General features: G+C 51.0%; 2 long non-coding RNA genes and 1 pseudogene across 4 annotated transcripts; all 3 read right to left on the bottom strand.

Moving 5' to 3' along the window:
* Window positions 1-40,620: 40,620 nt before the first annotated feature.
* LOC117073058 lies at window positions 40,621-44,865 on the bottom strand. 2 transcript variants are annotated; one of them, XR_004433091.1, is made up of 3 exons: window positions 42,391-44,865; window positions 41,373-41,633; window positions 40,621-41,300 (listed from the first exon to the last, which is right to left on the bottom strand). It is a non-coding gene; the product is annotated as an uncharacterized LOC117073058 (long non-coding RNA). The 2 variants fall into 2 exon arrangements; XR_004433089.1 differs by lacking the exon at window positions 42,391-44,865 and having other exon boundaries at window positions 41,373-41,938.
* A 512-nt stretch (window positions 44,866-45,377) lies between these two features.
* LOC117073050 lies at window positions 45,378-68,658 on the bottom strand. 2 transcript variants are annotated; one of them, XR_004433084.1, is made up of 5 exons: window positions 68,271-68,658; window positions 51,797-51,914; window positions 50,672-50,877; window positions 48,717-49,716; window positions 45,378-46,472 (listed from the first exon to the last, which is right to left on the bottom strand). It is a non-coding gene; the product is annotated as an uncharacterized LOC117073050 (long non-coding RNA). The 2 variants fall into 2 exon arrangements; XR_004433083.1 differs by lacking the exon at window positions 68,271-68,658 and having other exon boundaries at window positions 51,797-52,302.
* On the bottom strand, window positions 53,728-55,906 carry LOC117073041 (annotated as a pseudogene).
* Window positions 68,659-70,420: the final 1,762 nt, after the last annotated feature.

The raw sequence follows: 70,420 nt of genomic DNA, 5'->3' as shown, positions 1-70,420 counted from the left end.
GGGATTACAGATGTGAGCCACCACACCCAGCCTTAAAAAATCATTTTTACTCAAGCCTGTAATCCCAGCACTTTGGGAGGCCGAGATGGGCGGATCACGAGGTCAGGAGATCAAGACCATCCTGGCTAACACAGTGAAACCCCCGTCTCTACTAAAAAAAATACAAAAAAATTAGCCAGGCGTGGTGGCGGCGCCTGTAGTCCCAGCTACTTGGGAGGCTGAGGCAGGAGAATGGCAGGAACCCGGGAGGCGGAGCTTGCAGTGAGCCCAGATCGTGCCACTGCACTCCAGCCTGGGCGACAGAACCAGAGTCTGTTTCAAAAAAAAAAAAAAAAAAAATCATTTTTAAAAAAACGGATAGAAATAAGATTGGAGGATGAGGGTCGGTAAAACAGCCAAATGGGCTTCTGAAAAGGGGATTTGGCCACCTTAACCCCTGGTCACTGTGATGCTGGAAGTGGCAGGTGCAGGAGCAGAGAATGACGACTGCCTGTGGGCAGCTCATTGACTCCCAGGAAGAGAAAGGGAGTGGGTGAGTCAAGTGGGCCCATTTTATGGTTCTCACATTCACCAATCAGGTAAGTCACTCTTTCTCTGGGCCTGAGGGTGGAAAGGAGAAGGGAGAGGCTGGGCGTGTCACGCAGATTTAGCTCCCGCTACATGGAAGGAAGCGTCAGGATTAGGAAATAAACGTTCCTACAACAATTTCCTCTTGAACCTATGAAATAGAAATGTGCTTCTTAGTTTTCAAAGACAGAGTTGTTGGCTGGGTGTGGTGGTGCGTGCCTGTGATCCCAGCACTTTAGGAGATGGAGAGGTAAGGATTGCTTGAGCCCAGGAGTTCCAGACCAGCCTGGGCAACAACGCGAGACCCCATCTCTATAAAAAAAAATTTAAAAATTAGCCAGGTGTGGTGGCACACACCTATAGTCCCAGCTACTTGAGAGGCTGAGGTGGGAGGATTGCTTGAGTCTGGGAGGTTGAGAGGTTGCACTGAGCCGTGATCATGCCACTGCACTCCTGCCTGAGCTACAAAGCAAGACCCTGTCTCAAAAAACCAAAAAAGAAGATATAATTGTTATTTTAAGTTGCCTTTAAAAAAATATATGTATAGGTCAATTTCTAGATTCTTTGCTTCATTGATCTATTTCTTTGTCCTGAGGCCAGCATCCCATTGTCCTGATTACTGTAGCATTATAGTAAGCCTGGAAATATCGTAAATCTTGAAAAATAACCCTTGTTACTTTTGTCTGAAATTTTAATTCCACCTTTTTGTTTTTAAGAGGTAGATAATGTATAAATTTACTGCCTATCTTCTGAATGTGATTTGACATATCTTAGTGTATCAATCTAAATCTGTTTTGTGTGTGTGTGTGTGTGATGGAGTTTCGCCCTTGTTGCCCAGGCTGCAGTGCAATGGCACGATCTCAGCCTCTGCCGTCCAGGTTCAAGCGATTCTCCTGCCTCAGCCTACCGAGTAGCTGGGACTACAGGCACCTGCCACCACGCCCGGCTAATTTTTTGTATTTTTAGTAGAGACGGGGTTTCACTATGTTAGCCAGGCTGGTCTCAAACTCCTGACCTCGTGATCCACCTGCCTCAGCCTCCCAAAGTGTTGAGATTACAGGCGTGAGCCACCACGCCCGGCCCTCAATCTAATTCTTAACATTGTCGCTTGTGTGATCTTCCATCTTTGTGAAAGTCTTAGTCTTTTCTTTTATTTTAGATGGAACTTCTTGATTTTAAGGGGAAATTTCACTCTTTTGCAGACACTTGACACTGAATGAGTGTCATTTGGCAAACTGCACAAGTGATCATTCAATACATATCCCTACTCCAGGCTTTCTTGCCTAGATACATTTCCTTCTTGATTTAATTATATTATTTAATGTCAAAAATTTCGTTAGGATTATATAGTTTTTACAGACAATAGTTGTGGCAGAGTTGCTGGTTGTCCCCCAATATCCACTCTTCCTATCTTGCAAGGTAATAGAATTTGTTATCTGGACATGTGGTAGACCCGATAAGAACTATATTTCCCAGCCTTCTTTGGAGCTAGCTATGGATTATGGGATGTAAGTAGGAGTGATACAGGGTGTGTGACTTACAGATCCTACTCTTGAAAGGAAACAGCATGCCCTGCCCTTTCCCTGTTTGTGCTGATGGGATGGAGGGTGCAGTGGTGAGCCATCTTGAACAAGGGGGCTCAGAGCAACACTACAGGGATCAAGAAGCAAGAAAACATAACATGAGCCATATAGGCGGTGGCTCATGCCTATAACCCCAGCGCTTTGGGAGGATGAGGCGGTTGGATCACTTGAGGTCAGGAGTTTGAGACCAGCCTGGCCAACATGGTGAAACCCCGTATCTACTAAAAACACAAAAATTGGCCGGGGATGGTGATGTGCACCTGTAATCTTAGCTACTTGAGAGGCTGAGGCAGGAGAATCACTTGAACCCAGCGGCGGAGGTTGCAGTGAGCTGAGATCGTGCCACTGCACTCCAGCCTGGGCAACAAGAGCAAACATCTGTCTCAAAAAAAAAAAAAAAAGGCCCCAGGCTGGGTGCAGTGGCTCATGCCTGTAATCCCAGCACTTTGGAAGGCCAAGGCAGGTCAATCACGAGGTCAGGAGTTCGAGACCAGCCTGGCCAGCATGGTGAAACCCCATTTCTACTAAAAATACAAAAATTAGCTGGTGTAGTGGTAGGCACCTGTAATCCAAGATACTCAGGAGGCTGGGGCAGGAGAATCACTTGAACCCGGGAGGCGGAGGTTGCAGTGAGCCAAGATCATGTCATTGCACTCTAGCCTGGGTGACAGAGTGAGACTCCGTCTCAAAAAAAAAAGAAAGAAGAAAGAAAGAAAGGAAGGAAGGGAGGGAGGGAGGGAGAGAGGGAAGAAAGAAAGAAAGAAAGAAAAGAAAACATAAGGAACCTGAGTCTCCAACAACTCGGAGCTGCTGTGTGACTATTTATGCCCAGACTGTTACTTAGGGAGAAATAAAATTCTATCTTTGTGAGCTGCTAGTATTTTGGATCTCTGTCAGAGCAGCTGAACTTCTATCCTAGTATAATAACTAGATTTACCAATATCATTTACTAAATTATTTGTTCACTACCGCTCCTTGATACTCCTTCCCTTTTAATTTATATTTCTTCTTGGCAGAGAATCTCTCTTAAGAGTTTTTGCAGCAAAAGTTTGGGGGTGAAAAATCTTGAGATTTGTAGGTTTGAAAATGCTTTCCTCTCCAAGTGGATAGTGTCAGAATAAAGAAGAAGAAAACATTGGGCCAGGCGCGGTGGCTCACTCCTATAATCTCAGCACTTTGGGAGGCCAAGGTGGGCGGATCATGAGGTCAGGAGTATGAGACCAGCCTGACCAACATGGTGAAACTCCGTCTCTATTAAAAATACAACAATTAGCCGGGTGTGGTGGCAGGTACCTATAATCCCAGCTACTCAGGAGGCTGAGGCAGGAGAATCATTTGAACCTGGGAGGCAGAGGGTTGCAGTGAGCTGAGATGGTGCTACTACACTCCAGCCTGGACAACAATGCGAGACTCCGTCTCAAAAAAAAAAAAAAGAAGAAGAAGAAGGAGAAGGAGAAGAAAACATTTTCCTTTCCTTTTGCTCTTACTCCTTTTCTGTTTTGTTTGTTTGTTTTTTTGCTCTGTCACTCGGGCTGGACTGGATCATACAATGGCATGATCCGGATCACTGCAGCCTTAATCTCTCTGTCTCAAGTGATTGTCTCACCTCAGCCTCCCAAGTAGCTGACATTATAGGCATGTGCCACCCCACCCAGTTAATTTTTACATTTTTTGTAGAAACAGGATCTCACTAAGTTACCAGGGCTAGTCTCGACTCCTGGGCTCAAGCGATCCTTCCACCTTGGCCTCCCACACTGCTGGGATTACAGGTGTGAGCCTCCGCACCCAGCCTCCTCACACTCTTTACTGATAGTCTAGCTAGGTATGTTATTCTAAGTTGGTAGTTAATTTTCCTCAACGCCCTAAAGGTGTAATTCCATTGTTTTCTTGCTCCTTTTGTGGCTCAGGAGAATTCTGCTATTGGTTTATTTGTCATTTCTTTGTAGGTAATTGTTTTTCTCCCTCAGAGCTGCTTTTAAGATTTTATCCTTATTTTTGGCATTCTGAATTACAGTATATCTAGGCAAAATGTGTATTTTTACTTATTTAGCCTGTCTTTCTTTGAGCTTCTTTATTCTGAGAACTCATGTCTCTTTATTCTGAGAACGTACTCACTTTTTGAGAATTCTCAGCTTCTGTGTTCAGTATGCCTCTCTTGGCATTCCCTCTACATAGTACTTCTGGAAATTCCTATCGTATGGATGTCTGACCTTCTAATATTATCCTCTATTTCCTCCTAATTTCTCTTTGACATTTTTCATCACTTTTGCTGTATTGCCTTCTGTGTGAATTCTTCAGTGTTAGCTTTCTATTATCCACTTCTCTCTGTGTCTAGTCAAGAGTTTATTCCATCTCTTGAGCTTTTATTTATTTATTTATTTATTTATTGAGACAAAGTCTTGTTGCGCAGGCTGGAGTGCAGTGGTGCAATCATGGCTCACTGAACCCTCAATCTCCTAGGATCGAGCAATCCTCCCACCTCAGTCTCCTGAGTAGCCCAGCTAATTGAAAAAAAAAGTTTTGTCCAAAAAAAAATATGAAAATAAAAAAAAGCCAGGCATGGTGGTGCTGCCTGTAATCCCAGCACTATGGGAGGCTGAGGCAGGTAGAACACTTGAGGCCAGGAGTTCGAGACCAGCCTGACCAACATGGTGAAACCCTGTCTCTACTAAAAACACAAAAATTAGCTGGGCATGGTGGTGCATGCCTTGAATCTCAGCTACTTAGGAGGCTGAGGCATGAGAATTGCTTGAACCTGGGAGGTAGAGGTTGCAGTGAGCCACGATTGCATCACTGCAATTCAGCTGGGGCGATAGAGTGAGACTGTCTGTCTCAAAAAAAGAAAATTAATTTTTTTGTAGAGACATGTCTCACTATGTTGCCCAGACTGGTCTCGAACTCCTGAGCTCAAGTGATCCTCCTGCCTCAGTCTACCAAAGTGCTGGGTATTACATGTGTGAACCACTGTGCCTGGTGCCTTCAGCTTTTATATCAGTGTCCTTCTAGCCTTAGCATTTGATCTATGGCTTGTGAAATTTTGTCTTCAGTGAGTGAGGCTTTTAGGATGTATATACACTGAATGGGGTGGTCCACCAAAGTGTGAACAGGAGTGGGAGAATATGGGTCATTTTTATTCTCTTCTACACCTTTTAGTATTTATCAAGTATTTTGGAATGGTATCTATATAAAAGAAGCCAAAGCTGTTCGCTTAAACATTTTATTTTTATTTATTTATGTTTTTAGGACAGAGTTTCCCTCTTGTTGCCCAAGCTGGAGTGCAATGGCACGATCTCGGCTCACTGCAACCTCTGCCTCCTGGGTTCAAGTGATTCTCCTGCCTGAGCCTCCTGGGATTACAGGCAACCTCCGTCTCCTGGGCTCCAGCAATCCTCCCACCTCAGCCTCTTGAGTACCTGGAACTATAGACGTATGCCACCACACTCAGATAATTTTTTGTAGTTTTGGTACAGACAGGGTTTCACTATGTTGCCCAGGCTGGCCTCGAACTCCTGGGCTTGAGCAATTCGTCTACCTTGACCTCCCAAAGTGCTGGAATTCCAGGCATGAGCCACTGTGCCTGGCCTAATTTTTAATTTGTGTGGGTACATATTAGGTATATATATTTATGGGGTACATGTGATATTCTGAAGTACAATTGTTCTTTTTTTTGAGATGGAGTCTTGCTCTGTTGCCCAGGCTGGAGTGAAGTGGCACAATCTTGGCTCACTGCAGCCTCTACCTCCTGTGTTTCAGCAATTCTCCTGCCTCAGCCTCCCAGGTAGCTGGGATTATAGGCATACACCACCATGCCCGGCTAATTTTTATACCTTTTTTTTTTTTTTTGAGACAGAGTCTCACTCTGTTGCCCAGACTGGAGTGCAGTGGCATGGTCTCAGCTCACTGCAACCTCCACCTACTGGGTTCAAGAGATTCTCCTGCCTCAGCCTCTCCAGTAGCTGTGATTACAGGCACCTGCCAGCACGCCCAGCTAAGTTTTTGTAGTTTTAGTAGAGACGGGGTTTCACCATGTTGGCCAGGCTCATCTCGATCTCCAGATGTTGTGATCCGCCCTCCTTGGCCTCCCAAAGTGCTGGGATTACAGGCGTGAGCCACCATGTCTAGCCTCAATTTTTATACTTTTAGTAGAGATGGGGTTTCATCATGTTGGCCAGGCTGGTCTTGAACTCCTGACCTCAGATGATCCACCTGCCTCGGCCTCCCAAAGTGCTAGGATTACAGGCGTGAGCCACCATGCCCAGCCAGTTCACTTGTTCTTAATGTTTAGTATTCCATTGTGTGACTACCCCACAATTTAGCTCCACATTCTCCTATCAGATATTTGGGTTGTTTCTGGCTTGAGGTTGTTGGGGCTCAGAAAACAATACCTCAAAGTGAAGGCCTCAGAAGCAAAGTTTCTCTCTGACCTTGCCCTGCCCTTCTGTCTCTCACCCCTCGTTCTCCCCCAAGGCTAGCCGTGGAAACTACAATTCCTCTTCCCCAAGGTGGATCATAGAAACCAGAACCCTCTTCCCTGAAGCCAGGCACAATGCCTGCAAATACGAACTTAACCCTCCTTCACCTTTCTGTGTAACAGCTGGCCATAAAGAAGTTTCTCTGACCTAATTTGTTTGATGTAGATCATGGGAGCTTCATTCCAGGGAATGTCCTGCCCCATACCTGGAAGGAAGGAACATGCACAGAGAGGCCAAGAAAAGTCTAAACAGACTGGCCTTGCTGGGTTTCCCTACTCAGCCTCTTACTATTAGATCACAGCCTTTTGGTCCAATCATATTTCTATGCAGTTTTCCATACTTGATTGAACCTAAGTATAAAAGTCCACAATTCACCCTGGGTCTTTGGGTCTTCATTCTGAAAACTCCCATAATCAAGTAAAACTATGATGAAATACATTTATTATGTTCTTCTTCTTCTTCTTTTTTTTTTTTAAATGGAGTCTCACTCTTTGCCCAGGCTGGAGTGCAGTGGGGCACAATCCCGGGTTCAAGTGATTCTCCTGCCTCAGCCTCCAGAGTACTGGTTCTACAGGTGTGCACCACGACACCAGGCTACTTTTTGTATTTTTAGTAGAGACAGGGTTTCACCGTGTTGATCAGTCTGGTTTTGAACACCTGACCTCAGGTGATCCACCCGCCTTGGACTCCCAAAGTGCTGGGATTACAGGTGTGAGCCACCACACCTGGCTTTTTTTGTTGTTGTTGCGGGAAGTCAGGGACCCTGAACGGAGGGACCGGCTGAAGCCGTGGCAGAAGAATATAAATTACAAAGATTTCATGGACATTTATTAGTTCCCCAAATTAATACTTTTACAATTTCTTATGCCTCTATTTACTGCAATCTCTGAACATAAATTGTGAAAATTTCATAGACACTTATTACTTCCCTAATCAATATCCTTGTGATTTCCTATGCCTGTCTTTAATCTCTTAATCCCATCATCTTCTTCTTATGCTGAGGAGGATGAATGTCACCTCAGGACCCTGTGATGATTGTGTCAGCTGCACAAATTGTTTGTAGAGCATATGTGTTTGAACAATATGAAATCTGGGCATCTTAAAAAAGAACAGGATAACAGCGATGTTCAGGGAACAAGAGAGGTAACTTTGAACTGGCCGCCGGTGAGCCGGACGGAACAGGGCTGTATTTCTCCTCTTTCAAAAGCAAATAGGAGAAATATTGTTGAATTCTTTTTCTCAGCAAGGAACATCCCTGAGAAAGAGAATGCGCCCTGAAGGTAGGCTTATAGACGGCCCCTTTAAGGTGTGCTGTCTTTTATGGTCGCAGCCAAAGGGATGAAATAAGCCCCAGTCTCCTGTAGCGCTCCCAGGTTTATTAGGACGAGGAAATTCCCACATAATAAATTTTGGTCAGACAGGTTGTCTGCTCTCAAACCCTGTTTCCTGATAAGATGTTAACAACAACAATGCGTGCCTGAAACTTCATTAGCAATTTTAATTTTGCCTCATCTGGTGGTCCTGTAATCTCGCCCTGCCTCCATTTGCCTTGTGAAATTTTATTACCTTGTGAAGTATGTGATCTCTGTGACCCACACCCTATTCGTGCACTCCCTTCCCTTTTGAAAATTGCTAATAAAAACTTGCTGGTTTTACGGCTCAGGGAACATCATGGATCCTGCTACCATGTGATGTCTCCCCCAGACACTCAGCTTTAAATTTCTCTCTCTTGTGCTCTTTCCCTTTATTTCTCAAACCAGCCGAGACACTTGGGGAATAGAAAAGAACCCATGTTAAACATTGGGAGCGGGTTCTCCTGATATCTGGCGCCCAACGTGGGGCACGAACCCACGACCCTGAGATTAAGAGTCTCATGCTCTACCCTAATTTTTGTATTTTTAGTAGAGACAGGGTTTCACCATGTTGACCAGTCTGGTTTTGAACACCTGACCTCAGGTGATCCACCCACCTCAGCCTCCCAAAGTGCTGGGATTACAGGTGTGAGCCACTGCACCTGGCTTTTTTTTTTTTTTTTTTTTTTTTTTTTGAGACAGGGTCTCGCTCTGTCACCAGGCTGGAGTGCAGTGGTGCGATCTCTGCTCACTGCAACCTCCAACTCCCTGGTTCAAGCAATTCTCCTGCCTCAGCCGCCCGAGTAGCTGGGACTACAGGCATGTGCCACCACGCCCAGCTAAGTTTTGTATTTTCAGTAGAGACGGGGTTTCACCATCTGGTGAAACTGTTATGTTCTCCTCTTATTAATCTGTTTTCTTTTCTTTCTTTTTTTTTTTTTTTTTGAGACGGAGTCTCACTCTGTCACCAGGCTGGAGTGCAGTGGCAAGATCTCGGCTCACTGCAACCTCTCTGCCTCCTGGGTTCAAGCGATTCTCCTGCCTGGGAGGTTGCAGTGAGCTGAGATCACGCCACTGCACTCCTACCTGGGTGACAGAGCGAGACTCTGTCTCCAAAACAAACAAACAAACAAACAAACAAATATCACTTGGCCACATTTGTGTGGTTCCATTTGTGAATTCTCTGCTCCATTGACCTGTATGTCTGTCCCTTTACCATTCCCACACTGTCTGCTTACTGTAGCTTTGTATTAATACTAAGTCTTGAAATCAGATGATGTCGGTCTCCTAACTTTGTTCTTTTTAAAAATTCTTTTTGTCCAATTCCTTTTCTCTTTTGTATAAATTTTAGAATTAGCTTGTTGACTTTTACTAAAAATTATCCTTAGATTTTCTTTGGGATTGGATTGAATCTGTAGATCAACTTGACCATAATTGATAGCTTAACAATATTGAGTCTTCTAATCCATGAACATGGTATATGTCTCCATTTATTTAGGTATTCTTTGATTTATTTCATTAATGTTCCGTAGCCTTCAGAATACAGATTTATACTCAAATATTTATTTTTTTAGCACTATCTCTTAGTTTTCATTTCTAGTCATTGATTGGGAGTATATAGGAATATAGTATTTATTTTTTATATTTGTATATTGATTTACATTCTGTGACCTTGCTAAACTTTTTAGTTCTATGGGATTTTTAAACTTATACAATCTTTTTTTTTTTTTTTTTGAGACAGAGTCTCACTATATCACCCAGACTGGAGTGCAGCGGCATGCTCCCAGTTCACTGTAACCTCCACCTCCCGGGTTCAAGTGATTCTCGTGTGTCAGCCTCCCAAGTAACTGGGACTGCAGGCATGTGCCACCACACCTGGCTAATTTTTGTATTTTTAATAGAGATGGGGTTTCACCATGTTGGCCAGTCTGGTCTTGAACTCCTAAGCTCAAGTGATCTGCTCGCCTCAGCCTCCCAAAGTGTTGGGATTACAGGCTTGAGCCACCTCACCCAGCCAACGTATACAGTCTTGTTGTGTGTGAAGAGAGGGAGATTTCTGTCTTAACAAGTTGTATGTCTTTTCTCCTTGCCTTATTGCATTGGCTAGGAATTCCTTTATGGTGTTGACTAGCAGTAGCAACAGAAAACATCCTTGCCTTGTTCCTGATTTTAAGGGAGAAAGCATTCAGTCTTTCACTATTAAATCTGATCTGGACAATCCAACCCCAAATCTCAAACCAAAGGTTGCTTTCTAGGGCTACTGTCTAGGGCTTGAGAATTGAGGTAAAAGTGAAGGGCTAGTAATGTGGTAGGGAGCGCAACCACAGGAAAGCTAGAAGAAAGCTTGAAAAAAGGGAGAGCCCATATGAAAGTATATTATTGATCTGGCCACTGCTTGATGTTCATCACAATTGATTTCTTGGTCTTGGGGAACCATCTGGCACATGCATGGGCATTGAGTGGATCCCATAGCATTCTGAGCACAAGCAAGCATGGAGCAGCCGTGGGGACCGGAGGTTAGAATGCTGTCGGGTTGTGCCTACACGGAGCTCTGCCCATGTGGAACTGGTTGGGACAGAACAAGTAGCCAAGACCCTTATAAACTGATGGAGCTGAGAGAATTCAAGATGGCACATATGATTATATGGGAAACCTATTATCCAAATTTAAATCTTTCTCAACTGCTTTTCGATTTTCATTTGTATACATGTATGCAGTTTAAAGCATCAAGTAGGTCCACAAAGTTTATTATGAGAAACTACAGTCTCCTGTCTCCCATCCCTGAATTCCTCAGTTTTTTGCTCCTAGATGCAAACTCTTTGAACTCTTTTAGCTGTTGCTTTTGAAATTTACCTCTGTATCACTAAATAACTGTGTGTTTGTGTGTGTGTGTGTGTGTTTAGTCTTAAGCACTGTGTATCAACTTTCCACAAAAGAAAAAAACTGTGCCGGGCACAGTGGCTCACGCCTGTAATCCCAGCACTTTTGGAGGCTGCAGCAGGTAGATCACCTGAGGTCAGGAGTTCGAGACCAGCCTGAACAACATGGAGAAACCCCATCTCTACTAAAAATACAAAAATTGGCCAGGCATGGTGGTGCATGCCTGTAATCCCAGCTACTCAGGAGGCTGAGGCAGGAGAATCGCTTGAACCCGGGAGGTGGAGGTTGTGGTGAGCCTAGATTGCGCCATTGCACTCCAGCCTGGGCAACAAGAGTGAAACCCCGTCTCAAAACAAATAAATAAATAAATAAACTGTCTGACTTTCACCAGCACCACTACTCCCTCTACCCTCACCCTACTTCCTGTTTCATCATTCTTCCAACATACTTCAATCATAATTTGGGCTAACTCGATATTGAAAGTTTACAATATTGTGATTGTATAAATCCTCTTCATCTCCTGTGCTAAGTAAAACACTACAGTTATTTTTTTTTCTTCCACAGTCTTTTGTTTTCCTTGTAATAATATTGTCCTATTTTTATTTATTTGACTTCTTGGTTTTCTATCTCGCTTCATCCCAAACTCTTATTCAGCAGCACAAACTGTTGCTTGGTACATCCAAGCACATCAGTTAATCTTTCAGTTGCATCTTCTTGGAAACATTTTTTTGCAGATCCTTCTGGTTTGTTTCAATCTCTCTGGCTGCTTTCTAGGCCTGCTGAGATCTCCTTTCACCACCATCTTGGGAATTCTCACTATCTCTCTTCTGCCTTCGTTTCCCACTTTCACCTCTTTCTTGGTTTATTCTCTTGTTTTGGTGGAGCTTGTCCTCTAGTAAATTCTTGAGAAAGCATGCATGGGAGCTGAACTTTTTCTGTGTTCATTTCTGAAAATGTCTTTATTCTATTCTCACAACTGATTGATAATGTGGTTGGATATAGAATTCTGTATTTTGAAATATTTTTTCCTTGGGATTTTGAAGGCATTTACTCCATTGTGGTTTAGCTTCAGGAGTGCCATTGAAAAGTCTGATGTCATTCTGATTATTTGTGCTTTATCTATAACCTGTTTTTTCCTATATGAAATCTTGTATGACTTTTCATTTGTTCCCAGTGATCTGAAATTTCCATTAGTATATTTTAAAAAAATAGTACATTAGGCCGGGTGTGGTGGCTCAAGCATGTAATCCCAGCACTTTGAGAGGCCAAGGTGGGTGGATCACCTGAGGTCAGGAGTTCAAGACCAGCCTGTACAACATGGTGAAAACCCGTCTCTACTAAAAATACAAAAATTAGCTGGGTGTGGTGGCTCACGCGTGTAATCCCAGCTACTTGGGAGGCTGAGGTGGGAGGATCACTTGAACCCAGGAGGCAGAGTTTGCAGTGAGCTGAGGTCATTCCCCTGCACTCCAGCCTGGGCAATAGAGTGAGAATCTGTCGCAAAAAAAAAAAAAAAAAAGGTACATTAATGTGTTTTAGTGGGCAAATATCTTCATCCATTTTGTTAGATACTTGTTACACATTTTCAATCTGGAAACTCATATCTTTTTGTTTCGTTTTGTTTTCTTTTCTTTTTTTTTTTTTTTTTTTTGAGGTGGAGTCTCGCTCTGTCGCCCAGACTGGAGTGCAGTGGCGCAGTCTCGGCTCACTGCAAGCTCCGCCTCCCGGGTTCACGCCATTCTCCTGCCTCAGCCTCCCGAGTAGCTGGGACTACAGGCGCCCGCCACCTCGCCTGGCTAGTTTTTTGTATTTTTAGTAGAGACGGGGTTTCACCATGTTAGCCAGGATGGTCTCGATCTCCTGACCTCGTGATCCGCCCGTCTCGGCCTCCCAAAGTGCTGGGATTACAGGCTTGAGCCACCACGCCCGGCCTGTTTTGTTTTCTTTTCTTTTTTTTTTTTTTTTTTTTTTTTTTTGAGACGGAGTCTCGCTCTGCCGCCCAGGCTGGAGTGCAGTGGCCGGATCTCAGCTCACTGCAAGCCCCGCCTCCTGGGTTTACGCCATTCTCCTGCCTCAGCCTCCCAAGTAGCTGGGACTACAGGAGCCCGCCACGTCGCCCGGCTAGTTTTTTGTATTTTTTAGTAGAGACGGGGTTTCACCGTGTTAGCCAGGATGGTCTCGATCTCCTGACCTCGTGATCCGCCCGTCTCGGCCTCCCAAAGTGCTGGGATTACAGGCTTGAGCCACCGCGCCCGGCCTGTTTTGTTTTCTTGAAACAGTGTCTTGCTCTGTCTCCCAGGCTGGAGTGCAGTAGCATGATCAGGCTCACTGCAGCCTTGACCTCCTGGGCTCAAGTGAACTTCCCATCTCAGCCTTCCAAGTAGCTGGGATCCCAGGCACCTGCCACCATGCCTGGCTAATTTTAAAATTTTTTTGTAGAGATGGGTCTCACTATGTTATCCACTGTGGTCTCCAACTCCTGGGCTCAAACAGTCCTCCCTCCTCGGCCTCACAGAGGGCTGGGATTATAGGCTTGAGCCACTGGGCCCAGCCCCACATTTAATTTAAAGAAATTGGCCAGACCTGGTGGCTCACGCCTGTAGTTCCAGCACTTTGGGAGGCGGAGGCGAGTAGATCACTTGAGGTCAGGAGTTCGAGACCAGCTTGGCCAACATGACAAAACCCCATCTGTACTAAACATGTAAAAAATTAGCCAGGCATGGTAGTGTGTGCCTATAATCCCAGCTACTCAGGAAGCTGAGGCAGGAGAATCAGTTGAACCTAGGAGGCGGAGGTTGCCGTGAGCTGAAATTGTGCCACTGCACTCCAGCCTGGGAGACAGCACAAGACTCTGTCTCAACAAGAGCAACAACAACAACAACAAATACATAAAATAAATTTTAAAAAAGAAATTCACTTTAGTAACTTGTTTGATGATCCCTCTCCTTTTATTTTCTATATTCTTTTTTTTTTTTTTTTTTTGAGACAGAGTCTCGCTCTGTCGCCCAGGCTGGAGTGCAGTGGCCGGATCTCAGCTCACTGCAAGCTCCGCCTCCCGGGTTTATGCCATTCTCCTGCCTCAGCCTCCAGAGTAGCTGGGACTACAGGCGCCCGCCATCTCGCCCAGCTAGTTTTTTGTATTTTTTAGTAGAGACGGGGTTTCACCATGTTAGCCAGGATGGTCTCGATCTCCTGACCTCGTGATCCGCCCGTCTCGGCCTCCCAAAGTGCTGGGATTACAGGCTTGAGCCACTGCGCCCAGCCTTATTTTCTATATTCTTTCTCAGATTCCTCATACTTGGATGTTAGATCCTCCCAGGATGACTCTCTAACTTTCATGTCTTTTCTCTCCTATGCTTTGTCCTTTTGCTCTGCTGTTTGGGTTATGTCTTCATCTTTATCCATATCTTCTAACCCTTCCACTAAGCTTTTAATTTGTGCTATCCAAGAGATATTTTTTGTTCTCAGAATGTTACTTTCTTTTTTTTTTTTTTTTTTGAGACATAATCTTGCTTTGTCACCCAAGCTGGACTGCAGTGGCATGATCACTGCTCCCTGCAACCTCCGCCTCCCAAGCTCAAGCGATTCTCCTGCTTCAGCCTCCTGAGTAGCTGGGATTACAGGTGTGTGCCACCATGCCTGGCTAATTTTTATTTTATTATTTTTTTAAGTAGAGATGGGGTTTCACCATGTTGGCCAGGCTAGTTTAGAACTCTTGACTTCAAGTGATCTGCTTGCCTCGGCCTCCCAAAGTGCTGGGATTACAGGCATGAGCCACCACACCTGGCCAGAATGTTCCTTCTTTTTTTTTTTTTTTTTTTTTTTGAGACAGAGTCTCGCTCTGTCACCCAGGCTGGAGTGCACTGGCATGATCTCGGCTCACTACAAGCTCTGCCACCCGGGTTCACACCGTTCTCCTGCCTCAGCTCCCCGAGTAGCTGGGACTACAGGTGCCCGCCACTACGCTGGCTAATTTTTTGTATTTTTAGTAGAGACGGGGTTTCACAGTGTAAGCCAGGATGGTCTCAATCTCCTGACCTCATGATCTGCCCGCCTTGGCCTCCCAAAGTGCTGGGATTACAGGCATGAGCCACTGTGCCCGGCCCAGAATGTTCCTTTTTGATAACATCCTGTTCTTGTTTAATGTGTGCTATAGCTCATCTTTGGTACTACTAATGATAATTTTTAAAAAATATTTTCTTCTCCTTATCTCTTTCCCTAAATTTTTCTCTTTTAAGAAAGATCTATTTGTTATTGTTTGTCTCTGTTGGAAGGCTCCCCCAAGTGCCTTGGTGACCATTGGCTTCTGTGCATAGAGGCTGCTAGGAAGCTGAGAGCTCAGAGTTTGCTGCCCACCAAGAACTTCACTGTTGGGTGATCTGGCTGGGTTCTTTCATCAGTGAGCTCACAATGTCAGTGTCTTTAGGTCTTTGCTCTTGGGCTTCTCAGATCCCCAGGGAATTATCTTTGAATCTCCTGCCTACAGGTTCATACTAAGCCCTGATGCCAACTTGGAGTGTTCATATTCAGTATAAAGACCCTCTCACTGTATTCCTCTGTTTTCAATGAGATGCCCCTGTCCCCAGCTGGACTTACTTTTCCTCAGTCCAGAGACCCTTGGCTTTAGCCACTCTGCAGAATAAACCATCTATCTTCTGCTGGGGTGGAAATCCCCTGTGGCTCAATATGCTCTTTACCTCTGCTACCAGAAGCACCTGGTACTCAATTCCTAGCCTCTGGGGGTTTCTTTTGTGTCTAGGCTTTCCTCACTGCCAGTTTAGGATTCAGTGTTTTTCATCCACTGAGGTGGTTCTCACTCATTCGTCTGCTTTCCAATTTCAAAATTTTGTTTCTCTTGCCTCACATCCCATTTTCTTTGTCATTGTGATATTTTGAAAATGCCTTTCCTGCCATTTTAAAGGAGTTTCGGGAGGTAGCAGGGATAAATACCTGCGTTTATTCTGCTGTCTCTAACCAGAAACTCTGCTTTTTTTTTTTCATAATATCTAATTCATTTTGATATTTCCCAAAACTTTGTATTTCTTTCTTTTTTTTTTTTTTGAGATGGAGTCTTGCTCTGTCACCCAGGCTGGAGTGCAGTGGTGCCATCTCGGCTCACTGCAACCTCCGCCTCCCAGGTTCAAGTGATTCTCTTGCCTCAGCCTCCCGAGTAGCTGGGACTACAGGTGCACACCAGTATGCCCAGCGAATTTTTGTACTTTTAGTAGAGATGGGGTTTTGCCATGTTGGCCAGGCTGGTCTCGAATTCCTGACCTCAAGTGATCCTCCAACCTCAGCCTCCTGAGTAGCTGGGACCACAGGCATGCATCACCGTGCCATGTTAATTTTTGTATTTTTCATAGAGATGGGGTTTTGCCATGTTTCCCAGGCTGGTCTTGAACTCCTGGGCCCGAGTGATCTACCGACCTCAACCTCCCGAAGTACTGGGATTACAGGCATGAGCCACTCCACCTGGCCTGTCATTAGTAATTTTAGTCTCTATCTAAATTGTATGGTCTCTATCTATTTTATGGTCTCTATCTCCTGGATCTATCATCTGAGATTCTTGGGGTGTCCACTTGTACTGTTGGTTTTGCAGCTGGATCTCACTTATGGCTACTTTTGTTTTGTAATTTACCTTTGTGAATTCATCTGTAGGGGCATCTGTCGGTGGGAACCCTGGGCAGCCTGGGTTGAGGTCATAGCCCTCTAGTGCATGTTTGCATTTGTTTCTGCCCCCATGCCAAGGGACCTATTTTTGTGTTAAGTTTTTGCTTTGGGAGTCCCCAGAGCATGTAAGTAGCAGTCTAAATTTAAATCTCAAACCTCCTGAGGCTAAGTCTGTGGTTACAAATTCCCAGAGCAGCCTGCTTTCCCCACTCCAAGCCCTGGATGTGGCAGGTGATCTGCCTGAGTGGAGACTGGTTTTTACCCTTATCTACCTTTTCACTGAGAATGTAACTCTGGAGAGTCTGGCTTCGGGGTGGGTCTCATTTACAATCCCCCCATTTTGTGGAGCCCAAAGCCTCATTTATGGTCCCCAGAGGGGCTGTAAACTCCAGTCCCCGGACAGCAGAGACCAACACCCTCCACCTCGCCCATGCCGCCCACACCACACCAACACGGGCTGCCTGATTCCTGCTCTAGTTTTCAGCTGCTTCTGTGTTTTTGTCCCCAGGGAGTTCTTTTCCTTTCTTGCAAGCTCAGCCATGCATTTAAAAGGATAGTTGTTACATTTTGGCCACCATTTCCAAGTAGTATGTTGTAGCAAGAGGGTTTTCTGCTGTCTAGTCTGCAATATGGCTGGAAATGGAAGTCCAGGGTTTTGTTTGGCTATGTTTTGGTTTCCTTAAAAATGCTTTTTGTGGCCGGGCGCGGTGGCTCAAGCCTGTAATCCCAGCACTTTGGGAGGCTGAGACGGGTGGATCACGAGGTCAGGAGATCGAGACCACCCTGGCTAATACGGTGAAACCCCGTCTCTACTAAAGAATACAAAAAACTAGCCGGGCGACGAGGCGGGCTCCCAGCTACTGGGGAGGCGGAGGCAGGAGAATGGCGTAAACCCGGGAGGCGGAGCTTGCAGTGAGCTGAGATCCGGCCACCGCACTCCAGCCTGGGCGACAGAGCCAGACTCCGTCTCAAAAAAAAAAAAAAAAAAAGCTTTTTGTTACAAAAATTAGCCTGGTGTGGTGGCATGTGCTTGTAGTCCCAGTTACTCAGGAGGCCGAGGCAGGAGAATCACTTGAACCCGGGAGGCAGTGGTTGCTGTGAGTTGAGATCGCACCACTGTACTCCAGCCTGAGCAACAGAGCAAGACTGTCTCAAAAAATAAAAAATAAAAATAAAAATGCTTTTTGCATCTCTGTGTTCCCCACAGCAGACCATCAGTAGTAGTCCATGAATACTGGGGAAATGGAATGGAATTGCCCCATTTCTACCTAATTGGCAATTGTGCCAAGCAGTCCTGCTGTTTGGAACAGGAGTCTTGGAGAACAAAGGACCATGTTCATACTCTTGAAGCTGGTATTCAAGCCCCACCGTGGCCTGGACCCAACCTGCCTCGGGTCCCATCTCACGGCTGGCCAGTCTCCCCGGCATTCTGCCCTCCAGCCACACATCTGATCAGAGGCTCCATGCCACCCTGCTTTGAACTTCCTGCTCCCACCCTCTGGCCCAGGCTGAACACCCACCCACACACATCGCCCACGCATCCCCTGCAGGCCCTGGTACTTCACTGTGGCTGTTTGCTTGCTGTCTTCTCTCCTGCACCAGACTTGCACTCCCTGGGGGCGAGGCCGGCCTCCTCTCCTTTCTGTATCTCCAGCATCCTCACAGAAGCTGCATAAACATTCTAGGCGCTGGGGAGATGTGTGTCTAATGCGCAAGCGAGCAAGCCGCGTTCCCACTGCACCAGCTCCAAGCACCAACTTTGCACTTTACAACGTTGAAGCAGCCGTTTCAGGCCCTCACTAAACCCAGCCTTAACCTCACTCCCCTGTCCCAGATGGTCCCAGATACTGCAGGAGCAGAACTGTCCTCTGGCATTTTAATAGGGAGGTGACAGGTCATTTGGGTTAAAATGGACTCTAATTAGCCCTCGTAAGAGCTCAGCCTGGGGGAGGGTGAGAAGGAGCAGGCCTTTGATGAGGTGAGAGAGCCTCACCTGTTTTGACACACTAAAAAAGGGCAGAGAATGTTGGGTGATAATGATGTGTCAGTGTGCGTTCTCAATTGTAACACATCTGGTGGGGACATTGATAATGGGAGGCTATGCATTGTGGGGGCAAGGGACATATGGAATGTCTCAACACCTTCTTCTCAATTTTGCTGTGAACCTAAAGCTGCTCTAAAAAAAAAAAAAATTAAGCCTAAAAAAAAAAAGGGCAGGGAAAGACTTGGTCACTGGCTCCTCCCCTGCCCCGCCCCTCTCCCTCTCCTGGGTGCAGTTCCAGAGCCCAAGCTTGGGAAGAGAGATCTGTTTCCACAATGGGAACCAGATGTCTGTCTCCCCAAACCTGTGCCCCCTCAAAAGCAAGAGATACAAGTTCAACAGCTCTGTCTGTGTGGGTCCCTTGGCGGCCAGGGTACATGACTGGAAGGAAGGTTAACAGTGACCGGCGCACAGTGAGGTTACAAAGCACTTTCCCTCCGTGATAGCTGTTTGACCACGACACACCGGGAGGAGCTCACGGAGACTGAGATGAGAAAGGACTTGCTCAAGGTCACAAGGCAAGCGGTGACGACACAGCGGAGGCCAGGGCTGCACTGTCCTGCACGCAGGGCACTCGAAATGTGGCTAGCCTAAACTGCTATGTGCCTTGAATGTGAAATGCACAAAGATGCAAAGATGTCGTATGGGGAAAAAAAGTAAATATCTTATTAATAATCTTAAATATTAATTATCTGTCAAAGTGATAATATTTTGGATCTATTGGGTTAAATACAAATAGTATGAGAAGGAATTCTACCAGTTTCTTTTTTTTTTTTTTTTTTTGAGACAGTCTCACTCTGTTGTTCAGGCTGGAGTGAAGTGCCATGATCTCGGCTCACTGCAACCTCTGCTCACTGCAACCTCTGCTCACTGCAACTGCAACCTCCACCTCCCGGGTTCAAGTGATTCTCCTGCCTCAGTCTTCCCAAGTAACTCGGGCTATAGGCACGCACCACCACGCCTGGCTAATTTTTATATTTTTTAATAGAGACGGGGTTTCTCCATGTTGGCCAGGCTGGTCTCGAACTCCTGGCCTCAAGTGATCTGCCTGTCTTGGCCTCCAAAGTGCTGGGATTACAGGCGTGAGCCACCACACCTGGCCCCAGTTTGTTTTTATTTGGTGTTTTTTTTTTTTTTTTTGAGACGGAGTCTCACTCTGTCGCCTAGACTGGAGTGCAGTGGCCGGATCTCAGCTCACTGCAAGCTCCGCCTCCCAGGTTCACGCCATTCTCCTGCCTCAGCCTCCCGAGTAGCTGGGACTACAGACGCCTGCCACCTCGCCCGGCTAGTTTTTTGTATTTTTAGTAGAGACGGGGTTTCACCGTGTTAGCCAGGATGGTCTCGATCTCCTGACCTTGTGATCCACCCCACTTTAGCCTCCCAAGGTGCTGGGATTACAGGCGTGAGCCACCGCGCCCGGCCCCAGTTTCTTTTTATTTTGTTTTAATGTAGCTACCAGAACATTTAAGATGGCTACGTGTCTTGCATTTGTCTAGTGCTCAGGCCAGGTGACTCCTTGGCAGATCCGAGGGCCAAGGGGCCTCTGCCGGCTCCGAATTAGATGCTGTGGGTTCAGGCCTCAGCTCCACCACTTTTGACCTGTCTGACCTTCCTATGACAACAGGCCCCTGCACTCCGGGCCCCAGTTTTCTCACTCATAAATGGGCACAGTTGGGCCCCCAGAGGAGCCGAGTGGTCTGAGGTTCAAAGAAACCACCGACATGCAGGGTGCTCAGCCAATCACCCGTCCGTAATGAAACGATTCCCCAAGTGATGATTCGCCCAGTCTCTGTCTTCACCACCAGGCTGGGAGGCCATGAGGGTAGGGCCTTGTGTGATGGCCTCAGTACCCAGCACGGAGCAGGTGGCCAAGAATGAATGAATGAATGAGCTCTTGTTCAGCACCACTCAACACTGGCTTCCGAATGAAATGGTTCACTTTGGTTGTGAACACGAGCCATTCTCAATCTATTTTCCACCTTTGCATTTATACCATATTTGTGAGAGGCACAGCCATGTGACATTTCTTTGTACCTCTGTCCTAAGTTGGGGTCCCTTGAAAGCAAAGCCTGCATTAAGGACTTGGGGGTGATGCCAGGAGGCAGGAGAGTGTGGCAGGGGAGGAGAAGAGATGGAGGTGTGTGTGTCTGAGATGGCTGCTGTCTGGGAGGGGAGGCTGGATGCCTCTGGGAATTCTGGAAGCAAACAGAATGCCTCCCAGAATGGTCTTCTGGAAGATTCCAGGTGAGGGTATCCTGCTTCCTGCCCTCCATTGCAGAAGTTTGCTCCAGGAGCCTTTACCCCAAGGCAGGAGGGACCTGTGGGAGGTGGCCCCCTGGCCAGCAGGAGGTGGAACCGGTGCTGCAGCCCCGATCAGAGGGGGCTGAGGGGATGTGATGTGGCACAAACAGTGTCTGCCACAGTCTTGAAGTTCACAGACACCAAAAAGCACTCATAATGGCTACAACAAATAAAGACCAGTAGCAGCCGGTCAAGGTGGGCGGATCACCTGAGGTCAGGAGTTCGAGACCAGCCTGGCCAACATGGTGAAACCCTATCTTTACTAAAAATGCAAAAAATAGCCGGGCATGGTGGCGCATGCCTGTAATCCCAGCTATTTGGGAGGCTGAGACAGGAGAATCACTGGAACCCAGGAGGCAGAGGCTGCAGTGAACTGAGATCATGCCACTGCACTCCAGCCTGGATGACAGAGCAAGACTTTGTCTCAAAAAAAAAAAAAAATTCAGTAGCAGACCTTAAGGGATGTGGCGTAGATAGAATGGGCTGCGTCTTCTGACGATGCTGGCAGTTTCCGGAGATATGAGCAATTTCTGGCAAGCTAGTAGAAATCTTGCTTATTTGTTCATTTATGCGCTCATTCATTCATGGGTTCATCTGCTCATTCGTTTGTCAATCAATATTTACTGTACACCTCGTCTGCATCAGGCCCTGGCCCACCCCAGAAAGGATGGGAGAATGAAGAAAAGGGTAAGGAAGTCAGGCCGGGTGCGGTGGCTCAAGCCTGTAATCCCAGCACTTTGGGAGGCCGAGACGGGCGGATCACGAGGTCAGGAGATCGAGACCATCCTGGCTAACAAGGTGAAACCCCGTCTCTACTAAAAAAAAAATACAAAAAACTAGCCAGGCGAGGTGGTGGGCGTCTGCAGTCCCAGCTACTCGGGAGGCTGAGGCAGGAGAATGGCATAAACCCGGGAGGCGGAGCTTGCAGTGAGCTGAGATCCGGCCACTGCACTCCAGCCTGGGCGACAGAGTGAGACTCCGTCTCAAAAAAAAAAAAAAAGAAAAAGAAAAGGGTAAGGAAGTCATGATATCAACTGAAGGGAGCCTTTCCTACTTCATATATTAATTACATAAGTCACTTGCAAACTTCAGCCCTTGCATCTTCATTGGTAACGAGGGACTGATGCTGAAAGTCACTCATTGTTGGGTGACAGGACAGCTGAAGGCCCTGAAGAGGGCTCAGCCTTGTCCTGAATGGAGGACTTAAAGATGAATTCATCCACCTAGCCGTGTACGGTGGTTCACCCCTGTAATCCCAGCACTTTGGGAGGCCGAGGCAGGCAGATCACTTGAGGTCAGGAGTTTGAGACCAGCCTGGCCAACACAGTGAAACCCCGTCTTTACTAAAACTAAAAAAATTAGCCAGTCGTGGTGGGGCACTCCTGTAATCCCAGCTACTCAGGAGGCTGAGGCAGGAGAATCGCTTGTATCTGGGAGGTGGAGGTTGCAGTGAGCCGAGATCGCACCATTGCACTCTAGCCTGGGCAACAGAGTAAGACTCTGTTTCAAAAAAAAAAAAAAAGAAGAAGAAGAAGAAGCCGTAAGCAAGAAAAAGAGAAATGAACTCATCCACTCATCCTGCCTTCCCGTGTCCACTTGGCCTATAGGCCTGGTGCCTACTCACTGCCAGGTTTTGTACCAGTTGTAGGTGTGGTGGTGAACAAGAGGGAGTCCCTACCCTTGGGAGCTCACAGAGGTGGAGAAGGAACCACCCCTGAAGATGATTTAGAGGCAGACTCCAAGTCCTGGGGAGAGTAGAGAGGGGGTCGAGAACTGCTGGGTCTTGGAAGGCTTCCTGGAAGAGGTGCCGTTGAACATTTACCCAAGGCCTCTGGGCCCCAGATGTGAGCTTCTGGCACAGATCAGACCTGGCTGAACCCCATAACTGGCTGCTTGGCAAAGGACATTGGCAAACTCAGGCTTACTTGAGCTATTTGCATATCATTTGCATCTATCTGCATATGTGGTGGCACAGCCTGGTCTCTTATGCATTTAAATTGCAAGTTATTTGTCTCTCTTTGAAAGCTCTCATTTTTTCCCCAAGGGGAGCTGGCTCCATTTCCCATAGTTGCCTTTAAGACTGTCGAGTTTGCCCAGTGAGGTTCAAGGCCGTGGATCGCTGGGTGCACTGTGTATTTGTTATTCTGGGTTTCAGGCACCGTATTATTTCTGAGATATGGCATGTGCCCCTGTGTTACAGACGGAGACACTGATGCAGAGACTCACTGAGGTGCCCAATCCCACTTACCATGTGGGAGGCAGGACTATGGTCAGGGGTCAGGGCTCCTGATTTCTGATCCCATGCTGGGAGAGCCCTTAGAAATAATCTCTCTGCTGGACACGGTAGCTCACTTCTGTAATCCCAGCGCTTTGGGAGGCTGAGGCGGGCAGATCACTTGAGGTCAGCCTGGCCGACATGATGAAAGCCCGTTTATACTAAAAATACAAAAATTAGCTGGACATGGTTGCAGGTGCCTGTAATCCCAGCTACTCGGGAGGCTGAGGCAGGAGAATTGCTTGAACCCAGGAGGCAGAAGTTGCAGTGATCGGAGATTGTGCCACTGCACTCCAGCCCGGGCGACAGAACGAGACGCTGTCTCAAAACAAAACAAAAACAAAAACAAATACAAAACAGAGCAAAACAAATCAAATCATCTCTGTGCAAGTGACGGGAGGAGCCCCAGAGAGGTGTGGGAATTTGCCCAAGGCCACACATAGCACTGGCTCCTACAGCTCTGCCTGAGGACAACAGTCCCCTCTACCAAGGTGCTTGCTTTGGCTGCTGTGCCAGTGACCTCTGCCGCTTCAGAGAGGAACTGTCCCCATCAATACCAGGTGCTTTGATTTCTTCCTATTTGGATTGTTGTTGAAAGCGTGTTGAGTGAGTGTCACCCAAGCTAACCCCTTCCAATGAATCAGGAATTGATTTTGCCCCAGACACGAACGCTCTAACTGGTGACATTCTGCTGCCCAGGAGGCACAGTCTGGGCCATCCCAGGGAGTGCAGGTCCCTGCATTCAGCAGGTACACCCCTGACATGACAGTGAAAACTAAAACCAGCCGGGCGCAGTGGCTCACGCCTGTAATCCCAGCACTTTGGGAGGCCGAGGCGGGCGGATCACAAGGTCAGGAGATCGAGACCATGGTGAAACCCCGTCTCTACTAAAAATGCAAAAAATTAGCCGGGTGCGGTGGCGGGCACCTGTAGTCCCAGCTACTCGGGAGGCTGAGGCAGGAGAATGGCGTAAACCCGGGAGGCGAAGCTTGCAGTGAGCCAAGATCACACCACTGCACTCCAGCCTGGGCGACAGAGTGAGACTCTATCTCAAAAATAAAAGAAAAAGAAAACTAAAACCAGACTTGTGGACATCAGCTTGTATGTCAAAGCGTGTCACTAGAGTAAGGTGGGATCTTACTCAGAGCCAGCATTGGGTCTAGCCTACTCTCATATCATTTGAGGATTTTTACTTGAGAAAAGAACTGTGTAATTCATTTTTTTTTTTTTTCTTTTGAGACAGAGTTTCTTTCTTGTTGTCCAGGCTGGAGTGTAATCGTGCAATCTTGCTCACTGCAACCTCCACCTCCCGGGTTCAGGCAATTCTCCTGCTTCAGCCTCCCTAGTAGCTGGGATTACAGGTGCCCGCCACCATGCCTGGCTAAGTTTTGTATATTTAGTAGAGACGGGGTTTCACCATGTTGGCCAGGCTGGTCTCAAACTCCTGACCTCAAGTGATCTACTGCCTTGGCCTCCCAAAGTGCCAAAATTACAGGCGTGAGCCACTGCGGCCGGTCTGTAATTCACTCTTAATGATGTGCTGGGTTTTCACTGGGCTTCCTTCCATTCCTCATCCTGCAAGACAGGGTGATTCCCATTACATGGATAAGGCCACCGAGGCTCAGTGAGGTAAAGAGGATTGCTCAGGTCACACAGTGAAAAGGGTCAGGGTGAAGGCTCAATATCAGGGTTGGCTGGCTCCAGACCCCAACAAAAGGGCCTGTACTTTCCACTAAGTCATATCACTTCCAATGACAAGTCTAAAACCAGACTGAACATGAGCCCTAAGTTCTAAGTCTTAGGTAGTATGGTGTGGTGATTTACGAAGCAGACTTGCTGGTAGTGGAGGAGTAGCTTGCGTCAGATAAACTTTCTGCTGCTAACAATTATAAAGTCTGAAAAAATATATAAAATAATTTGTTTAGCCGGGTGTAGTGGCTCATGCCTGTAATCCCAGCACTTTGGGAGGCTGAGGCAGGCGGATCACCTGAGGTTGGGAGTTCGAGACCAGCGTGACCAACATGGAGAAACCCCATCTGTACTAAAAATACAAAATTAGCTGGGCGTGGTGGTGCATGCCTGTAATCCCAGCTACTCAGGAGGCTGAGGCAGGAAAATCGCTTGAACCCAAGAGGTGGAGGTTGCGGTGAGCCGAGATCACACCACTGCCCTCCAGCCTGGGCAACAGAGCGAGACTCCGTCTCAAAACAGAACAAAACAAAACAAAAAAACAAACAAACAGAAATTAAGCAGAAAACAGAAGTCTTATTGGCTCAAGACTACACAGTTGAGTTCAGGGCTTCCAGAGCAACTGGAAATGGAGAGAGAGAAAAAATATCCCAGAAAAAAGAGCCACAGAAGGAGAAAACTCCCCTTCAATCCTCGGCTGACTCTGGCGTGGGGGATGACTCCAGGAAGCCTAGGGGAAGACACAGATGGAAGACTAAAAGAGAGGAGCATAGGTTCCTATAGCTGTTTGATATTTGGGAGATGGATTTTCCAGTTCAAATCTCACCAAGTTAGTGGGACTTGGTAAACACACCAGGCTTTCTCATTGAGATCCTGGGAGAGCATGACTTAGGAAGAAACACTAAAACAAACCTACTCCAACAAAGTTTAAAATCAAGCCTCCACCAAATCAAGGTGAATGGTCAGCAACTAAACAGAGCAATATGCAAAATTCTTCCGAGAAAGACAACACAATCCAGAATCTCTATATTGTATTATTTACAATGTCCAGCATAAAATAAAAAATTACTAGATATGTAGAGAAACAGAAAAATGGGACATATAATTAAGATTTAAAAAAAATAGAAACAGGTGTAGATGTTGGAATTCATAGGCAGACTTTAATCATTGTAATACACTTCTTTATTATAATCTACAAGAAGGCTGGGCACAGTGGCTCATGCCTATAATCCCAGCACTTTGGGAGGCCAAAGTGGAAAGATTGCTTGAAGCCAGGAGTTCAAGACAAACCTGGGCAACATAGTGAGACCCCATCTCTGCAAACAAATTTAAAAAATAGCTGAGGCCAGGTGCGGTGGCTCACACCTGTAATCCCAGCACTTTGGGAGGCTGAGGTGGGCAGATCATGAGGTCAGGGGTTCAAGACCAGCCTGGCCAATACGGTGAAACCCTGTCTCTACTAAAAATACAAAAATTAGCCAGGTGCAGTGGTGGGCGCCTGTAGTCCCAGCTACTCGGGAGACTGAGGCAGAAGAATCGCTTGAATCTGGGAGGCAGAGGTTGCAGTGAGATGAGATCACACCACTGCAATCCACCCTAGGCAACAGAGTGAGACTCCATCTCAAAAAAATTTTAAAAAATAAATAAATTTTTAAAAAATTAGCTGAATGTGGTGACACATGCCTGTTGTTCTAGCTACTTGGGGGGCTAGGGCAGGAAGATTGCTTGAGCCCAGGAGTTTGAGGCTGCAGTGAGCTATATAATTGCATCACTGCCCTCCAGCCTGGATGAAGAAAATCAAAAAAAAGAGCGCACATGAGAGAGAAAGAGAAAGAAAGAGAAGAAAGAAAGAAAAGAAGGAAGGAAGGAAGGAAGGAAGGAAGGAAGGGGAAAAGAAAAGAAGGAAAGAAAGAAGAGAAAAGGAAAAAGTAACAAAGTAAAATGAATCTGTAAGGAAAAGCAAAGGCAATTATAGTCGATAAAGACAAGAGAAATTTCAGGAGTGTATTAGTTTCCTAGGGCCACTAGAACAAAGTAGCACAAATTGAGTGGCATAAAACAAAAGAAATTTTCTCTTTGATAGTTACAGAGGCTAAAAGTATGAAATTCAGGTATGAGCAGGGTGGATTTCTCCTGACAGCTTTCAGGAAGAATCTGTTCCATGCCTCTCTGTAGCTTCTAGTGACAGCCAGCAGTTGTTGACATTCCCTGGCGTATAGATGCATCACTACAATCTCTTCCTTCCTCATAACAAGGCATTCTTCCTAGGTCTCTCTCTTCCTATTTCTTTTAAAATTTTGATCTATTTATTTGTTTATTTATTTTAAGGCTGGGTTATGAGACTGGCTTGATTTTTGTATTTTGGTAGAGACAGGATTTCACCGTGTTGCCAAGGCTGGTCTTGAGCTCCTGGGCTCAAGTGATCCACCTGCCTCAGCCTCCCAAAGTGCTAAGATTACAGGTAAGCCACCACTCCCAGCTTCTGTCTTCTTTTCTTTCTTGTTTTTTTTTTTTTTTTTTGAGACAGAGTCTCACTTTGTTGCCCAGGCTGTAGTACAGTGGCATGATCTCAGTTCACTGCAACCTTCCTCTCCTGTCTCCTGGGTTCAAGCTGTTCTTCTGCCTCAGTCTCTGGAGTAGCTGGACTAGCTGGGATTATAGGCATGCATCACCATGCCCAGATAATTTTTGTATTTTTAGTAGAGACAGGGTTTTGCCATGTTGCTCAGGCTGGTTTTGAACTCCTGGCCTCAAGTGCTTTGTCTGTCTTGGCCTTCCAAAGTGTTGGGATTATAGATGAGCCACTGTGCCTGGCCTCCTCTCTTTTCTTATAAGGACACCAGTCTGGCCAGACATGGTGGCTCATGCCTGTAACCCCAGCACTTTGGGATGATGAGGCAGGTGGATTACTTGAGCCCAGGAGTTCAAGACCAGCCCAGGCAACATGGCGAAACCCTGTCTCTACTAAAAATACAAAAAATAGCTGGGTACAGTGGTGCACGCCTGTAGTCCCAGCTACTCAGGAGGCTGAGATGGGAGGATTGCTTGAGCCTGGGAGGCAGAGGCTGCAGTGAGCCAAGATTGCACCATTGCAGTCCAGCCTAGACAACAGTGAGACCTTGTCTCAAAAAAAAAAAGACACCTGTCATATTTCATTAAGGGCCAAGGGCCTACCTTACTCCACTATGACCTCATCTTAAGTAATTACATCAGCAATGACTCCATTTCTAAATGAGGTCACATTCTGAGGTATTGGGAGTTAGGAATACAACATATTGTTGGAAGGGGGTGGATGTAATTAAACCCATAACAAGCCTGCGGATGGTGGCTCATGCCTGTAATCTTGACACATTGGGAGGCTGAGGCAGATGGATCACTTGAGGCCAGGAGTTCGAGACCAGCCTGGCCAACATGCCCTGTCTCTATTAAAAATACAAAAAAGTAGTCAGGAGTGGTGGTATGCACCTGTAGTTGCAGGAGGGAGGCTAAGGCAACAGAATCGCTTGAACCTAGGAGACAGATGTTGCAGTGAGCCAGGATCATGCCACTGTACACCCTGGGCAACAGAATGAGACTCTATCTCAAAAAAAAGGTGTGTGTGGTGGGGAGACATAGCAACTATTTTTTAAAAAGAGAGAATCAGATTAAAATTTAAACTAAAAAATACAATGTCTAAAATTGAATGTTCATTCGATGAGACTAAAGCATGTTGGACTTGTCTGAGCACAGTGGTTTATATCTGTAATCTCAGCACTAAGCTAAGGCAGGAGGATTACTTGAGACCAGGAGTTCAAGACCAGCCTGGGCAACATAGCAAAACCCCATCTCTACAAAAAATGCAAAAATTAGCCGGGCATGATGGCATGTGTCCACAGTCCCAGCTACCTGGGAGGTTGAGGCAGGAGGATCGCTTAAGCTCAGGAGTTTGAGGCTGCAGTGAGTTGTGATCATGTCACTATACTCTAGTCTGGGTGACCAAGTGAGAGCTTGTCTAAAAAAAACAGTAACATATTAGTCCCAATTTTAAGAAGGCCAATACATGTAAAGACAGGTCAGTAGAAATTATCTACATGAAAGTGTTGCAAGATCTTTGGGGTGTCACTTTTTTAGCTGGAAACCTCTGTGGACTGTGGCACCTTTGCCTGAGATTTGCTCAGGCCCAGTAGGCTCGTTCCATCCACTTGACCTGGCAGGTTGCACTCAGTTCACACTACCAGCCTGGATCTCATGTCTGCCAAGGGTGAGCCAGGCGTGGAGTGGCCAGGGGTATGTGAGCAAACAAGCATGGGGTCCGGCCACTGCACACAGTCAGGCATGCTGGCTGCTGCAGTGGGGTGGGCAGCTCCAGGTGCCAGCATCAGTGCTGGCTCTCTGCGAGGCAGTGACTGGATCAGACACTCTGCAAGCATCTTTCAAGGCTGCCACTGGGAAACATGGTGGTGCCCAGAAGCTTGGAGACTCCAGGAACTGCAGGGCCCCAAAGAGGGGGTCACAGCCCTGGCTTGGGGAGGTCTCAGGTCTGGGCACCCTGAAGGGCTGTGGCTCTTCTCTACTTCTCTTCACTCACAATGGGTATGTTTCAGCCTTGTTTGTGTTACAGATCTTTCAGCCTTACCAGTCGGCTGGTCCCAAGTTCTTGTCCTGGGTCTAGGAAGAATGAAGTGGAGGGAGAGCAAGGTGAAAAGGAGCTTTACCAACAGCATAGCTCAGAAGAGGCCCTGGAGTGGGTAGCTCCTCTCTGCAGCTGGCTTTCCTGACCTCTGCTCAGCTCTGACTGAGCCCAGGGCTTTTATGGGCCTCAGAGGGTAGGAAGTACACACGGATTGGTCCATGGGCAGCCATGGGCAGGCCCAGAAAAGGCACCACAAGTTTCCCACTTCAGCCTGTAGGACTGGCAGCCCAGCCCCCAGCCTTCAGGCCTTCCCTGTCCTGAAGGTGGGACCTCACCAGAGACCCACCCCCTTCTGCCTAGGAACCTGTCTGCCTCCTGCTGCCATTCATGGCACCCAGGCTGTAGGTGCCAAGGGGCATCTGCAAGCCAGTGCCCTGCTGCTCTCAGCACCCTTCAGCTTCCCTCCTATGCTCGTTGGTGCCCAGAGTCTGGAGGGGGCCGAAGTGGCTTGGGCTGGCGTGTCAGCACTGACCTGAGCATGTTTGTGCCCTGCAGCTGCATGAGGCAGGGTGGGGTGCACAAGGCTTCTGCCCGCTCCATGGATTGGGAGGCTTGGGTCTGCAGCTGCAATGTGGGTGGCGGCAGCTGCACCTGGAAGGGCAGGGCTCCTGCCTGCTCCTGCCCCTACCAGGAGCCCAGGGAGACCTGAGTCTGCAGCCACAACTTGGGTGGCAGCTGTGCCTAGTGGGGTGGGGCTTCTGCTTGCATCATGCCGTGGGAGGCCCAGGTCCACAGGCATAACTTGAGTGGCTGTGGCTGCATCCAGGGAGCTCCTGCCCCACCAGCTCAGAAGAGGTGTGTCTCCCACCTGTCTCCAGTTCCCACTGGCTCCATGGCATGGCAGCCCTGGCTGCACCTCCCCACTGCAGCCAGTGTGATGGCAGTGGCCACTCCAGATGGGCCCCCAGTGCCATCAGAAGCACAAAGAGAAAAGTGATTGAAAAATGCAGCCTCAGTAAGCTGTGGGGCAGGATAAAGCAGTCTAACATACATTTAATTGGCATTTCCAAGGAGAAAAGAGAGAGAATAAGACAGAAAAAAAATTATGCTGAAAATATTCCAAGGTTGATTGAAAAGAGAATATTAATCTACAGATTCAGAAAGTTCAGTGAGTCCCAGCCAGAATGAATGCAAAGAAAGTCCTATTTAGACACATCATGGGCAGACTACTGAAAATCAGAGAGAATGTGGAAAGCAGCTGGGGTGAGTAGGGTGGGAGGAGACAATTATTCATAGGAAAACAATACTGCAAAAGACTGCAGACTTCTCACAGAAACAATGCAAGTCAGCAAACAATGGAACAGCATCTGAAAAGTAATGAAAGAATAAATCTGTTGGCCGGGCGAGGTGGCTCAAGCCTGTAATCCCAGCACTTTGGGAGGCCGAGACGGGCGGATCACGAGGTCAGGAGATCGAGACCATCCTGGCTAACACGGTGAAACCCCATCTCTACTAAAAAAAAAAAAAACTACAAAAAACTAGCTGGGTGAGGTGGCGGCACCTGTAGTCCCAGCTACCTGGGAGGCCGAGGCAGGAGAATGGCGTGAACCTGGGAGGCGGAGCTTGCAGTGAGCTGAGATCCGGCCACAGCACTCCAGCCTGGGTGACAGAGCGAGACTCCATCTCAAAAAAAAAAAAAAAAAAAAAAAGAATAAATCTGTTAACTTTGAACGGTATCAGTGAAAATATCTCTCAAAATGGAAAAATAAAACCATTCGGGGATAAATAAAACAGAAGATTTGTGGCCAGCAGTCCAAAAGACTGTTTTTCTTTTCTTAAATTCTCTAAAAATTAATCCACCATTTAAAGCAAAAATAATAATGTATTTTGGGATCTATAAGACATACAAAAATAAAGCATATGACCACAATAACACAAAAGGCTGGAAAAAATGTGATTGCATTCCATATATATATATACACATATATATACACACACACACACACACATATATATACATATGAAATTTTGTTGATTGATTGAGACAGAGTTTCACTCTTGTTGCCCAGGTTGGGGTGCAATGGCATGATCTCAGCTCACCACAACCTCCACCTCCCGGGTTCAAGCAACTCTCCTGCCTCAGCCTCCCAAGTAGCTGGGTTTACAGGCATGAGCCACCACACCTGGCTAATTTTGTATTTTTAGTAGAGACGGGGTTTCTCCATGTTGGTCAGGCTGGTCTCAAACTCCCAACCTCAGGTGATCCACCAGCCTTGGCCTCCCAAAGTTCTGGGGTTATAGGTGTGAGCCACCACATCCAGTCCTGGCATTATATTTTTGTGAAGTTCTTACATTATACATGAAGTGATGTAATGTTATTGGACAGTAGACTGGATGTTGAAGAATACACATTGTAACCCCCACTACAGCAACCAAAAATATAAAGAGGCATAGCTAAAAAGTAAGTAGAGAAGATGGAATAAAATGTTTTATAAAGTCTCAACCAAACAGAAGGCAATAAAGGAGGAACAAAAGAGAGGGGACAAATAGATAACAAATAGCAAGAGGATAAGACTTAAACCCACCCCTAACGAAAAGTATATTACATATGAAAGGACTAGGCACTGCCATTGAAAGGCAGATATTGCCAGACTTGATTGAAAAGGATCTTGGCTGAATTGTCTGTAAATGGTGAGAATTAAATGAGACTGTGCATCAAAGCACTGAGCACAGTGGCCCACACTGGAGGCTTCTTCGGTGAAAACTCTGGGATATTCTAAGAGTCCTGCTTTCCTTCACACCTGTCTGTGAGCTCTGTGGGGAGGCCCCAGTTAGCCACCCACACAGTGTACAGCCCAGAGCAGGGCATTCAGCTAATCAGCCTTTGTGGACCACCAACGTCATGCCAGATAGATGGGGCCCTTATCACCTGGCAGCTGCATGTAGGTTATATGTCTACTTTTCAGAAACAGTGAAATGACTCCTCCTCCTTTGCATCCTCCAAAGAGGAGTTGAAGAAGGAGCCAGGGCACAAACAGACAGATTGTCAAAACCATGCCTAGGCCGGGTGTGGTGGCTCAAGCCTGTAATCCCTGCACTTTGGGAGGCTGAGGCAGGCAGATCACTTGAGGTCAGGAGTTCAAGACCAGCCTGGCTAACATGGTGAAACCCTGTCTCTACTAAAACTACAAAAATTAGCTGGGCATGGTGGCACACACCTGTAATCCCAGCTACTCAGGAGGCTGAGGCAGGAGAATAGCTTGAATCCAGGAGGTGGAGGTTGCAGGGAGCCATGACGGTACCACATCACTCCAGCCTGGGCGACAGAGCGAGGTGCCATCTCAAAAACAAAACAAGACAAAACAAAATGAAAAACCATGCCTAGAGCTGAGACACCCTGAGGCTGGCTAGGGTCATCAGCTTGTGGCCAGTGTAGCCACCTCATGTTGGCCCACATCCTCCCCTTCCCTGGAAGCTGAGGCCAGAGGTCTGCCCATTCATCTCCCAGTGCCCCAGAACTTCAGAGGAAGCCCCTTTTCCCGGAGAAGCTCTTGTTCTCTAGCATGGAAGCCCAGCTCCTTATTTATTTCTGGAGCCTAGCTCCCTCTAGTCAAGCCAGAGCACCAAGCTTTTGGTCAGGGGGCTGTATGTGTGGGGCAAAGCAGTGTCCAGGGCCTGGAGCAGGAGAAGCTTGCATTATGCTCTATGTCAGCCCAGTGGGGGCTACAGGTCCTGGGTTACCACTTGCCAGTTGGTGGTTGTGTGGGCAAGGAAAGGGGGTCATGGGACCCTGAGGGGCACTTCTCATTCCCCTGTGAAAGGCCCCACATCTGACCACTCCAGACAGACTCCATGCTGGACAACAGTTGGGTTCAGAACTTTGAGGAACAAACTGCTGTTTCCAGCTCAGGTGTTCAGTCCATTGGGCTCCTCCTCTTCCAGATCCCCTATCACTAACCCTCCTGCCGCAATGAGGGTAACCTCTACCCCTATTTCTAACACCGTGGAGTCGTTTCACCTGTTTTTGCCCTTTATATAAGTGAACTATTTTGCACATTATGGTTGTAGATTTGTCTATATTGTTGTGTACGGTTTGTTTATTCTTAAAGCTCATCAGTCATCCACTGTACGAATGAATAGTCTATAATTTCTGCATCTGTTCTAAAGTTGGAGGATATTCAGATTCTTCCAGTTTAGGGCTATCATGAATAGTGTTGGTGTGAATATTCCAGGTTATGTCTGTCTTTTTTTTGTTTTGTTTATTAAGTCAGGATCTTGCTCTGTCACCCAGGCTGGAGTGCAGTGGTGAGATCACAGTTCACTGCAGTCTCCACCTTCCGGGTTCAATCAATCCACGTGCCTTGGCCTCCTGAGTAGCTGGGACTACAGGGATATGCCACCATGCCTGGCTATTTTTTAATAGAGACAGGGTTTTGCCTTGTTGCCTATGCTGCTCTCGACCTTCTGGGCTCAAGCAATTCTCCCTCCTTGGGCTCCCAATGTGCTGGGATTATAGGCATGAACCACCTCACCTGGCACAGGTTACATCTTTTGATGAACACATGGATGCATTTCTTTTGCCTGTATGCCCAGGAGTGGAAATGCTGGGTCAGAGGGCAGGGTGTGTTCAACACGATTAGACCTTACGGATGCTTTCATAGTGATTGTGCTAATTTAGATTCCCATCAGCAATGTCTGAGAGTTCTGGTTGCTCCACATCCTCATCACCACTTGGTACTGTCAGTCTTTTTCACTTAAACTTTTCTGGTGTCTGAAGCGATAGCTCACTGTGGTTTTGTATTCTCCTTGCTATTGTCCGAATATTTGAGTTTCTCCCAAAGTTCATATGTTAAGACCTAATTGGCTGGGTGTGGTGGCTCACATCTCTAATCCCAGCACTTTGGGAGGCCGAGGCGGGTGGATCACGAGGTCAGGAGTTCGAGACTAGCCTGACCAACATGGTGAAACCCTGTCTCTACTATAAATACGAAAATTAGCCGGGTGTGGTGGTGCCCAGCTACTCGGGAGGCTGAGACAGGATAATCACTTGAACCTAGGAGGCAGAGGTAGCAGTGAACCAAGATCACACCACTGCATTCCAACCTGGGCGACACAGCAAGAGTCCATCTCAAAAAAAAAACCTAATCACCAAGGAGATGGTGTTTGAAGGTGGGGATCTTTGAAAGGTGATTAGGTCATGAGGGCTCTATCCTCGTGAATTGGATTGCAGCCCTTACAAAAGAGGTTCCAGGGAACTGTCTTCCCCCTTCCACTATGTGAGGATATAGCAAGAAGGTGCCATGTTTGAAGCAGGGAATGGGCCCAGGCACCGGATCTGCTTCTGCCTTGATCTGGAACTTACTTTCCAGGCCTCCAGGACTGTGAGCAATAAATTCTGCTGTTTATACATTTCCCAGTCTAAGGTATTTTGTTACAGTATCCTGAACTGACCAAGACACCCCTATGAGTCATGAAGCTGGCAGCTTTTTGTGTATTTGTTGGCCTCCTAAGTACTCTTGTTATGAAGCACTTTAATGCAAGCCCTCCCCCATTTTTCTCTTGAATTGTCTGCCTTTTTCTTTTTGATTTGTAGGAGTTCTTTATATATAGTGGGAAAGGATCATTTGGGATGTGTGTGTGTGCGCACACGCAAATGCATGCATGCACGTGTTTAAAAGCCAATCTTCTCTGTCCCACAAATTCAGAACACCACAGTGGTTGGGCCGTAATTGCACTGTGGGTGGTGGCAGAGTTTCAAACAAAAGGCATAATAACATGTCACATAAAATTAATCTGATTTGAATTGATTTTGTATGTGATGGGTCAATTTGTCTTGGTTTTATGCTTGTATATGAACTACAAGGAGTTTATAACTCATTTTGTGCTTGCACATGTTTAAGTAACACACAATAAAAATCATTTAAGGCAACAATGAGGGCCCATGAGATGCCCTTCTTCTCTTGGTAAGCAGGAGGAGATTCTCAAAGCACAAATTCAATCTGTGACTCCCCTGCTTAACGCATCTCAAAAGATTCCTTTTTTTGTCTAGGATGGAGACGAGACTCCTTCCCCTGGCAGCTGGCCGCCTCAGACCTGCTCCCCTGCGCTGTTCACTGAAGCTGCTACCTCTTTCTGGTCATGGTCTCTCCAAGTCTTCTCTCTCCACATAAGCCCTCAGCTCCTGTTTTGGAGCAGCTGCTGCTCCGACCACCCCTTTTGCTTAGACTTAGCTCAATCATCCCTTCTCTGGGAAGCTCCCACTACGGCCTCTGAAACCACCATCCCAGCTGGTCACTTTGCTTCTTTGCATCATCTCAGCTGAGATTTTTTTTTTTTTTTTTTGAGATGGAGTCTGGCTCTGTCTCCCAGGCTGGAGTGCAGGGGCCGGATCTCAGCTCACTGCAAGCTCCGCCTCCCGGGTTTATGCCATTCTCCTGCCTCCGCCTCCGGAGTAGCTGGGACTACAGGCGCCCGCCACCTCGCCCAGCTAGTTTTTTGTATTTTTAGTAGAGACGGGGTTTCACCGTGTTAGCCAGGATGGTCTCGATCTGCTGACCTGGTGATCCGCCCGTCTCGGCCTCCCAAAGCGCTGGGATTACAGGCTTGAGCCACCGCGCCCGGCCTAAGCTGAGATTTTTAATTTATTTGTGGGATTCTCCCCTCCCAAACAATAAGTTTTGTGAAGACAGAGATGGTATTTTTTTATCCTCACCTTATTTATTTATTTATTTGAGACAGAGTCTCACTCTGTTGCCCAGGCCAGAGTGCTGAGGTGCAGTCTCGGTCCACTGCAGCCTCCACCTCCCAGGTTCAAGCGATTCATCTGCTCAGCCTCCTGAGTAGCTGGGACTACAGATTATGCACCACCACGCCAGGCTAATTTTTGTACTTTTAGTAGAGACAGGGTTTTGCCATGTTGGCCAGGCTGGTCTCAAACTCCTGACCACAGGTGTTCCACCCGCCTCAGCCCCTCAAAGTGCTGGAATTACAGGCATGAGCCACTGCGCCCGGCCTTCTCCTCACCTTTTTCTCCAGTGTCCACTCCAGCATGCAGTATTTGATAAGTGTTCAGTAAATGTTTGTTGAATGACTTACTAACCTGAGCTTGTGTAACTCTCTCACTGTCTTGATGCTGAAAGGCAGAGAGGGCCCAAGGTCACACGTAGGGAAGGGCCAAAGGCAGGACTGGAGCCCAGCAATTCTTGTTCAACCGTACGGAATGGGAAGTAAAGTCCTCTTTGGCCAGCAGCAGAAGAGCCTGGTCCCCTTTGTCATCATCCTGGAATACCCTAAAGGATCATCTAGGCCATTCTTTCATTCTTCAAATGGGGCATCTAAGAACTGAAGAGGGGTCAGGGATTGTCTAGAGTCACACTGTGAAGGTGACCTGGAAATTCCGCTAGAGAGCACAACAGATTCTAGCCTGTGGAAACACAACGGGTTCTACCCAGATTGCCGGACACTCAACATTCTTTTTTAAACTAAATTAATTAATTATTTTTTGAGTGCAATGGTGTGATCTCAGCTCACTGAAACCTCCGCCGCTCAGGTTGAAGCAATTCTCCTGCCTCAGCCTCCTGAGTAACTGGGACTACAGGTGTGTGCCACCACACCCAGCTAATTTTTGTATTTTTAGTAGAGTCGGGGTTTCAACACATTGGCCAGGCTGGTCTTGAACTCTTGGCTTCAAGCAATTCACCTGCCTCAGTCTCCCAAAGGGCTGGGATTTCAGGCATAAGCCACTGGGAAGGGCTGTGACACTCAACATTCTTTTTTTTTTTTTTTTTGAGATGGAGTCTTGCTCTGTTGCCCAGGCTGGAGTGCAGTGGCACAATCTCAGCTCACTGCAAGCTCTGCCTGCCGGGTTCACGCCATTCTCCTGCCTTCCCAAGTAGCTGGGACCACAGGTGCCTGCCACCACGCCCACCTAATTTTTTGTATTTTAAGTAGAGAGGGGGTTTCACCAAGTTAGCCAGGATGGTCTCCATCTCCTGATCTCGTGATCTGCCCACCTCGGCCTCCCAAAGTGCTGGGATTACAGGCGTAAGCCACCGTGCCCGGCCTCACTCAACATTCTTTCCAGTATCCCCAACTCTCCTGGAGGTGAAGGACCAAGGGGGTGGGGGCGTGATTGACAGCCTAATATTGAGGCTGGGCTGGGACTGGGACCGAGATTTCCCAGCCTGTGGCCAATGGATGACAAGGGCCTTCCTTATTCTCCGCCAGACCCTCTTCTGGAGCCCCACTAGGGAATTCCTGTCCTTGGAAAAGTGGGAGAGGACCAGAACATTCTGGAATAAAGACTGGAGACATTCAGAGTGATGCAAGAAGTATAGTCCACAGCTGAGGAAAACTCCAGCTGCCAGGCAACTGCCTGCTGGTCCCTGGCCTGGTCTAGGTGGTTGTGGGGGAAGGGGAGCTAACTGCAGTGACTCACTTAACCCTTTCTAGGCAGAGGAAGATAACATTTTTTAATTGAAAAAATTTTTTAAATAAAAAACATTTTTTTGACAGCTCCTTGTGAAGCAGGGCTACCCCACAGCCCGTTTGCCTAGAGTGGCCTTAATTGAAATTTTTGTTACGATCATTGTAGATTCCTGTACAGTTATAAGAAATAAAACAGAGAGGCTGGGCGCAGTGGCTCACGCCTGTAATCCCAGCACTTTGGGAGGCCGAGGCAGGTGGATCACCCAAGGTCGGGAGTTCGAGATCAGCCTGACCAACATGGAGAAACCCCGTGTATACTAAAAATTCAAAATTAGCCAGGCATGGTGGCTCATGCCTGAGGCAAGAGAATCGCTTGAACCCGGGAGATGGAGGTTGAGGCAAGCTGAGATTGTGCTATTGCACTCCAGCCTGGGCAACAAGAGGGTAACTCTAAAAGAAAGGAAAGGAAAGGAAAGGAAAGGAAGGAAGGGGAGGGGAGGAGGAAGGAAGGAAGGAGGAAGGAAGGAAGGAGGAAGGAAGGAAGGAAGAAAGAAAGAAAAAGAGAGAGAGAGAAAGAAAGAAAGAAAGAAAGAAAGAAAGAAAGAAAGAAAGAAAGAAAGAAAGAAAGAAAGGAAAAGAAAAGAAAGAAAGAGGGAGGGATATCCCAGGTACCCACCTTCACTCAGTTTCCCCAGCGGTAACATCTCGCAGAACTACTGGACGCCATCACAGCCAGGGTGTGACTGTTCTTGCTCAGGTTTCCCCGGTTTTCCTTATACGCATGTGTGTGTATTTACTTCTGTGCAATTTTATCGCAGGCTGAGGCACGCGGATCACTTGAGCTCAGGAGTTTGAGACCAGCCTGGGCAACATGGTGGAACCCTGTCTCTACAAAAAACACAAAAATTAGCCGGACACGGTGGCACATGCCTGTAGCCCCAGCTTCTTGGGGTCTGAGATGGGAGGATCACTTGAGCCCAGGAGGTGGAGGTTGCAGTGAGCCGAGATTGCACCACTGCACTGCAGCCTGGGTGACAGGGTGAGACCCTGTCTCAAAAACAAAAACAAACCAATAAACAGAATGAGAGTATGCAAGCTTTTGGGATTGGCTCTTCCCCTCAGCAGACACCACTTTTCTTGAGCACCTTGATCTCATAGTCCCAGGGACGGCTTCTGTTATTCCCACTTCACAGCTGAGCAAACTGCTCCCAGCCCCGCCCCCCAGAGCCAGTGCTCATGATGGCTGATTTGGGGAGCATCTCCTCTGGGAGAGGAGGGCAGGGGGTTGGGTGGAGGGCTGGGGCTAGAGCCTTCCCCAGCCCTGCTGAGACCCAGCTCCCTGTTCTGCAGCCTGTCTCAGAGTGGGGTCTCCTTTGTGCCTCCCACCAACTCCCCAGGCCCGTCTCTTCCCTCAACAGAGAGGCAGTGAATGGGGGCCGCCGGGGGCCGAATCTGCTGATCCGAGGCCCAGCTTTGCCACAGAGAGGCTGTGTGACTAGCACGGTGGCCCCATCCTCTGAGCCTCAGGATCCCCTTGGGTAAAACAGGGGGAAGGGTCACACCCTGCAAACCCATGAAGATGCAATGAGGCGATGTGCGAGGCACAGTCAGCAAAGTGCCAGGCGCAGAGTGAGCCCCCAGCGCATGCCGCGGAGAGCCGCCCGCAGCCCCATTTGGCAATGAATTATGTATGGCCTTCTGGCAGCCCTGCGTGTGGGGCTGCAAGCTCCCTCTGCTCCCCCCCACCCCCGCCCCGCTTCTCTCTCCTGTGAGGGGCACAGGCTCCCCCGGGGGGCGGGCAGTGTTCTTTGTCTCTCCTGCAGGGACCCCCTACTGGCTTCCCAAGGCTGGTGCCTCAGTGCCCAGGTTGCCCATTTCACAGGTGGAGAACCAAGGGTTGGTATAGCTCAGGGTCTTTCTCAACAGATACTAATAACAATAATAGAGCACCAGCAATAACAATAATAATCACCATCGTACCTGCTGGGCTGTGTGTGTGTGCTAGACACATTTAACAGAAAATCCTTCATCCAACAAAAACGCCCGCCTGTGCAGGTGCTGTCCGAGGTGTTGGGGGCACAGCCCACAACAGAACAGAGTCTTCCCCTCACAGAGCTCAGGTGCTACTGTGGGAGAGCAGGAAATTAATAAATGAGTAATTGATGATATAAAATGTCAGGTGACAGAGGTTATGCAGGAAGAGGAATGAGACGGGGTGGTCAGGGAAAGCCTCTGTGAGGAGGTAGCATTTGGGCAGTGCCCTGAAGGAGGTGAGGGAGCCCTCTCAAGAGGTATCGGGACGAATGTTCCAGACCAAAGGAACAGACAGTCCAAAGGGCCTGGGATGGGACCTGTGCCTGTGCCAGGCTCACCAGTGCAATGGGAGGCATCAGATTCTCCGAACAGCCCTGGGAGGTGCATACCACCATTGCCCCACTGCATGGATGAGAAAACTGAGATTCAGAGCCTATTTACAATCTTTCCTTGTCACTTTGCAACAGTTGCATAAATATGTTTGGTTGGGAGTGTCAGGAAATATGCGATGTGTATCACATCATCTTTCTTTTTGGGGGGAGGGGGAATGGACTCTTGCTCTGTTGCCCAGACTGGAGTGCAGTGGCTTGATCTTGGCTCACTGCAACCTCCGCCTCCCAGGTTCAAAGAATTCTCCTGCCTCAGCCTCCCAAGTAGCTGGGATTACAGGCATGCACCACCACACCCGGCTAAGTTTTTTTGTTGTAGATTTTTGCATTTTTAGTAGAGACAGGGTTTCACCACGTTGGCCAGGCTGGTCTCGAACTCCTGACCTCAGGTGATCCACCCACCTCGTCCTCCCAAAGTGCTGGGATTACAGACGTGAGCCACTGCACCTGGCCCCATCTTTCTAAAACTGGGAAAATTCTGAGTTCTGGAACCATCTGCCCAGGGATTTGGGGTCAGAGATGGAGGGCCTGTTTGATCCTGGTCTTTGCCATGGTTAAGATTGTGGCATCCCTGCCTGTCTTCTATCACGTGCCTCAGCCTGTTTTTCTTTTCCTTTGCCAGGCTGCAAGCCCCTGATATCAGACTAACAGGAGCACAACATTTCATGGTCTAAAGACACTACGTTAGGGTGAAATTTTGTTCTTCTATCTTCCCCCCTTGCACAGAGAGGACCCTCATTTCTACCCCCACCCTCACCTCACTGTACCAGGCACAGGCAGAGCCCAGGTGCTGCTGCCTCTGCTTGTCTGCAGTTGCCGAGGAGGCCTGCACTGTGCATTCGGCAAGTCTGGAGAATTGAAGACCCAGGCCCTTGGCCGTATCACCGCAATGCAGGCCCAGAGGTAGCAGGCGGGAGCTCATCGATGAATCTGCCAGTGTCAGTCCCAGAGCGGACCCCAGAGGTGTTCAGGCGTGGACTCGCACTATCTGACATTTCCATCGATGGCCTGCATGAGGAATGAACGGTGAGCATCCTCTTTCCTTCTCCAGCTGGGGGTGGAGGGTGTGAGCCAGCTCACCGAGAGGAAGCCAGTTACAGAATCAGAATGACTCAGGCTGGGCTCTGTCTGTGGTGCGTGTCTGCAGTCCCAGCTGCTCTGGAGGCTGAGGCAGGAGAACTGCTTTAGTCCAGGAGTTCGAGGCTGCAGTGTGCTATGATCATGCCTGTAAGTAGCCACTGCACTCCAGCCCGGGTAACACAGCGAGACCTCGCTTCTAAAAAACACAAACAAAATGACTCACCGTAAGAGCGGGGTGGCCAGAAATCAGGAACTGGGAACCTGTTGGGGAAGAAAAATCACGTAGCAGCAGCCTCCTCCCAGCCTTCCTGCCTCCAAGTTTGCCCATCTAATCCATCTTACAGAGCTTCCAGCTTAATCGTTCCAATTAATCCTCCTTCCTCAGCCAGCAAACCTTCGATGTTGCTCCTACTTGCTTCCAAAGGTAGTTCAGTGCCTGACCCTACTGTCTTTCCAGGGTGTCCTCCTCCTCCCATAGCACACCAGGCTGCCCACCAGTTGAAAGCCTTTGTCTGGCCGGGTGCAGTGGCTCACATCTGTAATCCCAGCACTTTGGGAGGCCAAGGCTGACAATCACCTGAGGTCAGGAGTTTGACACCAACCTGGCCAACATGGTGAAACTCTGTCTCTACTAAAAATACAAAACTTGGCCAGGCGTGGTGGCTCACGCCTGTAATCACAGCACTTTGGGAGGCCCAGGCAGGCAGATCACGAGGTCAGGAGATCAAGACCATCCTGTCTCTACTAAAAAAATACAAAAAATTAGCCAGATGTGGTGGCGGGTGCCTATAGTTCCAGCTACTTGGGAGGCTGAGGCAGGAGAATGGTGTGAACATAGGAGGCGGAGCTTGCAGTGAGCTGAGATCAGGCCACTGCACTCCAGCCTGGGCAACAGAGCAAGACTCCGTCTCAAAAAAAAAAACAAAAAACAAAAAACAACAAAAAAAACAGGGCCTGGTGGCACACATGTCTGTAATCCCAGCTATTTGGGAGGCTGAGGCAGGAGAATCACTTGAACCTGGGAGGAGGAGGTTGCCGTGAGCCGAGATCACGCCACTGAACTCCAGCCTGGCAACAGAGCAAGACTCCGTCTGAAAAAAAAGAAAAGAAAGCCTTTGTCCATGCTGTTCTCTGTGTCTGGAACAGCATCACACTTGCAGGCCAGATCCACATCAAGAGGAGACTCTCTTTTTACAACGCTTGAGGGCCTCTCCAGTCCTCCGGCCCCACTCCATTCCACATCCTCTCAGTCCACACAGCCCCACTTGCCTGGACTCTCAGAGCAGTCTCCCAATAGGCCTCCCTGCCTGGGGATAAGTCCCAGCTCTCAACCTGCACTCAACGGCCTTCCTGATCAGCTGGGCTCCAGCCTTGTGATTCCCATCCACTGTTTGACCTGACACAGCTGCTTAAGTTTCTCTAGTTCTTCTGGATTACCCTGTTCTCTCACTTCGAGACCTTCTTACGTGCGGATTTCCTCTTCCTGGAACACTTTTCTCTCCCCTCTTGGCCCGCCAAACTTTGACTCATCTGTCAGGAAGCCATGTTGGTTCCACCTCCTCTAGGAAGCCCTCTTGGATTTAGGGTCCCTCCTGTTGGCTCCCAGAGGTCCCATATCCCTTGTATCATCACAATTCCTCCTCCAGATTGAAGCTGGCTGCTTTGCCAGTCTCCTGTAAGCCATGGTCTCCTGAGGACAGAGCCGCACCCACATTGGCCTCTATCTCCCCCAGCTTGATCAGGGCAGGAGGTGCCCAAGAAAGCCCAGAAGGAAGGAGTGGGAAATGGTCACGCACGTGTATGGAGCTCCCACTCCATGGTGAGTCCAGTCCAGTAGCCTGGATTGCTCGGCCTTTCGGACATGGAGTTAGGTCACCATCTGGTCACAGCCTGCAGCCCCAGGCTCTTCTCTGTTCATCTGTATAGTGGGCCTAACCCTGGATCTTAACAGCCTCGTGAGATGCAAGGAAACACTAGACGCCAAGGGCTCATCCCAGTCCCGGGTAGATGATTTTCAGTATTTCGTGTTCCTATCATCAGTCGTTATTGGAGCTCTGGAGTCAACCTCTGTGGCTTCAATTCTTGGCTTCTCCTCTCCTGGCTGGGTACCTTTGGGCAAGTTACTTAACCCCTCTGTGTCTCAGTTTTCCTCCTCTGTAAAACGGAACTAATCATAAGCTTATTCTGTCTCTCAGGGTCCTGGAGAGGATGATATCAATTGATACGCATGCAGAGTTTGCACAGCGCCTGATGCAAGGAAAGGGCCAGGCAAATGCTGGCTGTGGTTGTTATTATATCGGGTCACCCTGAGCATCTGATACCAGTGAGGAGACTCTGGCTTCTGGGGAACCTTCCAGAGCTGCAGATCTGAGCCGGGCAGGAGGAACTCTTAGATATTGTGAAGCCTGAATTCCTTTCCCCTGAAACTCTTAAAACCATTCCATTCATGTCTGCCAGTCAGAGTCACTAGGAAGTTCTTCCTTGTATCTGTCCTAAGTCTTTTCCGCGTTGATTTCTCTGGGTTCCCTTCCAGGTCAGATAGGAAGATGAGGGAAGGAGGCTTAAGGCTGTTTCAAGTATCAATCCCAGAACTTCCCAGATCAGCCTAGAAGCCAACAATGTGAGTCTCCGGCTCCTGGGGAGCCAAGAGCTAGGAGGGGAGGGTTTGCCTGGCTCAGTCTCCTTCGAAGGTCCCCCAGCCACAGCCAGATGCAAAACCACCTTTGTTCCCTGAATTTCAGGCTGTGGGAGGGAATGGGGCCAGTGCCTGGGGTGCGGCTGGGGAGGGAGGAAGAGATGCAAGGATTGAAAATTCGAGGGAGGCCTAGAGCAGGAGGGAGGCAGGACAGGGCACCCTGGGCAGCCGAGAGGGGCAGGGGTGTGGGAAACAGAGGGCGCAGAGCAGGGGCCAGCAGGGCTGGGAATAGGAGCCTCGGGGAGGCCGGCGAGGCGCGGAGAGGGAGGCCTCATACCAGACACTGTCTAGACGCAGCAATTATTGTCAGCTTGGAACACCCAGGCTCCGCCGGTTCAGCTGAAAGGGAGCTTAACAAAGAAGCAAGGGAGGAAGAAAGCAGGGAGAAAAGCCGACTCCTGGCCTGTCGGGTTCTTTCTCTGCCTTGGCCACCCCTCTTTGTGTTCCACCAGCCCTGCGGGGGGGACCCCAATGTGAAAGCACAGCTCAGAGATGCCTAATGGGGACATGGCTCCTCCTGGACCCAGGGGGCTTGGCCAGGATCACTGTGTGGGTTTTCGGGAGGGAGAGGAGGGTGCTCTGGGCTGCTTCCTGCACGTGTATTTCTTTATATGGAGGCAGTGAGAACCGAATTCCCAGGGAGACAGCAGGCCGGAGAGTTTGAATCGCAATTCCCCCACCTTCCTGCTGTATATATAGCTCTGGGCCGACTACAGATTTCTCTGAGCCTTGGTCTTCTTGTCTGCAAAACAGGAAAAAGAACACTGCCTGGGCCAGGCACAGTGGCTCATGCCTGTAATCCCAGTACTTTGGGAGGCTGAGACAGGCAGATCACTTGATGTCAGGAGTTTGAGACCAGCCTGGACAACACAGTGAAACCCTATCTCTAATAAAAATACCAAAAATCGGCTGGGCATGGTGGCTCATGCCTGTAATCCCAGCACTTTGGGAGACCAAGTCAGGCAAATCACCTGAAGTCGGGAGTTCGAGACCAGCCTGACCAACATGGAGAAACCACGTCTCTACTAAAAATACAAAATTAGCCGGGCATGGTGGCACATGCCTGTAATCCCAGCTACTCGGGAGGCTGAGGCAGGAGAATCGCTTGAACCTGGAAGGCAGAGGTTACGGTGAGCTGAGATGGTGCCATTGCACTCTACCCTGGGCAACAAGAGCGAAACTCCATCTCAAAAAAAGAAAAAAAAATTAGCTGGGCATAGTGGCGTGCACCTGTAATCCCAGTTACTTGGGAGGTTGAGGCATTAGGATGGCTTGAACCTGGGAGGTGGAGGTTGCAGTGAGCTGAGATCGCGCCATTACACTCCAGCCTGGGTGACAGAGCAAGACTCTGTCTCAAATGAATAAATAAATAAAAGCACTGGCCCATGGTTAGATCGTGGTAAGTCTAATTATCTTCCATCTTGGAGGACTCATGCCCTTATACTGTTGGGGACATTTCAGGGCCCCAAGGGACCCAGGACAAGCTACTTCCTTAAGTAAGGGGCTTGCTTCCATTGTTTCTCTGCCCCTGAGGACAGAGGAACCATTATTATCGTCCCCATTTTGCAGGTGAAGAAACTGAGGTAGGCAGAGGCCAGAGACATTTGCCAGTCAGCAACGGGTTTGGATTCAGGTTTGTCCCTTAACTGTGACTTTCTGTTGCACTGCTGGAGGTGGGAATGCCATCGTCTTGTGTGGTCCGGGAGTCGCAGGTAGGTTCAGAGCCATGGAGGATGGGAGCCCCTTGTCCTCTATGTGTGGACTCAGTACTTCCTTTTTTCCTCTTTGCTTCCATCCCAGGAAGAGTTCTACATGTGCTGGATGGGACCTTCCAGGCCCTAAGTTTTTGTGGCTGCAGAGTCAGCTCAGAGCCATTGGGCCAAACTCAACAGACCCACAGACAAACTGTGGTGCATACTCTCAGGCTCAGGGCTGCTGCATGGCCTTTTTCTCTCTCCTCCTCTCCCTGGCATTTTTTTGCAGTTTCTGGGACTTTGGGTTCCTCTCTGGCATCCACTTTCTCTGGGCCTCCCAGGATCTCTGTGACTGTCTAGACCTTCATCCTCCTGCCACAGCCCAGGCCACTACCCTAGCCACTGTCTGAAACTGACCTCGGCTGAGCCACTGGCCCTGGTATTACAGGCAGATCCAAGCTCAGGAACCCCAAGCTCCATCCTGCGACAGGACAGACCAGGTCCTGTGTAAGAAGTAGGCGGGTGGCCCTGGATGCTGCACGGGTGACCCTGGACGCTGCCCTCCAGTCACTGGGCTCCTTGGGAAGGGGCTCAGATGCTGCTCCAGGGTTCCAGAGTGACCAGGGTTGGGGGTGGATTTTCAGAGCAGCAGCCTAGGCCCTCCTCCATCCATCATTTCCTGGTCTGGCCTGGCTGGGCCATTCCCTGGTCCTGGAGAGGTTAGAGGTGTCCTAGGGTTGTGCCTCAAGTGGAGCACAGGGCACTTAGTGCAAAGGACACTCACTCAGTCTCACACACACTCACTCAGTCACTTATACACTCATGCACACTCACATATACACACACACATTCACACTCACACACATATACACTCTCACACACTCATACACTCACACACATATACACTCATATACACACATTCACACTCACACACATATACACTCTCACACACTCATACACTCACACATTCATATACACACACTCATACACATCTCACACTCTTACACTCACTCTCACTCATGCTGTCCCAGTGACATTCCACCCCCACCACCAGCCTGCGTCCTTGGCTGCTGGGCACCAAGCTCCCTTCCCCTCCCCCGCTCCCACACGCCCGTAGCTGTCCACTGCCTGCAGATCCAGGGCAGACTCGTCTGTTTGCATCAGAGGCCCACCTCTCTGGAAGATTCCGGCATGTCCCACCATGCCACATGTGGTTCTCTTTGCCTGTCTCCTCTCTGTGCCTTTGCTCAAGCTGTTCCTCCCTCTGGCACACTGTTCCTGGCTGCCCCCACCATGTCCCAAAACAAATGCCTGGTCTCCCATGAACCTGCTCCCCCATGCTGTCCTCTGCCTCAGGGACAGCACCAGCATCCACCCACTGCACATGCCAGGGCGCAAGGAGCCTCCCCAACCCCTCCTTGGCCTCCTTCACCCTCTAGCCATGCCACACCATGCCCTGTCCCCTGTACCTCCCACACTGTCTCAGCCGGCTGCCACCATCTCCCCTGGATCTCAGTGCAACACTCCCAACTGGCTTCTGTGTCCACTCTTGTCCCTATCATTCTGAGTAAGCTTTGGCGATCTAGTCTCTTGTCTCTATAAAACCCTGCCCAAGCTTCCGGCCACCACAAGACAAGGGCTGATCTCAGGCCAAATGTCCCCCTCCCTGCCTCTGGTCATACTGATCCCCTCTCAAGCTCTGAGGTCTGTGACCTGGGGGTCCCCATCCAGACCATCCCTGTCCCTTTCGCCTCCCCCAGTGTCTCCTCCCCTCATCAGCCACCCTGGACCTCAGGCACCCTCTTCGGGCAGGTCTTCTGCGACCTCTACGGAGGCCAGGCCCAGGGGACCAACACTCCCTGCCCGCTACCCCCTTGTCATTCTTTAATGCCTTATTCATCCCGATTTGTGCAACTACCATCTCTCCTGCAGGACTGCTCTGTGGGGGCCTGGCTGTGGCTGTCTTGTTTGTGACTGTGCCCCCAGCACCCTCGGGGCCCTCTGTGGGTTTGGTTTTCAGCCTGGCTCCACCCAGAGGCAGGAAAAAGGGAGCCCCAGTCCCTCCCACCCTCTCCTCCAGGAAACCCTCCCTGAAGAGACCCTGGGGTATCAGGGGAGGCCTCCTTGCCCCTCCCCTAGGACTCCCAAGCCCTGTGTCCCAGTGATCACCCCAAGGGCAAGGACATATTGGCTGGAGAGCCCCCAGGACAGGGCTGTAGCTGCCTTGTGGCTTCCACTTCCCCAAGCCCAGTGCACCCACCCCTGGGGCCTGCTTGATGATGCTGGAGGGCTGCCCTCAGCTGGGGCACCAGGAGGCCAGGATGGAGCCCCACAGAGCCCCAGCGGTACGGGAAAGGTGGCAGTGCCCGCTCGGCATCCATTCCTCCTCCCCAAGCCCTGCCAGCTGGCTTCTCCAGCTCCAACTGGGCTCTGCCTTTCTCTCTCCCTCCATCACCGCGCTGGCTCCCCTCCTTCTCCCCTCCTCTCCTACTCTCTTTCCCGTTCCCTCCCCTCTCCCCATTCCCCTTCCCGGACCTCCCCCGCCCCCACTTCTCTCCTCTCCTCTCCTCTCTTTTCCTCTCCTCTTTTCTCTGAGTCCTTCTCCCTCGCCTCCTTCCTTTCTTCTTCCTGGGTTAAAAATAATCAACTTTCTGGGAAGCAGCAGCTCCTGCTGAGCCGCCCTCCCCACACTCGGGAGCCCCTGAGAATAGCTTTCTGCGGTTCTCCACTCGAGCCCCTCCCCTCCCCTCGCCGCCTCCCCGCGAGCTGACTAATAAGCCCGGCCGCGCGGTGCCAGCTCGGCTGGAAAGGCGTTAACCGCTTCGTGTCCGGACCGCGCGAACGGGGCGGACGGGCGCCCTGCAGGTCCGCGGGGAGGGGTGGCGGGAGAGGCGGCCCCGGGACACAGCTCAGGACGAAGCCCTGAGCGGCACGCGGTAGGCCCTCGATTCTTACTGGCGGTGGGATGAATGTTGACCTCTGATCGCCACGCCGGCAGGTTCTGCTGCTGGTGCAGCTAGCAGAGCTTGGTGGCATCGGTGGGCGCGCCAGGTGCGATACCCAAGGGATGGGTCAGGGCCACATGGAGGGCGTGGCTGGGCCGGTGAGGCTCCCTCCCTGTGGCCCGGGGGACTTCTAGGTCCCTGGCACTGGGCACCGACTGAGGGGAGCCGGGGCTGGGACCGTTCAAGTTCGGGCCAAGGGCAAGGAAGGGCTGAAAACTGTCCTGGGATCCAAGGACGTCCACAGCTGGTAGGGTCTTTAGCGATCACCCACTCTCCTTGCAGAAAAGGAAACTGAGGTCCAGAAGGTGTGACTGAGGCCGGGACGTCTCTCGGTTCCTGTCCCAGACTAAGGGATGCCCGCGGCCCTGGAGCCGAGACTTTCAGTTCAGGCGTTTCTGCAGGGGTAAGGTTGGGGGAGGGGCGGGGTACATCGAGGTCAAAGGTGAGAGGTAGGTGGGGAGAGAAGAAGCGCGGAGCTCTGCGGGGTCCCCGCCAGTCCCGCCCACTCCGCGTGGTCTCGGCATTACCTCATCGCGGCGCGCTCTCATTGGCTGGTTCCCCCTTTGAAGGACGGCCCAATGCGGCGGAGCCCCTTAACCCTTTCCGCCCCGCGGACTCTGCCCTGGCCATGCCACCTGCCTCCGCGGCCCCCAACCGGCTTTCAGGCGCTGGAGGGCCACGGAGAACAGGGAAAGGTAATGTGGGAGCCGTCTCGAGGCCAGAGAGTACAGTGGTTAGAGCACAGGTCGGACAACTACGTCTTGGGCCCCTGCCCCGCGGCCGGCTGTGTGACCTTGGGGACTGACTTCACCTCGCTGAGCCTCCGCTAGTTTGCTTAGCTGTAAACAGAGGTGAATGATGTAACTCCTGCCCTTCCCAATCCTTCCCGGTGTACTTGCCAAGTGCCAGGCACACGTGGGCTCTGCGTTCCATTCCACCTTGTCTCCTCACTGCAAGAGGTACAGTTATTATTACGGGTTTTCCGAGGAGGAAACAGGGCTCAGAGCAGCAAAGCTGCCTCCCAAGGTCACCTATCAAGAAAGTCACAGAGCTGGGATTTGATCCCGAGTTTCGAGTTCTGAGCTGTACTCCCCGCCAGGGCAAGATTCTGCTTCTGCTGGGAGGTGCTGCTTCTAGGAGCTCTCCATCTCTCCCGAATGAGGGACAGGACTCATACCCAGCTGGTCAGCTCGTGACACATGCCACTGTGGCCAAATAAAACCAGTGACAAGCTGGAAAGCCCAGGACCTCCAGGGACAAGGGACAGGAAGAAGGGTGAGGGCAGGGAGGGGCTGGAGTTGAACCCTCTAAATAGGGAGGCAGGAGGACCCTCAGACAAAGGCAGGGGGCTGGACTGAGTCCTATGAGGGTGCATGTAGGAGGAAGCTCTCAAGAAGCCTGCAGGATCCCCTGGGAGTCAGCCTGCTGGTTAGGGGTCAGCCCAGCCAGGCGGCTTCTCTCTGGGCAGCACCAGGGGTCAGCCTGGGGCAGGAGTGCAAGCCGAGGCCCACGTATCTCATGTCTAGGTATTTACAAGTTATAAATCAAGCTAACAAACTGCTAAATAAAATATGTTCTGTTGCCGGGTACCCATCACTTTGGGAGGCCGAGGTGGGCAAATCACCTGAGGTCGGGAGTTCGAGACCAGCCTGACCAACATGGAGAAACCTCGTCTCTACTAAAAATACAAAATAGCCGGGCGCGGTGGTGCATGTCTGTAATCCTAGCTACTCGGGAGGCTGAGGCAGGAGAATCGCTTGAACCACGGAGGTGGAGGTTGCAGTGAGCCAAGATCGCACACTTCACTCCGGCCTGGGCAACAAGAGCGAAACTCCATCTCGAAAAAAAAAAAAAAATGTTCTGTCCTCCTTCCTTGACAAATACACCTTCATAAGGACAAACCACCTGGAAGGCTGGGTTTGTGTTTAGAATTCTCAGGCTCCTCGGAGACCGGAGACCGCAGGAGGAGCTGTAGCAGGTGGGAGGGTGGGGGTGGGGAGCCAGCCTCTCAGCCTCTGGCCTCTCCAGCTTCACACTCTTCTTTCCTTTTTGCCTCAGGTTTTGTTCTTTTCCCTGAGGGGCTGTGCACGTTCAGGTGTAGGCACTCCAGGCTGTAAGCACATGTTCTGTCCACACCCCCTGCCAACAGCCACCTCCTGGTCACTCCTGCGGCTTAGGGGTGCCCAAACGGGTGGCTCAGACAACCCTCAGGAGAATGCACCCAGGACGCAGGCTGGGGTCATTGAACAGGGAACTCCAGGGCCCCAGATGCCAGATCATGGTCATGGGGCCCATGGCTCCAGCTGGAAATGTCTCCCTGGTCCAGGAGTGCTGCTCTCAAAAAGCACAGGGCTCAAGTCTGTGGGCCGAGGGCCCCAGGGTGCTGCAGCAGCTGGGGTGGTCAGAGCTGGACATGGGGTCTCCCTCCCTCCTTGAGCTTGCTCTTGACCGTCACCTCCAGCCATGTACCCCCTCCCCAGCCAGATCCCCCACACCCCAGGCAAATGCCAGCCCTGGGGAGCTTCCCACTTCAATGAGTCAGCTCCCTTTACCCTGTCCCCACTGCCCCCCACCCTTATCCCCCTTATCCGGCTGCTCCACGCCCTGCCTGCTCCCTGGGCTCCTAGCCCCAACTATCTGCCATACCCCCGCCCCGCCCCCCTCTGCCACCCTAACCTCCTATCTGCCCTCCTCAGGTCAGCCAATCAGATCTTTCTAAAATGCAAAGATGCAGGCTTCGGGCTTCCTTCCCTCTCTAACCAGCGCTGGTTCCCAGGCTCTCTACATATCATTCCCCAGGCTCTGGATGTCCCTCCTCTCTTCCCTTCTCCTCTCCTTGGGTTCTGAGCTCTAGCCATTTGGGCCTTCTCTCCAATTCAGTTTTGCGTCATTTCTGCCTCACTGTCTTCATGCGCACTACCCCCTCTACCTGGAACCATGTTTTCTGCTCTTTGTCCCTGGCTCCCCAGACCAGCAGAAACCACATGGCGATGAGCACATGGAGTTATCAGTTTCCAGTGTGTTTTCTACCTGGCCTGTAGGCAACAGGAGGGCAGGTTGGGTCAGTGCTATTCGCTGCTCCATCTTCAGTGTCTGGCACAGAGCAGGTGTCACTGAAGTTTCATGAGTCACATGCACCTGCACTGGGCTTGAAATCAAGAGACCATGGCAGCTAATGTCTATTGTATGCTCACTGTGTCCCGGGCTCTGCTTTTAAGCATATTATATGTATTAGTTCACTTATTTCTCACAACAGACTTAGAAATAGGAATGGTTACTATCTCCACTCTACCGAATGAGGACACTAAGGCACAGAGAAGTTCAGAGACTTAGACTCACAGCTGCCCAGTGACAGACCCTGATTTGAACCCAGGCCGTGGAGTTCCAATGCTGAAGCACGTCTTCCCATCTAGCCCCAGCTGGGCCAAGGCCTTGCTGTGGGTCCCTGGGCACCAGTGTCTCCACTTCTCTGAGCTGCAGCTTTTCTTTTCTTTCATTTTTTTTTTTTTTAGATGGAGTTTCGCCCTTTTTGCCAAGGCTGGAGTGCAATGTCGTGAGCTTGGCTCACTGCAACGTCTGCCTCCTGGGTTCAAGTGATTCTCCTGCCTCAGCCTCCTGAGTAGCTGGGATTACAGGCATGTGCCACCACACCTGGCTAATTTTGTATTTTTTAGTAGAGATGGGGTTTCTCCATGTTGGCCAGGCTGGTCTCGAACTCCCGACCTCAGGTGATCCGCCTGCCTTGGCCTCCCAAAGTGCTGGGATTACAGGCGTGAGCCACTGTGTCTGGCTCTGAGCTGCCGCTTTTCTGTGTGTGCAGTGGGGGGTTGGCCACAGTGGCGATCCCTGAGGTCCCTTCCAGCTCTGACAGCCTGGCAGCTCCTCTGATCATCCATCCTTCAGGGAGCCAAGGACTCCCTGTGGAGGTCCTGCAGGGATGCCCAAGAGTTGGGTGGCTGGGAAACAGCTTGTCGTGATTTAGGCTGCAGATCTGAGTACCTGGCCAGGGACCCAGTCGTCCCCAGCAGTCTTGTCATCGTGACCCACCTTCTTCTCATAGGAACCCAGGCTGGGCTATGTAAATGAACTGAGCTGAACTGCCAGGTGCTGGGGTTCAGGTAGAGACTGGAGGCTAGAAGTTTAGGAGGGCCGAGTACTGCAGTTGGGTTGGGGGACAGTACTTGGGGCAGGGTTGAGCTTGGGTCCCCACACCAAGAGCTTCATAGTCATGTCACCGACCCTTCAGCGACAGTCCTGAGGGCTGTCCATTTTTTAGAAGAGGACACGACAGGGAGGCATAGGGGGAACAGTGACCTGGCCGAGGTCACACAGCAAGGAGTCTAGATTTGGCTCTTAACCACTCTGCCCCCAGCCTTGGGCAAAGGTGTTCAGTGTAGATGGGAGAGTAAACAGAGAAGTTCTAGAAGGGGTCAGGTGCAGTGGCTCACACCTGTAATCCCAGCACTGTGGGAGGCCGAGGTGGGCGGATCACCTGAGGTCGGGAGTTCGACACCAGCCTGGCCAACATGGTGAAACCTTGTCTCTACTAAAAATACAAAAATTAGCCAGGCATGGTGGTGTGTGCCTGTAATCCCAGCTACACAAGAGGCTGAGGCAGGAGAATTGCTTGAACCCAGGAGGTGGAGGTTGCCGTGAGCCGAGGTCGCGCCACTGCACTCCAGCCTGGGCTATAGAACAAGACTCCGTCTTGGGGAAAAAAAAAAAAGAAGTTCTGGAAAAAACTCTGGGACATGCATATGGGTCCATGTGTTTATACCCATGAGCATGGGTGCTCCCTTGCTCCCCATCCCAGCACCTCTTCTTACCCACCTCTGTCTCACTGCCTTTGTTTATTCGCCTGTGGTCACTGTGGACTCTGCTAGACCCTGAGCCTGTGAGGGCAGCGGCTGTCTTCCTGTTCCCTGCACACCAGCACGTGACTCAAGCACAGGCAGGAGGAAGGCGGATGGAAACACAGGCGCAGCCCGTGGCTGTTCCACGGTGTCCAGTCCCTTCCCTCCTCGGGCCTCTGTTTCTCATCTCTGCATATGCGGTAAAGTGCCCCATCTTTAGTCCAGGCTCAGGTGAGCCGCTGGGTTCCTGCTGGGCCATGGGAACGGTTCTAACACCCAAAGGGCAGGGAGGATGAGGGCAGGCAGCTCAACTGCCCTCCCTCCATCCCGGGGCCTGCCACCTCCCCTCTGTCTTCTCCTGATTCTGGTCACCCACCAGGAGGGGCTCAATGTCCTGCTCAGCAAGTTCTCTCAACAGGCTGGGCAGCCAGTGGGGTGCTCGGCTGGACTGGAGGAGCCGATGTGAGCCCAGGCCACCCATGGAGGCTCCCCCTGAAGAGAGGGAACAGACGACCCAGCCACTTGTCAGGAACCCGGACCAAACACCCCACCCCCAAGGCTCGGCACTAAGTGTCCCAGGGGCCTGATTTGCAGGAAGGGCAGCAGGATGCTCACTTTGTGGCAGAACACTCACCTGAGGGAGGAACTGTACCTGCTCAGACTTGGGTTACCCACAAACTCAGCCCAGCAGAAGTCCAGTGGCCGTGCTAACAATGTCCACTGTGACGCTGCTGAGATTCTGCAAGGTGCTTTCAGTGTTAGCCCATTTTACAGAGAAGAAAGTTGAGGCTCCAGACAGACATGAGCTTAAGCCTCTGGCCCAGTTCAAGTCACCAACCATTCCAGAGGCCAGGGCCTGGGGTGGGGTATGTGGCACCCCAATGCCCAGGTGAGGGCGACCTGAGGGTGGAAGTCTGGGCCAGGAGACGCAATAGAGGGAGTGAGGACGGCTCCTGCCAGAAACAGGGGAGGGGTGTTTGAGACCTTGAAGGAGGTGGGACTGTGACAGTGGTGACCGTGGGAGGGGTCCGGGTCCAAGCAATAACTGGGAGAGACTTGGTGCAGGGCCCTGAGCTGAAATGGAGGAAAATGGAGATGGATTGGTCCCTGCCCTCAATGGGGGGTAAATGCCAAGGCTGGGGGCAGGAGCCCAGAGGAGGGCACCAGGCCAGCCCAGACATGAGCTCTGTGGTCTGTGTGTGTTTACTGTGTGGCCAGAGGACGTGAGGAGTGTGTTGAATGGTCTGTGTGATGTTGTGGTGGGGGGATAAGTGTATCAGCATACGGAGTGTGAGTGTGTGTCTGTGTGTGCATGCATGCACGCTAGAGCATGCACCTTTGTGCCTGTGATCTGTGTCATGCAGTGTGTCCGTGCCTGTGTGGGATGTGGTCCCTGTGATGTGGAGAGTGTATGCTGGTGTGTGTGTGTGTTGTGGGGTGGTGCTAACTGGGACACTCTCCAGGGGAAGAGCCTAGCTCGGATGGAGATGGAGGAGTTAACCAGGAAAATGGGAGAGGAACCAGCACGTGCAAAGGCCTGGAGGCATGAAGAGGGAGCCTGGAGCACTGGAGGACTTGAAAGTGGTCCAGTGAGGCTGGGGACAGGGAGGGAGAGGCAGGGCCTGGGAGGGACAGGGCAGGCGTTCCTCCACCAGTTTGAGTTCCGTTAGCTTGAGGGTGTGTACAGCCAAGAGGGATGGAGGGGCTGAGAGGAGGCCAAGCCAGGTGGAGGGGTGGGGGGTGAGCCTGGACTGGGCAGGTGCTGGGTGGAGGTTGGGGAGTGAGAGCCAGAGCTTTCAACCAAGCCTCTGGGAGGCTGCAGGGCCTGGGATCCCAGACCCGAGCCTAATCCCTGCTCAGCCCAAGAGCTGTAGCTGGAAGGTTCTTAGTTTCCCTTCAGTAAACTGGGGCTCAGGATAGTTCTGGAGCACTTGCTCTGTATAACTGGGCAAGGGCTGGGCAGGCATTTCCAGCATGAACACGTCTTCCCAGGCCCATTGGTTGGAGGACACCGAGGGGTGAGGGTGACCTGAGGGTGAAGTCTGGGCCTGAAAAGGCCATAGAGGGAGTGAGGACAGCTCCTGCCAGGAACGGGAGGGGTGTTTAAGACCTTGAAAGGTGGGACCGTGACGGTAGTGACTGTGGAAGGGGTCCGGGTCCCACCACGGGGGTCAGAGGAAAGGAGCCAGAAGCAGGAGCCAGAATTTGAACCCAGGTGTTCTGACTCCAAGAGGGCCCTCTCACCTGACTTCAACAGTGACCTTAGCGACTTCAACAGTGACCCCAGCAGTGACAATAGTGACTCACCTGCCCCATGGGCTTGAAACTGCGATGGTTGTGCTCTCCTTTGACCCTGTATCCTGGGGGACTCCATACGGTCATTATATTGTTACTGCGCCTTTTTAGAGATGAGAAAACTGTGGCCAGAAGCAGAGTGGCCTGACCAGGGCTCCAGCCCCGCAGTCCTGCTGCAGATGATGTGGGGCAGTTTTCTCAGCACAGGCTGGAAAGCTCTCTTAGGTAACACGTGGAAGACAGCGTGTGACCCGGCAGAAAGGAATTGTAATTCCGGGTGGCTGTACGACCTTGGACGGTCCTTTTCCCATCTCTGGGCCTCGATTTACCCAACTGTACAATTCGCCCCGTGAGTCTAGGAAGATTTGCTGAGCGTCTGTCAACTGGCAGATGAGGAAATGGAAGTTCAGAGAGTTGAAAGCACAGAGTTGCCCCAGGTCAGGCGGCCGGCACAAGGTGGCGCCGGCTTCGAAGCCGGATTCCGAGGGCGAGCCCTGCCCTCGGCCCCCAGCGGTGTTGTCCTGCCCCCAGGGGGCAGCGGCGCGGGGCCGTTCCAGGCCCTGCCAGCCTGACGTCAGGCCCGGCCGGCGGGGCCTCGCTCTGCACAAACAGACGCCGCAGGCCAGCGTCGGGGCCGGGGGCGGCGATGACTCAGGGCCCCGAGACGGGCCGGGAAGCGGAAAGTTGTGTGCAGATGACATCAGCCGGCCGCGAGGGCGGGAGGGGGCCGGCTCCGGGAAACAGCGGCCTGGCGGGCGGCCCGGCCCGGGATAGGGCGCGGAGGGGCGGCCGCGGGGCGGGGGCGGGAACACCGGGACGGGACGCTCGGAACCACGAAAAATGTCCCCCCTCCCGCCCGCCCCGGACCCAGGCCCCGGAGCCCGGCCCCGCTTTTCGCCGGCGAGGAGCGGGCTCCACCCGCCTGCAAAGACGCCGCGCTCCCCCGCGCTCCGGAGGCTGCCGCATCCATCCTGCTGCGTGCCTGCATTTTAATTACCGCCGCATTAATATTCATGAGCCAGGACTCGAGGGGGACCGCGGGCTGTCATTTCCCTCGCCCGCCCTCCCCCCACCGCACCCCTCTTCCTGGGCTGAGTCTTGGGCTTTTTTCTTCCCGTTCCCAACCCCGCTCGCACCAACCGTTGGTGCTCAGCAGATTTGGGGGAGCGGGGTGGTGTGTGAGCATGAGTGTGAGCGACTGTGAGTGGGGAGGGCGCAGGGCGGGGGCCGAGTGTGAGTCTGTGCCTATGTCTGTGTGCCTGTGCGTACGTGCCTATGCGTGCCTGTGTGTCTGTCGGCAGTCCCAGGGCCGCGTGTGCATGTCTTTCATGTCTCTGTGGGGCTTGGAGAAGGGCCAAAGCCTGTCCAAGTTAGCAGGGCCTAACTGTACAAATGGGGAAACTAAGGCCTGGAGAGAGGCTGGGCCTTATCCAAAGCCACCCCATAGGTCAGCAGCACAGGGGAGCGGGAGACCAGGGTCCTACCTTTGGCAGGCTCTGCTCCCCACTCTCCTGTGCTGTTGTTTGTAACAATGGCAGACAGGATGTGCTGAGCGGGCACCTCTTATATGTCCTTCCCAGCAAACCTGTGCAGCACGTGGTCCTATCTGTGCCCCGTGCAGACGGGGAAACTGAGGCAACTGGTCCAGCCAATGAGGGGTGAACTGGAGCCCAGAAGTGTCTGAATCCTAAGTCCCTGGGTTTAACAGCCCCACTGTGATGCCTCCTGGGGAATTGTGGAGTGTCCTCATTGGGGTGATCTGGGGGTACCTGGAAGCTCCTGGGTGCCTGGGCATCAGCGGGGGTGTTTCCCCAGAAACAGCCCACCTTCTGTTTCCCTCCCAAGTGAGTCATCGGATGGGGCTGCCTTCTTGTGGCTTTCCCAGTCCCCCTCCGTCCCCTCCCCATCCCTGAAGCCTCCCAGGAGCCACCCTGCACATCACACCTTGCTCCCTGGGCCTGAGGTCAGGCAATCATTCATTCATTCATTCATCCAACAAATCCTTCAGTGCCAGTCACTGTGCTAGGCACTGGGGATTCTCTGCTCCCCACTCTGGTCATCTCTACCTGGCCTAGGCGCCTCCAGGCCCACAAGGGGGCTGTTCACCTCTGTGTGTCAATGCTCACTAGGGGTGGGGGACTAGGGGCACCTGTGCACAAAAGACAGCTCTCACCCAGCCTTGCCGCAGAGGTCTGGGGTGCCCACATTTGGTGGCCAGAAAGGGGCTGCGATCATCTTAGGGTTGACGGGGCGGTGGCCACACTAGGCAGCCTGAATCTTTGCTTCTCTCTCCTGCAACTTGTCCTCCTCTGGCCGCCAATCTAAATAACCCCAGAGGCTAGTCAGCCTGCCTTGCCCTGGGTTGAGCCAAGGCCATCCTCCCTCTCATGTCCAGCCGAGAATAGGCGGACTGTTCCCTCGTCTCTGCCCACACAGGACTGGGCTGGAAGTCGTGTCCCAGCCATGTCCCCTGAGCCTTTTCTCCCCTCCCTTTGGGAGCTCCACAGGAACACAGAGATGCAGCCAGAGGACTTGGGAGAGGAAGCGATCATTTAATTACCTTCACCGGATAAATAGGAGTTTGCTTAGGAGAGGCGGCCCAAGGACGGGGGACTAGCTCAGAGGGGCGCCCACTTGCAGCTCCCATTCTATAACAGGAACCAGAGCAGGCCAAAGGCAAGAGACCTGGGAGACTGGGAGGATGGATTTTCTGCTAAAGGGCCTGAGACAGTACAGCCTAATGGTCCGGTCCGCACCCCTGGGTGGGTCCATCCTGGGTGAGAATCCTCCTCCCTCCTCACTGTGAGGGCCTCTATTTCCTGATCTGCAAAACTGGGAGAATAACTTTTTTTTTTTTTCAGGTTTATATTCAGATCAAGAGACACTGCCCATACAGCACCTAGCACGGTGGCTGGGGCTCTTTCATAGGGTGATCTGTCCTCAAGGACATAGGGAGGCCTCTGGAATCACTGTCCCCATTTGGCCCAGAATGGGATTTAAGGATCAGTCTGTGTCCCACAGTCTAACCCATGGGGAGGAGTTTGGTAGGGACAGACTGCTGGGAGGAGGGGGAATAGCCTGAAACTGTCATGGGTCAGGCAATGCTCAGGCTCTAGGTAAGAGAGGGATCTCAGAGGCCCCAGACCTGCCTGCTGGGCTCCGTGTAGACCTGCCAGATGGCCCGTCACCCAAACAGCCACAGCCGCAGTGAGAGGGGCAGCCTGGCCCGCCAGCTCCTGGCTCCCTTCTGCTGCCTGTATCTCTTTGCCTCCTGGCTCCTGTCTTTTGAAAATGTCCTCCCTTCTTTTGTTAGAATAGTCATACCTGTACATGGCAAACACACACACACACACACACCACACAACCTTTTATTTTTTAGAGGAAGCACTGTAAAAGTTCATGCAATACATCCTGATGCTGTCATTCTAGGTTTCGTGTACATTTCCAGGATATTTCTCTGCCTACAGAGCTGTCTTTGTAAAACTTCCATAGGATGACTCTGCTCAAAGGCTTTCAATGGCTCCCCGTTTTTATAAAGCAAGGTAGCTTCCTCCAGACTTTGCAGCCTGGCCCAGGTTTGGCAACACCATTCTCCTTCCTCTCCCCATTACCCTCCCTGATGCTGGGCTGCGGGCCCTTCCTCAGATCGTGGCCTCCTCTCCTGCCACCATGCCTTTGGCTTTGCTGTGCAGACCTCTGGGAATGGCCCATTGCCTTCACTGGGATTTCTCAAGACCAGCCTTTGCTGTCCCCCAGCCTCCATGCCTCCTCCCCCAGATCTCTTCCCTCCCCATCCCTTACACCAAAACCCACCTCTCTCTCTCCCGGTGCCCTCAGGACTAGTGGACACCTCTAGGGTGCTGCTTTTCACATCTAACTCTCAGGAGCGCCACCTCCAATCTTGTGTCCCCACTCAGCTATGAGCATCTCAAAGGCTGGGGTCCTGGCATCTTCATTTTTGTTGCCACCTAACTTGATGCCCTGCACATAGTAGGCACTTTAAAATGTTATATTAAAAAAAAATTAAAGTTGCCCTTCCCTCCTTCCTTCATTTTTTTTTTTTTTTTTTGCAGAGTCTTATTCTGTTGCCCAGGCTGTATGGAGTACAGGGCGCAATCATGGTTCACTGCAGCCTCGACCTCCCTAGGCTCAGGTGATCCTCCCACCTCAGCCTCCTGAGTAGCTGGGACTACAGGCGCGCTCCACCAGACATGGTGGAGCATTTTCGTATTTTTGTAGACATGAGGTTTCGCCATGTTGTCCAGGCTGGTCTCAAACGCCTGGGCTCAAGTAAGCCTCCAGCCTCAGCCTACCAAAGTGCTGGGATTACAGGCATGAGACACTACACCCTGCCTACTTTGTCTTTAGAGATTCAGACTCAGCCAGCAAATGAGGGTTGAACCGTGACTCTATCATTTCCTAGCTGTGTGTCCTTGAGAAAGTGAATCAACCTTTCTGAGCCTCAGTTACCTCATCTGGAAAAGAAAGTTAATAATAAAATCTCCCTTTGTGAGTAACAGTGATAACAGTGCATGTGAAACACTGGCACTGTTAGCACTGGCCCGGGGCAGAGAGTAGCCAGCAAGCTCTGATGTTACTCAGTTTTGTCTTAGTCTCATTCAGACTTGTCCAAAGTCACCTGTCCAGTTTGGGGCAATGCTGGGACGCTGCCACTGTCTCTTCCCCCTTCAATGCTACTTCCCTCTAGCGGGAGAGGGTTCCAGGCCATTGTCTCTGTTTTGCAGAGAAGGAGAACCAGGTTCAGAGAGGTTGAGTTGCTCACCTAGGGCCACACGGCCCTGAGAACAAAGCAAGGGTCTGTTTGTTTGCTAAGTTCCTGGTGAGTTCTTTAGGTTGCTCGGGATAGGGAAAACCTCAATGAGACCCACCATCCTTGCAGAGGCGCTGGTACTCCTGTGACCAAGAACTGGCAAGGTGGGTTCCTCAGGGGCCAGGGAGTTGCCACAAGTGCTCTAAGTGAGACATCACTAAGACAAACAGCCCGCATTTCCTGGGTGCCTTCCCCAGGCAGGGAGCTGTGTTAAGTTCATGGGCACAGCCTCCTTCCATCCTCACAGCAACCCTGCTATCCTGCATTCCAAGGGTGGGTGCTTACTGAGATCCGGGGTAGGGGCTAAAGGAGGCGTGGCGCCAGCACCTGAACCCTGATTTCGCTCCTGCCCTGAGCCTCTGTGGACCACCGAGGACAATGGGCTTTAGCCTGTGCTGTGTCAGCTCTGGGACTCAGCAGGAGACCAGGCTCGACCCCCAACGCCCCCAACCCAAGTTGGGGGTGCTGTTTGGGTCTCATACAACATCTGGGGGTCCCTCCCCAGCCCTGGCCCCACAGAGCCGACCCAGCTGCGTCTCTGAGCCGCACCCAAAATCTTCCCAGCTTTGCCAGGGAGACTGGAAATTTCTGCTCAGCAGCTTCGTCTGGGATGATTTCGACACTTGGCTCGGTGGGGTCGAGAGGAGGAGCCAGGCCACTCAGGCGCTCAACATTCTGGAACTTCCCTTGGGTCACCGGGAGGGGGGGTTTGCTAGGCCTGGGTGAGCCCCTCCTAAATGATAAAATCAAACAACAGTGACGAAGTACCGAGCGCTTACCATGTGCTGGGCCCTGTGCCAAGTCAGGACTTGCTGGGCCTCACGGAACCTTCCGGCGCCCGGGCAAGGCCAGCACTGTTACTAACCGTCTCGCGGACTGCTCCTGACTGGAGTCTCTGTTAGCATCCAGGAGTCTCCTCCTCAGATACTCTGAGTCCCCCCTCCAGAGACCCCAGGCTCCGGATTCTCTCTGCGGGGCCGCTGACGTGCTCAGCCCTGGTGAACCCACTCTTCCAGACACTTCCACCCACGCCCGGCCCCGGGGCTGGGGGCGTCGGGCAGAGCGCCGGTGAAATTCTGCCAGTGGCTAAGGCGCCTACTGTGCTCCTGGCTCTGCGAAGGTTGGGGGGCTGTCACCAGGCCCAAAGTCGCCAGGGAGGAGGGGCGTGAATGACGAGTCTCAGATCTCGGCGAGGGGATTAGACACCCCGGGCAGGCAGCAGAGGCCGGCCCTGCTGAGCGACCCCCGGCAGCGACGACCCTCAGGGGCTCAGGCCCCACGCCCATTAACTCGGTGTCAGTCCCTTCCATCCCGGGGAGTCGAGCTCCTGGGAAGCAGCGCCTGGGGGCGCCGGCGACCGGCGGGGGCCGCCTCCCTGCTCCCCCGCCCTGGGCCCAATCGCCGGGCGCAAGGCGTGCAGGGCGCGGCGAGGGCCAGGACGCCCAGTTCAGCGGAAAGGAATGCCTCGCTCGGCGGGGGAGGCCGTGGCCGCGAGGCCGTGTCCACCCCTGCCCGCCCCGGGCCTCATTTCACTACGGCTCTGAAGCCCGGCCCGTTTCGCCCGCCGGGTCCCGCAGGGTGACTCCCCCACCGATTGCGGTCCCCCGCTCCCCTCCCCCGGCCGCCGCCGGCGGACCCCAAAGTCGGGGCGAGTCTCCAAACCGGGGAGCCAGCCCCGCCCTCACGCCGCGGCGGCGCCCTCCCCTCCCCCTCCCCGCCGCCCGCCTCTCCCCCTCCCCCCTCCATAACTCAAAAGCCTGTCAAGCTGGTTCCAGACTCCTGGCGCCGGGCTCCGCTCCAGGAAAGAAAAAAAGGAAAGAGAAAAAGGGAAAAAGCCGGCGCGAGGGAGCGAGAGAGGCCCGCGGAGCAAAACCGTGCGCCCCGGCACGCACAGCCCTGCGGCCCCCGACCTCCCGCGCCCCTAACCCTAACGGGGATGCCCGTCCTAGGGACACCGGGCGCGCGCGCGACCCCGATCAATTATTTATGGGCGAATCAACTATGTAGCCGCCCGGGGCGGGGGCAGGGGAGGCCGGGAGGGGCCGTGCGACGCGGAGACCACCCGGCCGCGGTGGCGGATCTCCCGCCCGGCCTCGGGGTCGGGTCGGGAGGCGTCCCCACGCCGACCGGGGAGGGTCCCGTTGTGAGAAAGCTGCCTCGGGGTGGGCTCCGGGAGGAGCGCGGGGTAACCTGAGGAAGCGGGAGAGACGACTCGGAGACCTCCCAGTTAGATTGGGAGGGGAGATGGGGGCGGGCAGCGGGGCTGGGAAGAGCGGGCCACGGAGACAGGGGCGTGGGAAGAGTCTGGCCTAGGCATTTCTTCCCTTCCTTCCTTCCTTCATCCCCATCCTTACTGCAAGCCCACTACGTGCCACTGCGCCCACAGCAGAGGGCGGTATTAGGGAGGGGTTAGGCGCAGGAAAGAATTTCGAGGTACAACTGGGTCCAAATCCAGTTTTGTATCCTTTTCTCCCCTGCTGTGTGGCCTTAGGCAACGGCTTGGGCTCTTGGAGCCTCCATCCTCATCTGCCAGTGGTCTTCAGGACGTGGGAGATGGGGCGCTTGGGCAGAGAGTGTTGTGAGGGTGCGGTTGAAGGGAAGCTTTACATAGAGGGGAACATGCCCAGTTCCCCAGTATTCCCCAGCTTGTAGCCCCGACTTTGGGTCCCGTATAATCTGCCTGTCCCCGGGACCCACACATTTGAAGGTCGTTATTAAAACCAGTGCCAACCCCAAGGCCACTGCTCAGGGTGCTCACTCCTAGCTGTCTTCTCACCAGCCTAGCCCTGCAGAAGGTCGTGCATATAGATGGCAGCCAGAGGGACTCAATCTAGTCCTTTCACTCCCCACCTCCGCTGCCTCTCCCCACTGTCTGCCCTTCACATCCCCATCTCCATTCTCCTTCCAACCTGCTTCTAGTCTGGGCTGAGATTGGAGCCCTGAGGCCATAGGGGCTACAGGACAGTCAGAACAGGGGTGGGGGCTCAGCTGGCCCTCCCTGGACAAATGTCCCCCCTGTCTGGGGTGTCAAGACCTTCTACTTCCAAGACTCAGAGGTGAAGGAGGCTTCCATCTGCGACCCAGGATTGCCTAGCGGTGTGCCTGCCTTCTTTCACCAAAACTTGCTATCACTCTGTTAGGTGAATGGGGCAGATCCAGGTTTTCCAATCTTGGGGACCCACTTTAAGAAGGCTAGTGCAGGCCGGGCGCGGTGGCTCACGCCTGTAATCCCAGCACTTTGGGAGGCCGAGACGGGCGGATCACGAGGTCAGGAGATCGAGACCATCCTGGCGAACACGGTGAAACCCCGTCTCTACTATAAAAAATACAAAAAACTAGCCGGGCGAGGTGGCGGGCGCCTGTAGTCCCAGCTACTCGGGAGGCTGAGGCAGGAGAATGGCGGGAACCCGGGAGGTGGAGCTTGCCGTGAGCTGAGATCCGGCCACTGCACTCCAGCCTGGGCGGCAGAGCGAGACTCCGTCTCAAAAAAAAAAAAAAAAGAAGGCTAGTGCAGAGTTATGAATAGGCGGTTAAGCCCAGGGCCTTGGTAAATGACAGTCCTAGGAGCTAAAGCTTCATTAGCCTCTTGGTAACTCACCTCTGTAGATGGACAATGCAACTGTCATCCCTTTGCAGAGGTGGAAACAAAGCTTAGGCTGGCCCAGGGTCACACAGGTAGAAAGGACAAGCTGGGATCAAACCCAGGTCTTACCCCACAGGCAGCAAGCACCCTGAACTAGCTGCCTCAGTACGAATGCCAGCCCAGGCAGGGTCAGTCAGAACAGCCTTTGCTTCCAGAACAGTCTGTGTCCCTCCCTCCTGAGGCCTCCATGTCCCAAAGCTCAAGCCTCAGAGACTCTGTCTTGTGACAACACTCACAGCTCTAGGAAGCAGGTCTCTTCTAAACTTTTGATTCCAGCAATGGTAACCTGCTCACTTCAAAACTCCAGCTCCCCCGCCGACCTGGAGGGAGCATGCCCCTGTTCCACGGTGGACTCCCTGGCGTTCGGGGCGGGATCTGTTTTATTTGGCTCAGTATTCCCAGCTCTTGACGCAGTACAGGCATAGAGCCGACAGTGACTGTAGCAGTAACATCTATTCCCAACCTTGTGGAACAGGATGTTGTTAAACTGCAGATTCCCAGGCCACCCTCAGATTCTACTTAATCAGACTCTCTGTGCTGCACAGGGCTGGGGACTCGGCATTTTACAAGCTCTCTTGGGTGCATAGTAAAGTTCGAGACCACGGATCTACGGCCAGAAAGGATCAAATGGTTGTGTCTAGACTAAGGCCCTCTCACCAGAGGGAGGTATCTCCCCTAAATTGGACTGATTGCACCAGTTCCCCAAGCTCTTCCGGCTGAGATTAAATTATTTCACTTATCAGGCCGGGCGCAGTGGCTCTCACCTGCAATCCCAGCACTTTGGGAGGCTGAGGTGGGTGGGTCACTTGAGGTCAGGAGTTCAAGACTAGCCTGGCCAACATGGCAAACCCCGTCTCTACTAAAAACACAAAAATTAGCTGGGCGTGGTGGCGGGTGCCTGTAATCCCAGCTACTCTGGAGGCTGAGGCATGAGAATCTTTTGAACCCGGGAGGTGGAGGTTGCACTGAACCAAGATCGTGCCACTGCACTCCAGCCTGGGCGACAGAGTGAGACTCAAAAACAACGACAAAAATTACTTCATTTATCAAAGACCTACTGTCTGCCCAGGACTGGATCTGAGGCCTTAGAGAGTTGACCTCGTAGGATACTCAAAAAAACTCTGAGAAGTAGGGAGAATTATTGTCCCCATTTCACAAATGGGAATCTGAGGCCTGGAGAAGCAAAGTGACTTGTGGAAGGAACATGGTCCTGGGGAATGAGGAGGCTGGGATGGGAGCTGAACTCACCCTTAACTCCTTCCTTCCTTAACTGCCCACAAGGCCACCAATTTGAGGGCTGTAACTCGCAAGGGTCCTTCGGTAACATCCAGAGATGAGAGTTTACACACCAGCCTGTGAGCAGCTTTGAGAAATTAAACATGCTACAGAGTCACTACAGGGACCTCAAGCTAAGACGCGCAACAAAATTAGACGACAGGCCCCAAAGAAATCTAATCAAGTAGGCCTCTTCTCCTCCGTATCTTTGGAGTCGGTGTTCGGGGGGAATGTGTGTTTGCGGAAGGATTTGATGTATTTGCGTCAGGCAAATCTTTGTCTTTTTCTCTGCCTGCGGTTCTGTACTAGACAGCAAGAAAGCTCCATAGCTGGTGGCTGGTGCCGCAGGCCAGCGTGGCTCCCTGGGCTTCTCCGTAGGGCTGTGTTAAGGCGCTTCCCCAGGTCCAGTGCTCTGTGCAAACGTAGCCTCTTTCCTGCTCCAGGATGAGCAAGGCACAGGGGAGGTTTCAGATGGAGAGAAACTGATTTAGTGGCCACTGCTTCTGAGGCTGGGGGACCTGCCTGAGGTAGAGGGTGTGGACTTGTTCTGGGAGGACCCAGAAGGCAGAACCACGGAAGGCTACCAAGAGAGGTCGGTTTTGCCTCACAAGATGAACTAGCCAATAGTCAGGGCAGCCGTGTAAGTAGTGAGTGCCCTGCCTGGGGAGGTAATCAAGGACAGGCAGGGATAGAGAGTGGTGTGTCTAGGAGTACAGAGCCATGCCTCAGGAGAAGAAGTGGCTGAAGACACTTTGAGGTCTTTTGAAACTCTGGGAATTTCCATTTCTAACATTACTGACCAGCTCATGTGGGACGGAGGGGATAAATTAAGAAAGAGAAGGGGCAGGTTATGATGGCCAGACTGGTAACCACATACCCCCAGGGAGACTGAAGCAGGCTCGTAGCCCTTGGTCTTCCAACAAAAACTGCTGCTTCTCTCTCTCCCTTCCTCCCTCCCTCCCTTCCTTCCTTCCCTCCCTCCCTCCCTCCTTTCTTCCTTCCTTCTCTCATCTCTCTCATCTCCCTCTCCTTCCCTCCTTCCCTCCTTCCCTCTCTCCCTCCCTCCCCCACTCCCTCCCTCTCTCTCTCTCTCTTTCCTTTCCTTCTATAGGGTCTTGCTCTGTCACCCAGGCTGGAGTGCAGCTGTGTAGTCACAGCTCACTGCAGCCTCAACCACCCAGGCTCAAGCAATCCTCCCACCTCAGCCTCCTGAATAGCTGTAGTGAGACTACGGGTGCACTCCACCATGACTGGCTAATTTTTGTATTTTCTGTAGAGACGGGGTTTTGCCATGTTGCCCAGGCTGGTCTCAAACTCCTGGGCTCAAATGATCTTTCCACCTTGGCCTCCCAAAGTGCCGGGATTACAGGTATGATCCAGCACAGCTGGCCTCACTCTCATGACCCCTCATGGGGTCTTGCCATGTTACCCAGGCAGGTCTTGAACTCCTGAACACAAGCGATCCTCCTGACTCGGCCTCCTTAAGTGTTGGAATTGCAGACCTGAGCCACCGTGCACGGCACACTATTGTTTCTTGAAATTCAAATACACTCCTTTCTTTTGCAGTCATTTGTAAATGTCTGGTAACCTTTCATAATGTTATTAATAATAATATTTCTAATAAGCGGCAATTAATAACTGTACTCTCCATAGCATTAACTGCATGCTTACTGAGAAAGGATGTATTCTAGGCCAGGTGTGGTAGCTCACTCCTGTCATTCCAGCACTTTGGGAGGCCGAGGCGGGTGGATCACTTGAGGTCAGGAGTTTGAGACCATCCTGGCCAACGTGGTGAAACCCCATCTCTACTAAAAATATAAAAATTAGTCAAGTGCGGTGGCGCGTGTCTATAATCCCAGCTACTTGGGAGGATGAGGCATGAGAATCGCTTGAACCTGAGAGGCAGAGGTTTCAGTGAGCTGAGATCATGCCACTGCACTACAGACTGTGCAACAGAGCCAGACCCTATCTCAAAAACAACAACAACAAACAAACAAATAAACAAAAACCAAAACAAAAGATAGAGAGAGGGAGAGGTACAGGGAGAGGAAAAGGGAAAGAAAGGCTGTATTCTAAATGCTTATGTGTATAAATGTGTATAGTGGACATGGCAGTCCTATGAGAAAGGTGTTTATTTGTGCTATCACTCCTGGTTTAGAGATGAGGACACTGAGGCTCAGAGGGCCGACATGCCAAGCCCCAGGGCACAGGAAGGCAGGCCTCTGCTTCCACGTCACATCCCCCAGTGCCTCTGGAAACTGCAGCCTGTGGAGGTCCTGAGGTTGCTCATCACCTGTCTCTGCAGCTCATGCCTCAGCAAAGACTGAGGGTCCTTAACGCTGTCCCCATCCTTATGCAGGTATCATCTCAGAGGCAGCCTCAGGAAGGGAGCTGGGAGATGCTGGCAGAGGGCCCAGGAGAGGCACGCTGCCCTCCAGCTAGGAGCTGCTGCTGACCTCGATGGCCGATGGCCAGGGACCCCGGCCCCTCCCAATCCCAGGGACACAAAGCAGAAGAGCCCAGAATGGGGATGGGGAGAGAGGACCATCTTGTTCAACTTCCTCATTCTATACCAGGAAAACAGGCATCGGAGAAAGGAAGAGATACCTTGATGTCAACGCCAAGTCCAGCAGCTGCTGCTCTCCTGAGTCATCCACGTGGACTTCTCCTTCTGCGTTCCCACATCTCATTCCTCCACTTTTTTTTTTTAAATTGTTAGTAGTAGCATAATACTAAGAAAGCATTATTCAAAGGAACAAGAAGACCCGCCATGTGTGGAACGGTCACTGTGCACCAGGCAATGTGACCCATAATTTTCTCTCCTGTAAAACGGAGATGAGAACAGGGCCTCCCCTGCTGACTCATGGGAAGGGGTTAAGATCAAAGGTGACAGTGGACATGAATCAGCATTTTATAAACCACAAGACATTGTCAGCATGGCTATCTTTGGGTTTTATTATTTTTTTATTTTTAATTTTTATTTTTTGAGAACAGGGTCTCACTCTGCTACCCAGGCTGCAGTGCAGTGATACAGTCATGGCTCTCTGCAGGCTCAAATCCTGGATTCAAGCAATCTTCCTGTCTCAGCCTCCTGAGTAGGTGGGACTATAGGTATGTGCCACCTTGTTTTTAAATTACCTGGCTATGGCTGGGCACGGTGGCTCACACCTGTAATCCCAGCACTTTGGGAGGCTGAGGGGGTGGATCACTTGAGGTCAGGAGTTCAAGACCAGCCTGGCCAACATGGCAAAACCCCGTCTCTACTGAAAATACAAAAATTAGCTGGATATGGTGGCACATCCCTGTAATCTCAGCTACTAGAGAGGCTGAGGCACAAGAATCGCTTGAACTCGGGAGGCGGAGGTTGCAGTGGGCTGAGATTGCCCCACTGTACTCCAGCCTGGGTGGACAGAGCGAGACCCTGTCTCCAAAACAAGAAATAAATAAAATAAATAAATAAATAAATAAATAAATAAATTACCTGACTAACTGAAAAAATTTTTTTGTAAAGACAGAGTCTTGGCCGGGCATGGTGGCTCATGCCTGTAATCCCAGTACTTTGGGAATCTGAGGCGGGTGGATCACCTGACATCAGGAGTTCAAGCCAGCCTGACTGACATGGTGAAACCCCATCTCTACTAAAAATACAAAAATTAGCTGGGCATGGTGGCAGGGGCCTGTAATCCCAGCTACTTGAGAGGCTGAGGCAGGAGAATCACTTGAACCCTGGAGGCGGAGGTTGCAGCCGAGATCACGCCTCTGCACTCCAGCCTAGGCAACAAGAGAGAAACTCTGTCTCGAAAAAAAAAGAAAAGAAAAAAAAAGACAGGATCTCAACTATGTTGCCCAGGCTGGTCTTGAACTCGAGCAGTCTGGCTTCGCCTCCCAAAGTGTTAGGATTACAGGCATGAGCCACCTTGCCCAGCCCCGTGGTTAGCTTTGAATCCTGGGCATATAAACTAGAAGTAAGCTTCTACCAGGGAAACCAAGTGGCATTTAGGGCCCAGAAACAATCAGTTCTTCCAGGGTTAGATCTTCCCTGGGAAAGCACGTAGGGCCATTTACTCATTTGCTCATGATCCACCTGAAAATCCTGCTTACAGCATCTGCTATGTGCAGTAGCTCAGCCCTGCAGCTTGATTGTAGGTTCTGGACCGAGTCCTCTCAGAGTTGGGTTCAAGTCTTGGCTTTACCACTTCCCAGCTAACCACAGTCTTCCCTCTTGAAGGCTTGGGGTCTGGGTTAGGATGCTGGCCCAGCTGCTGTAGCAGAACCTGAGTAACAGTGGCTACAGGAGAGAGGAGCTGATTTCTCTCATTTCAGAGATTTTCCTCCTTTCAGTCTAGGGGATGGGAGGCTGCCCCAGGAGCTGGTCCAGGGCCCAGGCTCCTTCTCTTTCTCTCATCCCTGGAGGATTGCTTCTGTCCCCAAGCTTGAAGATGGCTGCCCCTCCTCCTCTCCATTCTCTGTGTGTGTGTTTAGGGAACCAAAGGGGTAGAAGCTACCAATTTCTTTTACTGGCTGGCAGGAAAGTGCATAGCTCATTGCTTGTGTTTCATTGGCCAGAGCCGATCACATGACCACACCTAGCTGCAAGGGAGGCTGGGAAAGGTAGTACTTAGCCTGGCAGTTGTGTGCCTCATTACAACCTGGGAGAGGGCCATTCTGTTACTAAAGGGGAGGTCGCAAAATAGGTACTGGGCAAGAGCCAAGCAGCACAGCATGTGTCCCACAAGATTCATGGGGATCTTTTGGGA

The sequence above is a fragment of the Trachypithecus francoisi genome, unplaced genomic scaffold, assembly GCF_009764315.1.
Source record: "Trachypithecus francoisi isolate TF-2019V2 unplaced genomic scaffold, Tfra_2.0 Contig01585, whole genome shotgun sequence".
In the NCBI taxonomy this organism is placed as follows: Eukaryota; Metazoa; Chordata; class Mammalia; order Primates; family Cercopithecidae; genus Trachypithecus; species Trachypithecus francoisi.
Note: the sequence above shows the minus strand (reverse complement) of the source record. Positions and strands in the feature narration are given on the sequence as shown.